The sequence below is a fragment of the Stenella coeruleoalba genome, assembly GCF_951394435.1.
Source record: "Stenella coeruleoalba genome assembly, chromosome: 1".
Taxonomy (NCBI): Eukaryota; Metazoa; Chordata; class Mammalia; order Artiodactyla; family Delphinidae; genus Stenella; species Stenella coeruleoalba.
This window is the reverse complement of record NC_137169.1, coordinates 38,407,638-38,479,726: the sequence shown is the minus strand read 5'-3', so window position 1 is coordinate 38,479,726 and position 72,089 is coordinate 38,407,638. Positions and strand designations below refer to the sequence as shown.

At 40.1% G+C, this 72,089-nt stretch overlaps 1 protein-coding gene and 1 pseudogene across 2 annotated transcripts; both read left to right on the top strand.

Moving 5' to 3' along the window:
* Nucleotides 1–41,040: 41,040 nt before the first annotated feature.
* On the top strand, nt 41,041–51,325 carry LOC307197784 (dnaJ homolog subfamily C member 14-like; annotated as a pseudogene). Its single transcript has 2 exons — nt 41,041–41,061; nt 49,696–51,325. The product of its transcript is annotated as a dnaJ homolog subfamily C member 14-like (transcript).
* A 17,360-nt stretch (nt 51,326–68,685) lies between these two features.
* On the top strand, nt 68,686–71,255 carry LOC307197597 (large ribosomal subunit protein uL15m-like). Its single transcript, XM_079943666.1, has one exon. It carries the CDS (start codon nt 69,882–69,884, stop codon nt 71,010–71,012), a length of 1,131 nt encoding a protein of 376 aa, XP_079799792.1. The 5' UTR covers nt 68,686–69,881; the 3' UTR covers nt 71,013–71,255.
* Nucleotides 71,256–72,089: the final 834 nt, after the last annotated feature.

Sequence of the window (72,089 nt, the reverse complement as noted above, 5' to 3'; positions counted from 1 at the left end):
CGAATAAAATAAGGATAGAAATTTGGGCACATAAACATTAAAAGTAAAAATTATGCTACCAAAAATAGGAGGAGTAGGGAGGGAGAAATGGGAAAGTAGATTAAAATCACTAATAACTGTGTAGGTAATAAATGAAAATCAGTGGATATAATTAAAAACTGACAAACTATCAAGTAATCAGTCACAAAAGGACAAATACTGTATGGTTCCACATATATAAGGTACTAGGAGTATCTAGTCAAACTCATACAGAAAGGAAGTAGAAAGGTAGTGGCCAAGGGCTGAGGAGAGAGTGGAATGAGGAGTTATTGTTTAATGGGTACAAAGTTTCAGTGTTGCAAGATAAAAAGAGTTCTGGAGATGGATGCTGGTGATGGTTGCACAACAATGTGAATGTACTTGATAGCACTGAACTACACAGTTAAAAAAGGTTAAGATAGTAAATGTTATGCCATGTGTATTTTACTACAGTAAAAAATACTGACAAATCAGATAGCAAAAGTTTAAATAAGGAAAAGGGGGATTAAGGATCTATGAAAGGACTAAATACTACTGTAGCCATAGAACAAAAATATAAACTTCTTATATTTATTTATTTAAAAAATAAATTTAATTAATTTATTTATTTATTTTTGGCTGTGTTGGGTCTTCATTGCTGTGCAGGTGCTTTCCCTGTTTGTGGCGAGCGTGGGCTACTCTTCATTGTGGTGCATGGGCTTCTCACTGCAGTGGCTTCTCTTGTTGTAAAGCATGGCCTCTAGGCATGTGAGCTTCAGTAGTTGTGGCACGTGGGCTCGGTAGCTGTGGCTCATGGGCTCTAGAGCACAAGCTCAGTAGTTGTGGCCCAGGGGCTTAGTTGCTCTGCAGCATGTGGGATCCTCCTGGACCAGGGATCGAACCCACGTCCCCTGCATTGGCAGGCAGATTCTTAACCACTGCACCACCAGGGAAGTCCCTAAACTTCTTAAATATCAAAAGATCTTGTATTAAAAGAAAGACAAATACGATATGATATCACTTATATGTGGAATCTAAAATATGACACAAATGAACTTATTTACAAAACAGAAACAGACTCACAAACATAGAAAACAAACTTATGGTTACCAAAGGAGAAAGGGTTTGGGAGAGGGATAAATTAGGAGTTTAGAATTAGCACATAAAAGGAAAAAATATTATATTTTAATAAAGCAAAGAAGACATACCACATAGACAAAGAAACAGTGTATGCTGGGTTGAATAATGTTCTCCTCAAATTCATGTCCACCCAGAACTGGTGAAAGTAGCCTTATTTGGAAATAGGGTCTTAACAGATGTGCTCACCTGCTAGGCCACAAAGCAAGTTTCCATAGATCTAAGAAGACTGAAATCATATCAAGCATGTTTTCTGACCACAGCAAACTATAAATCAACTACAAGACGAAAACTGGAAAAAAAAATAAACACATGGAGACTAAACAACATACTACTAACCAATCAATGGATCAATGAAGAAATCAAAGAGGAAATAAAAAAATTACTGAGACAAATGAAAATGGAAACATAACTTTCCAGAATCTATGGGACACAGCAAAAGCAGTTCTAAGAGGGAAATTCAAAGTGATACAGGCCTATCTCAAGAAAAAACTCAAATAACAAACCTAAATGTACATTTAAAGAAACTGGAAAAAGAACAAGAAAAGCCCAAAATTAATAAAAGAAAGGAAATAATAAAGATCAAAGAGGAAATACATGAAATAGAGACTAAAAAAGAATACAGAAAAGATCAATGAAATTGAGAGTTTGTTCTTTGAGAAGAAAAACAAAATTGACAAACTTTTTGCCATAATCACCAAGAAAAAAAAGAGCCACTAAATAAAATCAGAAATGAAAGAGGGGAAATTATAACAAACACCACAGAAATACAGAAGATCATAAGAGAATAATATGAACAATTATATGCCAACAAAATAGACCTAGAAATATGGATAAATTCCTAGAAACATACAATCTTCCCAGACTGAATCATGAAGAAATAGAAAAATCCAAATAGTCTGATTACTAGTAACAACATTGAATCAGTAATCAAACAACTCCCACACAACAAAGTCCAGGTCCAGATACCTTCACAGGTGAATTCTACCAAACGTTTAAAGAAAAGTTAATACCTATCCTTCTCAAATTATTCCAAAAAACCACAGAGGAAGGAACACTTCCAAACTATTTTACAAAGGCAACATTATCCTGATACCAAAACCTGACAAAGACACCACAAAAAAATAAAATTACAGGCCAATATCCCTGATGAACATAGATGCAAACATGCTCAATAAAATGTTAGCAAATTGAATTCAACAATACATTGAAAGTATCATACACGGGACTTCCCTGATGGCACAGTAGTTAAGAATCTGCTTGCCAATGCAGGGGACACAGGTTCAAACCCTGGTCCAGGAAGATCCCACATGCCATGGAGCAACTAAGCCCGTGCACCACAACTACTGAGCCTGCGTGCCTAGGGACCATGACTTGCAACAAGAGAAGCCACTGCAATGAGAAGCCCGTGCACCACAACAAAGAGTTGCCCCCACTCACTGCAACTAGAGAAAGCCTGCATGCAGTAATGAAGACCCAATGCAGCCAAAAAAAAAAAAAAAAAAAAATCAATGGTTTAATACACCAATTAAAAGACAAAGACTGTCAGAATGGACTGAATAAACAAGACCCAACTGTATGTTGTGTACAAGAAACCCACTTTAATTCATTTATGTATTTTTATATGTATATTTTTAACATTTATTTATTTGGCTGCATTGGGTCTTCATTGCTGTGCTTGGGCTTTTCTCTACTTGTGGTGAACGGGGGCTACTCTCCATTGTGGTGTGTGGGCTTCTCATTGTGGTGGCTTCTCTTGTTGCAGAGCATGGGCTCTAGGCATGCGGGCTTCAGTAGTTGCAGCATGCGGGCTCAGGAGTTGCAGCATGCGGGCCCTGGAGCACGCAGACTTCAGTAGTTGTGGTGCGTGAGCTCAGTAGTTGTGGCACATGGGCTTAGTTGCTCCATGGCATGTGGGCTCTTGCTGGACCAGGGATCAAATCTATGTCCCCTGCATTGGCAGGCAGATTCTTCACCACTGCATCACCAGGGAAGTCCCAGAAACCCACTTTAAATACACAAAGATACACATAGATTAAAAGTAAAGGGATAGAGAAAGATATACCATGCTAACTAACCAAAAGAAAGCTGGAGAATCTATATTAGTTTCAGACAGAAGAGATTTCAGAGAAAAGAAAATTATTAGGGATAAAGAAAATTATTTAGGCATTACATAATGATAAAGGGGTCAATTATCCAAGAAGACAAAGATCTTTAATGTGCATGTGCCTAACAACAGAGTCTCAAAATATGTGAGGCAAAAACTAATAGGACTACAGGAAGAAATAGATAAATCTACTATAATAGTTGGAGACGTCAATACCTCTCTATCAGTAATAGACAGATCCAGCAGGCAGAAAACCAGCAAGGACATAGTTGAACTGAACAATATCATCAATCAACTGGATCTATTTGACATCTATAGAATTACCCATCCAACAATAGCAGAATACACCTCCTTTTCAAGCTCATACAGAACACTGACCAAGATAGACAACATTCTGGGCCATAAACCACACCCTAAATTTTTTCTTTTTTTTTTTTACATCTTTATTGGAGTATAATTGCTTTACAATGGTGTGTTACTTTCTGCTTTATAACAAAGTGAATCAGTTATACATATACATATGTTCCCATATCTCTTCCCTCTTGCATCTCCCTCCCTCCCACCCTCCCTATCCCACCCCTCTAGGTGGTCACAAAGCACCGAGCTGATCTCCCTGTGCCATGTGGCTGCTTCCCACTAGCTATCTATTTTACATTTGGTAGTGTATATATGTCCATGCCTCTCTCTCATTTTGTCACAGCTTCCCCTTCCCCTTCCCCATATCCTCAAGTCCATTCTCTAGTAGGTCTGTGTCTTTATTCCTGTCTTACCCCTAGGTTCTTCATGACATTTTTTTCTTAAATTCCATATATATGTGTTACATATGGTATTTGTCTTTCTCTTTCTTTTTTTAAATTTTTTTAAATTTTTCTTTATTTTATTCTCACTCTTGAATGATATGGTAGCTGGGTATAGAATTCTAGATTGAGTATTATATCTTCATTGTAAAGAAGTCACCTCTTGGTTCATTTGTTGTGCTTTTTTAGGGGAGGTAAGTAAATTGTCTTTTCTGTTAGGCTGCTTTTTTTTTTTTAACATCTTTATTGGGGTATAATTGCTTTACAATGGTGTGTTAGTTTCTGCTTTATAACAAAGTGAATCAGTTATACATATACATATGTTCCCATATTCCCATATCTCTTCCCTCTTGCATCTCCCTCACTCCCACCCTCCCTATCCCACCCCTCCAGGCAGTCACAAAGCACCCAGCCGATATCCCTGTGCCATGTGGCTGCTTCCCACTAGCTATCTACCTTACATTTGTTAGTGTATATATGTCCATGCCTCTCTCTCGCATTGTCACAGCTTACCCTTCCCCCTCCTCACATCCTCAAGTCCGTTCTCCAGTAGGTCTGTGTCTTTATTCCTGTCTTACCACTAGGATCTTCATGACATTTTTTTTTCTTAAATTCCATATATATGTGTTAGCATATGGTATTTGTCTTATTCTTTCTGACTTACTTCACTCTGTATGACAGACTCTAGGTCTATCCACCTCATTACAAATAGCTTAATTTCGTTTCTTTTTATGGCTGAGTAATATTCCATTGTATATATGTGCCACATCTTCTTTATCCATTCATCCAATGATGGACACTTAGGTTGTTTCCATCTCTGGGCTATTGTAAATAGAGCTGCAATGAACATTTTGGTTCATGACTCTTTTTGAATTATGGTTTTCTCAGGGTATATGCCCAGTAGTGGGATTGCTGGGTCATATGGTAGTTCTATTTGTAGTTTTTTAAGGAACCTCCATACTGTTCTCCATAGTGGCTGTACCAATTCACATTCCCACCAGCAGTGCAAGAGTGTTCTCTTTTCTCCACACCCTCTCCAGCATTTATTGTTTCTAGATTTTTTGATGATGGCCATTCTGACTGGTGTGAGATGATATCTCATTGTAGTTTTGATTTGCATTTCTCTAATGATTAATGATGTTGAGCATTCTTTCATGTGTTGGTTGGCAGTCTGTATATCTTTTTTAGAGAAATGTCTATTTAGGTCTTCTGCCCATTTTTGGATTGGGTTGTTTGTTTTATTGTTATTGAGCTGCATGAGCTGCTTATAAATTTTGGAGATTAATCCCTTGTCAGTTGCTTCATTTGCAAATATTTTCTCCCATTCTGAGGGTTGTCTTTTGGTCTTGTTTATGGTTTCCTTTGCTCTGCAAAAGCTTTGAAGTTTCCTAAATTTTAAAAGAACAGAAATCATACAATGTATGCTCTCAAACCATAATGGAATAGAAATCAATAAGAGAAAGAATAATTGGAAAACTCCAAAATATTTGGAGAGTAAAGCACACACTTCTAAATAACACATGAATCATAGAAGCAGTCTCAAGAGCAATTTTAAAAATATTTTGAATTAAATGAAAATTCAAATACAGCTAATCAAAATTGTAAGATGCAGTGCTTAGAGGGAAATTTATAGTATTAAATGAATTATCAGAAAAGAAGAAAGATCTAAAACCAGTAATCTAAGCTTCTACCTTGGGAAACAGAAAAAGAAGAAAAAATTAAGTCCAAACTGAGTAGAAAAAAAGAAATAACAAAAATTTGAGCCGAAAGAAATAAGATTGAAATAGGAAATCAAGAGATAAAATCAATGAAACCAAAAGTTGGTTCTTAGAAAAGATCAATAAAGTTGATAAATCTCTAGCCAGGTTAACTAAGGAAAAAAGAGAGAAGACATGAATTGCTAATATCAGATATAAAAGGAACCATCACTTCTGATCCTATGGACATTAAAAAGATAATAAAGAAATATTATTAACGACTCTATGCTCACGAATTTGATAATCTAGTTGAAATGGGTCAATTTCTAGAAAGATGCAATCTACCAAAAGTCAAAAAAGAAATAGCAAATCTGAATAGACCTCTATCTATAACAAAGTTTAAGTCAATAATTAATAACCTTCCAAAACAGAAAGGACCAGGCCTGGATGATTTCACTGGTGAACTATAACTAACATTTAGGGAAAAAATTCTGCCAATTCTCTACAATCTCTTCCAGAAAATAGAAGCAGAGGAAGTACTTCCTGACTCATTTTATGCGACCAGCCATTATCCTCACACCAAAACCATACAAAGGCATTTCAAGAAAGGAAAACTACAAACTAATATCTCTTACGAACATAGATATGAAAACCCTCAAAAAAATGTTAGCAAATTGAATCCAACAATGCATAAAAGGAGTTATATGCCAAGACCAAGTGGGATTTAGTCCAGGTATGCAAGGCTAGTTTAATATTCAAACATTAATTAATGTAATCTATCACATCAACAAGCTAAAGAGGAAAAATAATATAACCATATCAAAAATTCAGAGAAAACATTTGACAAAATCCAACACCCATTCATGATTAAAAAAAAAAAATACCCTCAGCAACTAGAAATAGAGAAGGAACTTCCCTAACTTGACAGAGAAAATCTCCCAAAACCCTACATTTAACATTATATTTAATAGTGAGAAACTAGATGCTTTCCCACTAAGATCAGATACAAGGCAAGGATGTCCCCTCTTATCACTATGATTCAACATTGTACTGGAAATCCTAGCCAATGCAACAAGACAAGAAAAGGAAATAAAAAACATACAGATTGAGAAGGAAGAAATAAAACTGTTTTTGTTCACAGATGATATAATTGTCTATGTAGAAAATCCCAAAGAATCAACAAAAACTTCCTGGAACTAATAAGCAATTATAGCAAGGTTGCTGGATACAAAGTTAATATACAAAAGTCAACTGCTTTATTATATACTACCAATAAATAATATTGGAATTTGAAATTAAAAATATAATACCATTTATATTAGAACAAAAAATGAAGTACTTAGGAATAAATCTAACAAAATATGTACAAGACCTATATGAGGAAACCTACAAAACTCTGATGAAAGAAATAAAAGATCCAAATAACTTGAGAAATATTCTATGAACATGGATAGGAAGACTAAATATTGTGTTCTTCCTAATTTGATCTATAGATTCATCACGATCACAATAAAAACCCAACAAGTTACTTTGTGTTTATCAACAACTGATCCTAATGTTCATATGGAAAGGCAAAAGCCCCAGAATAGCCAATACAAAATTAAAGGAGATCAACAAATTTGGAAGACTGTCACTACCTGACTTCAAGATTTACTCTAAAATTACAGTCATCAAGAGAGTCTGGCATTGGTGAAGAAAGAGAAGTAGATCAATGGAATAAAATAGAAAGCCCCAAAATAGATCCACACAAATACAGCCAACTAATCTCTCACAAAGGAGCAAAGGCAATTCAGTGGAGAATGAATAGTCCTTTCAACAAATGGTGCTGGAACAACTGGATATCCACATGCCAAAAGAAAAGAAAAGAAAAGAAAAGAAAAGAAAAGAAAAAGCATCTAGACATAGATGTTACACTTTAACATCTTAAATATTAACTTAAATTGTATCATAGACCTAAATGTAAAATGTAAAACTATAAAACTCCTAGGAAACAACATGGGAGAAAATCTATATGACCTTGGGTATGGCAATGATATAACACCAGAAGCATGATTCATGAGAGAAAAAAAAAACTGATAAGTTGATTTTATTAAAATTAAAACCTTCTGGGACTTCCCTGGTGGTCCAGTGGTAAAGAATCTGTCCTGCGATGCAGGGGATGTGGATTTGATCCCTGGTCAGGGAACTAAGATCCCACATGCCGCAGGGTAACTAAGCCCACACACGCCACAACTACTGAGCCTGTGCGCCTCAACTAGAAAGCCCACGTGCTGCAAACTACAGAGATCACGTGCTCTGGAGCCTGCGTGCACCACAACCACAGAGCCCACAAGCCCTGGAGCCCATGCGCCACAACTAGAGAAAGAAAACCTGCACGCCAAAACTAGAGAAGACAAAACCTGTATGCCACAACTAGAGAGAAGCCCACCCACTGCAGCAAAAAGCCCATGTGCCACAACTAAGACCTGACGCAGCCAAAACCAAAAAACAAAACAAAACAAACGTTTTGCTTGGCAAAAGACACAGTTAAGAGACTATTAAGACAAGCCACATATTGGGAGAAAGTATTTGTAAAAGCCTCTTCTGGTAAAGGACTGTTATCCAAAATACATAAAAAACTCTTAAAACTCAACAATAGAAAAAAGTAATTTAAAAATGGGCCAAAGACCTTAACAGACACCTCACCAAAGCATATATGCAAATAGTAAACAAGCATATGAAAAGATGCTCCACATCATGTGCTATCAGAGAAATGCACGTTAAAAAATTAATAAGGGGGGAGGAGCTTCAAGATGGCGGAAGAGTAAGACATGGAGATCACCTTCCTCCCCACAAATACATCAGAAATACATCTATATCTGGAACAACTCCTACAGAACACCTACTGAACACTGGCAGAAAACCTCAGACCTCCCAAAAGGCAAGAAACTCTCCACGTACCTGGGTAGGGCAAAAGAAAAAAGAAAAAACAGACACAAAAAATAGGGCGGGGACCTGCACCTAGGGGAGGGAGCTGTGAAGGAAGAAAGCTTTCCACACACTAGGAAGCCCGTTTGCAGGCAGAGACTGAGGGTGGTGGAGGGGGGGAAGCTTCAGAACCGCAGAGGAAAGCACAGCAACAGGGGTGTGGAGGGCAAAGTGGAGAGATTCCCGCACAGAGGATCAGTACTGACCAGCATTCACCAGCCCAAGAGGCTTGTCTGCTCACCCGCCGGGACGGGTGTGGGCTGGGAGCTGAGGCTCGGACTTCGGACTTCAGAGGTCGGATTGCAGGGAGAGGACTGGGGTTGTCTGAGTGAACACAGCATGAAGGGGCTAGTGCGCCACAGCTAGCCATGAGGGAGTCCGGGAAAAAGTCTGGAGCTGCCAAAGAGGCAAGAGATTTTTCTTGCCCCTTTGTTTCCTGGTGCGTGAGGAGAGGGTATTAAGAGTGCCACTTAAAGGAGTTCCAGAGATGGGCGCGAGCCGCGGCTATCAGCGCGGACCCCAGAGACAGGCATGAGATGCTAAGGCTGCTGCTGCTGCCACCAAGAAGCCTGTGTGCAAGCACAGGGCACTATCCACACCTCCCCTCCCAGGAGCCTATGAAGACTGCCACTGCCAGGGTCCTGTGATCCAGGGACAACTTATCCAGGAGAACACACGGTGCACCTCAGGCTGGTACAACGTCACGCTGGCCTCTGCCACCCTAGCCTCACCCCGCATTCCGTACCCCTCCCTCCCCCCAGCCTGAGGGAAGCAGAGCCCCTGAATGTGCTGCTCCTTTAACCCCGTCCTGTCTAAGTGAAGAGCAGACGCCCTCAGGCGACGTACATGCAGAGGCGGGGCCAAATCCAAAGTTGAACCCCAGGAGCTGTGCAAACAAAGAAGAGAAAGGGAAATTTCTCCCAGCAGCCTCAGGAGCAGTGAATTATATCTCCACGATAAAGTTGATGTGCCCTGCATCTGTGGAATACCTGAATACACAACAAATCTTCCCAAATTGAGGGGGTGGACTTTGGGAGCAATGATATATATGTATTTTTTTCCCTTTTTCTCTTTTTGTGAATGTGTATGTGTATGCTTCTGTGTGTGATTTTGTTGTATAGTTTTGCTTTTACCATTTGTCCTAGGGTTCTGTCTGTCCGTTTTTTTGTTTTGTTTTGTTTTGTTTTGTTAGTATACTTTTTAGTGCTTGTTATCATTGGTGGATTTGTTTTTTGATTTGGTTGCTTTCTTTTTTCTTTTATTTTATTACTTTTAAAAAAATTTTAATGATTATTTTTTATTTTAATAACCTTCTTATTATATTTTATTTTATTCTTTCTTTCTTCTTTTTTTCTCCCTTTTATTCTGAGCCATGTGGATGACAGGCTTTTGGTGATCCAGCCAGGCATCAGGGTTGTGCCTCTGAGGTGGGAGAGCCACATTCAGTACATTGGTCCACAAGAGAGCTCCCAGTTCCATGTAATATCAAATGGCAAAAATCTCCCAGAGATCTCCATCTCAATGCCAAGACGCATCTCCATTCAATGACCAGCAAGCTACAGTGCTGGACACCCCATGCCAAACAACTAGCAAGACGGGAACACAACCCCACCCATTAGCAGAGAGGCTGCCTAAAATCATAATAAGGCAACAGACACCCCAAAACACACCATCAGACGTGGACCTGCCCACCAGAAAGACAAGATCCAGCCTCATGCACCAGAACACAGGCACTAGTCCCCTCTACCAGGAAGCCTACACAACCCACTGAACCAACCTTAGCCACTGGGGACAGACACCAAAATCAATGGGAACTACAAACCTGCAGCCTGTGAAAAGGAGACCCCAAACACAGTAAGTTAAGCAAAATGACAAGACAGAAAAACACATAGCAGATGAAGGAGCAAGATAAAAACCCACCAGTCCTAACAAACGAGGAGGAAATAGGCAGTCTACCTGAGAAGGAATTCAGAATAATGACAGTAAAGATGATCCAAAATCTTGGAAATAGAATGCAGAAAATACAAGAAATGTTTAACAGGGACCTAGAAGAACTAAAGAGCAAACAAATAGTGATGAACAACACAATAAATGAAATTAAAAATTCTCTAGAAGGGATCAATAGCAGAATAACTGAGGCAGAAGAACAGATAAGACCTGGAAGATAAAATAGTGGAAATAACTACTGCAGAGCAGAATAAAGAAAAAAGAATGAAAAGAATTGAGGACAGTCTCAGAGACCTCTGGGACAACATTAAATGCACCAACATTCGCATTATAGGGGTCCCAGAAAAGAAGAGATAAAGAAAGGGACTGAGAAAATATGTGAAGAGATTATAGTTGAAAACTTCCCTAATATGGGAAAGGAAATAGTTAGTAAGTCCAGGAAGCATAGAGAGTCCTATACAGGATAATTCCAAGGAGAAACACGCCAAGACACATATTAAGCAAACTATCAAAAATTAAATACAAAGAGAAAATAATAAAAGCAGCAAGGGAAAAACTACAAATAACATACAAGGGAATCCCCATAACGGTAACAGCTGATCTTTCAGCAGAAACTCTGCAAGCCAGAAGGGAGTGGAAAGACATATGAAAAGTGATGAAGGGGAAAAACCTACAACCGAGATTACTCTACCCAGCAAGGATCTCATTCAGATTCGACGGAGAAATTAAAACCTTTACAGACAAGCAAAAGCTAAGAGAATTCAGTACCACCAAACCACATTTACAACAAATGCTAAAGGAACTTCTCTAGGTGGGAAACACAAGAGAAGGAAAAGACCTACAATAACAAACCAAAAGCAATTAAGAAAATGGTAATAGGAACATGCATATCAATAATTACCTTAAATGTAAATGGATTAAATGCTCCAAACAAAAGACATAGACTGTCTGAATGGATACAAAAACAAGACCCGTATATATGCTGTGTACAAGAGACTCACTTCAGACCTAGGGACACATACAGACTGAAAGTGAGGGGATGGAAAAAGATATTCCATGCAAATGGAAATCAAAAGAAAGCTGGAGTAGCAATTCCCATATCAGACAAAATACACTTTAAAATAAAGACTATTACAAGAGACAAAGAAGGACACTACATAATGATCAAGGGATCAATCCAAGAAGGAGATATAACAATTGTAAATATTTATAGGACATTCCATCCAAAACAACAGAATACACTTTCTTCTCAAGTGGTCATGGAACATTCTCCAGGAACAGATCATACCTTGAGTAACAAATCAACCCTTGGTAAATTTAAGAAAATTGAAATCGTATCAAGTATCTTTTCCAACCACAACGTTATGAGACTATATATCAATTACAGGAAAAAATCTGTAAAAAAATACAACACATGGAGGTTAAACAATACACTACTTAATAACCAAGAGATCACTGAAGAAATCAAAAAGGAAATTAAAAAAATACCTAGAAACAAATGACAATGAAAACACAACGACTCAAAACCTATGGGATGCAGCAAAAGCATTTCTAAGAGGTAAGTTTATAGCAACACAATCCTACCTTAAGAAACAAGAAACATCTCAAATAAACAACCTAAGCTTACACCTAAAGCATTAGAGAAGAAGAACAAAGAAACCCCAAAATTAGCAGAAGGAAAGAAATCATAAAGATCAGATCACAAATGAATAAAAAAGAAATGAAGGAAAGGATAGCAAAGATCAATAAAACTAAAAGCTGGTTCTTTGTGAAGATAAACAAAATTGATAAACCATTAGCCAAACTCATCAAGAAAAAAGAGAGAAGACTCAAACCAATAGAATTAGAAATGAAAAAGGAGAAGTAACAACTGACACTGTAGAAATACAAAGGATCGTGAGAGATTACTACAAGCAACTATATGCCAATAAAATGCACAATATGGAAGAAATAGACAAATTCTTAGAAATGCACAACCTTCCGAGACTGAATCAGGAAGAGATAGAAAATATGAACAGACCAATCACAAGCACTGAAATTGAAACTGCAATTAAAAATCTTCCAACAGGGCTTCCCTGGTGGCGCATTGGTTGAGAGTCCGCCTGCCAATGCAGGGGACACGGGTTTGTGCCTCAGTCTGGGAAGATCCCACATGCCGCGGAGCAGCTAGGCCCAGGAGCCATGGCCACTGAGCCTGTGTTTCCGGAGCCTGTGCTCCACAAAGGGAGAGGCCACAACAGTGAGAGGCCCGCATACTGCAAAAACAAAACAAAACAAAAAATCTTCTGACAAATAAAAGCCCAGGGCTTCCCTGGTGGCGCAGTGGTTGGGAGTCTGCCTGCCGATGCAGGGGACGCGGGTTTGCGCCCTGGTCCGGGGGGATCCCACATGCTGCGGAGCGGCTGGGCCCGTGGGCCATGGCCGCTGGGCCTGAGCGTCCGGAGCCTGTGCTCCGCGACGAGAGAGGCCACAGCAGTGAGAGGCCTGAGTACCGCAAAAAAAAAAAAAAAAAAAAAAAAAAAAAAAAAAAAAGCCCAGGACCAGATGGCTTCACAGGTGAATTCTATCAAACATTTAGAGAAGAACAAACACCTATCCTTCTCAAGCTCTTCCAAAATATAGCAGAGGGAGGAACACTCCCAAACTCATTCTACAAGGCCAACATCACCCTGATACCAAAACCAGACAAGGATGTCACAAAGAAAGAAAACTACAGGCCAATATCACTGGTGAACATAGATGCAAAAATCCTCAACAAAATACTTGCAAACAGAATCCAACAGCACATTAAAAGGATCATACACCATGATCAAGTGGGGTTTATCCCAGGAATGCAAGGATTCTTCAATATATACAAATCAATCAATGTGATATACCATATTAACAAATTGAAGGAGAAAAACCATATGATCATCTCAATAGATGCAGAGAAAGCTTGTAACAAAATTCAACACCCATTTATGATAAAAACCCTCCAGAAAGTAGGCATAGAGGGAAATACCTCAACATAATAAAGGCCGTATATGACAAATCCACAGCCAACATCGTCCTCAATGAAAAACTGAAACCATTTCCACTAAGATCAGGAACAAGACAAGGTTGCCCACTCTCACTACTATTATTCAACATAGTTTTGGAAGTTTTAGCCACAGCAATCAGAAAAGAAAAAGAAATAAAAGGAATCCAAATCGGAAAAGAAGAAGTAAAGCTGTCACTGTTTGCAGATGACATGATACTATACATAGAGAATCCTAACAATGCTACCAGAAAACTACTAGAGCTAATCAATGAATTTGGTAAATTAGCAGGATACAAAATTGATGCACAGAAATCTCTTGCATTCCTATACACTAATGATGAAAATTCGGAAAGTGAAATTAAGAAAACACTCCCATTTACCACTGCAACAAAAAGAATAAAACATCTAGGAATAAACCTACCAAAGGAAACAAAAGACCTGTATGCAGAAAATTATAAGACACTGATGAAAGAAATTAAAGATGATACAAATAGATGGAGAGATATACCATGTTCTTGGATTGGAAGAATCAACATTGTGAAAATGAGTCTACTACCCAAAGCAATCTACAGATTCAATGCAATCCCTATCAAACTACCACTGGCATTTTTCACAGAACTAGAACAAAAAATTGCACAGTTTGTATGGAAACACAAGAGACCCCGAATAGCCAAAGCAATCTTGAGAAAGAAAAATGGAGCTGGAGGAATCAGGCTCCCTGACTTCAGACTATACTACAAAGCTACAGTAATCAAGACAGTATGGTACTGGCACAAAAACAGAAATATAGATTAATGGAACAGGATAGAAAGCCCAGAGATAAACCCATGCATGTATGGTCACCTTATCTTTGATAAAGGAGGAAAGAATATACAGTGGAGAAAAGACAGCCTGCTCAGTAAATGGTGATGGGAAAACTGGACAGCTACATGTACAAGAATGAAATTAGAACTCTCCCTAATACCATACACAAAAATAAACTCAAAATGGATTAAAGACCTAAATGTAAGGCCAGACACTATCAAACTCTTAGAGGAAAACATAAGCAGAACCCTCTATGACATAAATCACAGCAAGATCCTTTTTGACCCACCTCCTAGAGAAATGGAAATAAAAACAAAAATAAACAAATGGGACCTGATGAAACTTACAGGGTTTTGCACAGCAAAGGAAACCATAAACAAGACCAAAAGACAACCCTCAGAATGGGAGAAAATATTTGCAAATGAAGCAACTGACAAAGGATTAATCTCCAAAATTTACAAGCAGCTCATGCAGCTCAATATCAAAAAAACAAACCACCCAATCTAAAAATGGGCAGAAGACTTAAATAGACATTTCTCCAAAGAAGATATACAGTTTGCCAACAAACACATGAAAGAATGCTCAACATCATTAATCATTAGAAAAATGCAAATCAAAACTACAATGCAATATCATCTCACACCAGTCAGAATGGCCATCATCAAAAAAATCTACAAACAGTAAATGCTGAAGAGGGTGTGGAGAAAAGGGAACCCTCTTTCACTGTTGGTGGGAATGTCAATTGATACAGCCACTATGGAGAACAGTATGGAGGTTCCTTAAAAAACTAAAAATAGAACTACCATACGACCCAGCAATCCCCCTACTGGGCATATACCTTGAGAAAACCGTTATTCAAAAAGAGTCATGTACCACAATGTTCACTGCAACTCTATTTACAATAGCCAGGACATGGAAGCAACCTAAGTGTCCATCAACAGATGAATGGATAAAGAAGATGTGGCACATATATACAATCGAATATTACTCAGCCATAAGCAGAAACGACATTGAGTTATTTGTAGTGAAGTGGATGGACCTAGAGTCTGTCATACAGAGTGAAGTAAGTCAGAAAGAGAAAAACAAATACCGTAAGCTAACACATATATATGGAATCTAAAAAAAGAAAATAAAGATCATGAACCTAGGGGCAAGACGGGAATGAAGACACAGACCTACTAGAGAATGGACTTGAGGATATGGGGAGGGGGAAAGGTAAGCTGGGACAAAGAGAGAGAGTGGTATGGACGTATATACACTACCAAATGTAAAATAGGTAGCTAGCGGGAAGCAGCCTCATAGCACAGGGAGATCAGCTCGGTGCTTTGTGACCACCTGGAGGGGTGGGATAGAGAGGGTGGGAGGGAGGGAGACGCAAGAGGGAAGACATATGGGGGTATATGTATATGTATAACTGATTCACTTTGTTATAAAGCAGAAACTAACACACCATTGTAAAGCAATTATACTCCAATAAAGATGTTAAATAAAAAAATAAATAAAAATAATAAGGTACCACTACACATCTACTAGAATGGTCAAAATCCAGAAGAGTGACAACACCGAATGTTGGCAAGGATGTGGAGCAACAGAAACTCTCATTCATTGCTGGTGTTAATGAAAAATGGTACAGCCATTTTGGAGGATAATTTGGTGGATTCTTACAAGAGTAAACTTATTCTTACCATACAATCTCTAATCATCCTCCTTGGTATTTATCCAAAGGAGCTGAAAACCAAGTTCACACAAAAACCTGCACACAAATGTTTATAGCAGCTTTATTCAAAATTGCCAAAACTTTGTTTTTTGAAAGCAACTAAGACGGCCTTCAATAGTTGAATGGGTAACAAACTGTGCTACACCCATACAATAAATATAATTTAGCAATAAAAATAAATGAGCTATGAAGCCATGAAAAAACATGGAGGAAGTTTAAATGCATATTGCTAAGTGAGAGAAACCAATCTAAAAAGGCCACATATAGTATGATTCCAACTAATGACATGGAAGAAGCAAAACTATAGAGACAGTAAAAAAAATTAGTGGTTGCCAGGGGTTCAGGGCAAAGAAAGGAGGGATAAGTGGCTGGAGCACAGGGGAGTTTTTAGGGCAGTGAAACTATGCTGTGTGATACTGTAATGGTGGAAGCATATCATTATATATTTGTCAAAACCCATGGAGTGTACAACATAGAGAGTGAACCCTAAATTATGGACTTTGGTTAATAATAATGGCTCACCAATTACAAGAAATGTACCATACTAATGCAAGATGTTAATAATAGGGTAAACTGTGTATACGGGGGGGTGAGGAAGTATCAATATATGGGAACTCTGTGCTTTCTGCTCAATTTTTCTGTAAACCTAAAACCCTCTGAAAAATACCTTAGTAATTAAAAAAGCATACTACAAAGTCTCTTTAAGTGAGTCAGTGTGATTCTAGCTCAGCAATAGAGAGATGAATGGAATAGAAAAGAAAGTCAAGAAATAGGTCCAAGTACATATGCCAATTTAGAATATGATAAAAGTGGTTATCATCTCAAATCACTGGAAAAGATGGAACTTTTTAATAAATGGTGATGGGACAACTGGATAACCATTCAGAAATATTAGAACAACTCCTCATATCGTACATAAGAATAAACTTTAAATGGATCAGAGATCTAAATCCAAGAAGAACAAAACCATGCAAGCACTAGAAGAAAATATGAATGAATGTCTTTACAATTTGGTTACAGGGCAGCGGTTCTCAACCAGGGACAATTTTGACCCCAGGGGACATTCAGCAATGTCTGAAGATATTTTAGTTGCCGCAACTGTCAGAGTCCTACTATCATCAAGTGGGTAGATGTTAGGGATGCAGCTAAACATCCTACAGTGCACAGGACAGCTCCTCACTGCCTGGAAAACAAAGACTTATCCAGCCCAAAATGTCATTAATGCTGCAGCTGAGACATTCTGGAATAGGGAAAGGTTTCTGACTAACACTCAAAATCTAGATGCAGTAAAAATATTGACAAATTTGACTAATAAAAATTTTTGAATTTGAAAAGTTTTTATTTTTAACAAATTTAACATTTAATTTCCCCCTAATATTCTGCATTTTGTTTTTTCATCATAATTATGTAATAGAAAGAAAATGTGAAGAATTTTTTTCACTAAGTTCTGTGTAGATGCCCCCAAATCCACTCTTGTTTCCTCCAATGAGCCATAGAAATATTAATATTTTCTGTGTGGGCCATGATGAGAACAAGTTTGAGAACTACTGCTATACATAACGTCCATTTGTGTCTTAAATAATTTCTAATCTGCTTATCTGAGTGTCCTCCTTATAATATCTATGTTTGTGTGTGTCTATATGTATGCATGTGTAGGTGTGTCTTGCCAGTTTCCTGGGGCAAATATATTTTATATTTAACATTTATTCAGTTCCAGGCACTGTCCTAAGTGCTTTACATATATTAACATATTTAATCATCACCACAAACCTATGAGATAGGTTCTTTTTTATCTCCATTTTACAGATGACACTGAGACAAAGCAGTCACTTGCCCAAAGTCATACTGCTACTTAGTGGTGGAGCTGAGGAAGGATTCATTAACTGCTTGATAAATATTCTCTATTATGGTGCTCATGAAAAGTGATGTTGAACTGCTTAAAAAGCTTAATTGATTCCACATATATGTGTTAGCATACGGTATTTCTTTTTCTCTTTCTGACTTACTTCACTCTGAAGAACCTAGGGGCAGGACAGGAATAAAGATGCAGAGGTAGAGAATAGATTTGAGGATACAGGGAGGAGGAAGAGTAAGCTGGGATGAAGTGAGAGAGTGGCATGGACATATATACACTACCAAATGTAAAATAGATAGCTAGTGGGAAGCAGCCGCATAGCACAGGGAGATCAGCTTGGTGCTTTGTGACCACCTAGAGGGGTGGGATAGGGAGGGTGGGAGGGAGACGCAAGAGGGAGGGGATATGGGGATATATGTATAGGTATAGTTGATTCACTTTGTTATAAAGCAGAAACTAACACACCATTGTAAAGCAATTATACTCCAATAAGGATGTTTAAAAATAAAATAAAATAAAAATTTAAAAAGCTTAATTGATTTCAACTTTTATGTTTTGTTAAAACGATTTATTTTTGGACCAAGCTTCTTTTATTTTTTTAAATTGTGGTAAGAATACTTAACTTGAAATCTACCCACTTCAATTTTTAAGGGCACAATACATTATTGTTGGTACTTCCCTGGTGGTCCAGTGGTAAAGAATCCACCTTGCAATGCAAGGGACGCGGGTTCCATCCCTGGTCGGGGAGCAAAGATCCCAAATGCCACGGGGCAACTAAGCCTGCAAACCATAACTACTGAGCTCGCACGCCTCAACCAGAGAGAGAGAAAAATTTTTGAGTTTTCTTGGCATGCTGTACTATAGAAAGGGGACTTCAAGAGAGAGTGGGTCAGTCACCCCCTTCATTTGCACATACATACCAAGGCATGGAACCATGAACTCATACAGGAACTTGGACTTGGGATCTGTAGAGTCAAGCAGAGGAAATGAAAGACAACATTAGAGGAAAATTACCAGAGTTGGTGAAGGTTCTCTTCATTTGCCTGCACTAACCATAAATAGTGAGCAAAAGGGAGCCCAGGGCTCATTCCTTACAGCCTTGGCCGCCTGGGGAAACATACAAATCTTGGTTCACAAAGCTGACAAGAGCAGCCCCAGGAGGCAGGCAGGTACACAAACCCAGACTCTTTCCTTGTTTCCACTTCTCCCAACAGAAACAGAGATTGCAAAGTGTCCAGAACAGGAGTCGGGACAATATATCACATCCTTTTTGGAAAGCAAATTAACTGTTAGAGCAGGGACCAGCAGACCCCAGAGAGTGAGAACCCTCTCAGGGTTCTCGTGATCTCTAACATGAGGATGTTTTACAGCTTGTGTCCTTTACAAGGTGAACATGAGATGAATCAGAGCTGGGGGGCTGGGAGACATGGAGGCTTTCAAGGGAAGGCTGCTTTCTTTTATCAGGTTTTACTAAGTGTCACGGAGGTAATAGCACAAAGAAGAAAGGTGAGCATATCAGATCTTAGTTTTACAAAGTTGAGGGAGCAAAAACTGGACATTTAAATTTTGTGGTATGAGATAATCTCTACCCTGGAAGCATTGAGAAAGGAATCATGGGAAGGTTAGATGCCTCATGTCCCAAAAGGGAACACAGCTGAGAAACATGCAGAAAACAGAAACATTTTAGACCACAATCAAGAGGTTAGACTGGCAAATGGATGATCTAATTCAGGTTTACATACTGAACCAGCAGAGGCAGCACTACTTCTGAATTCTCCTTCAGGAGAATAAGGAGACTTTATGTCCAAGAAAGGGGATGGGCGTGGGGAGTATTGCTGAAGTCACAAAACCAACAGAGGCAAAGGAAGGCCCTGGAGATCTGGTGGTGCCAGATGGGCTTTAAGATACACTGACCTAAAAGGGCCCATGGGAGTCTGAACTAGACAAGGGACTGGGGGATGTGGGAATCCCCTTCAGGATTGGTGGGAAACCTCTCCACACTTCCCCCAGTGTCTCTTAAAGGTCCAGTACCAATCTTTGCTTCAGAATTCCTTCAGAATCCTGCTTGTGGCTTGTGCATATCGCTCCTAGGAAGACTGGGATCCTGAGGTTCATCCCTTTTCTTACCCATTCTGCTCAGAAATGTCTTTGCATAGTCTGCGTCATAGATATAGAAAAATGCCTGAAAGGGCCCAACCCAGTGAGGAAAGGCACAAGGGTGGTTTTCTATAATCTCCTCAAGCTTCTCCATTTTACCATTCTGAAATATCTGCAGTGAAAAAAGTGAAAGAAATTAGAGAAGCCAGCCAATCTGGACTCATCCCGTTTACAGCCGCAAGTTGAGCTCAAGGCCTGGATGAGGTCCCACAGGTAGAGGGCCTTGACCCTTTTTCTGGAAGCGAGTGAACACACATTCCTTGGGATTTCCGAGCCTGGGGTATAATTTTCTAAACAAGGTTAGTGTATTCATCTTTTCAATATAAATATATGTTGTATCCCCAGACCCCATGACTGTTGAATGACAGATACTGTGAGCTGCTTTTCCAAGTGAGAAGGTGAAGTTAGGAGAGTCACACACTCTGCCTCACCTGCCAATGTCACATAGGTTAGGAGTGGAGTCTGGAGGCTGAAAAAAATGTTTTTACGTGGGAAGGAAAAGATGTTAGTAGACTGAACATGACCCACCATCCAGCTCACCATTCCGTCTCTGTAATTACTGATGACTGATTCTTTCTCATGACTTAATAGTAAGCGCTTCTCTAAAAACCTGCCAATTCCATCTACAAAAAACCCTAATTCTTTTCCTTTATAACAGCAGAAGGCTCTTTTTCACAGGTGTGTAAAGCTGGAAGCAAACTCAAAAACCAAAACTCTGAGCTTCCAACATTTATAAATTAGCATACAAACACTGCCATCAGAGATGAACTTTCTGCCTTGATAAGCAGATTACTACGGCTAATTTAAATAGTAGATATAAGCAGATTACTGTGGCTCCTTCTGAGTAGGAGGTAGATGGGCCTCAGGCTGAGCAGTTGGAGCTTGTCTCCTGCTGACATTTCAAAGAAAAGACAGGAGGAGAGAGGAGCTGAGTTCTGCTAGAGTAAAAAAATAAGATGACCACAGTTTTTGGAATCAAGGAGACTTCCCAGGCCACACATGTGCAGAAAAGATCCTCAGGGGTCAGGGAAGGGAGGGGGCACCAACCCATAATATGTCCTGCCAACCTCCCAGAGACTCTTGCACTGGAATCCATCTTGGCTAAAAGATGTGCGTGCACATCGGGTAGGGCACTGAGTCAGACCAGATATGAGCAATGAGCAAGATGATTGGCCAGAGGAAACCTGCAAGATGATTGGCCAGTGGGAACCTGGAAAACTGCCCCCATATAAGCAATTTAAGCCACCCCCAAAGCACAGCTCTCTCTCTGAGCCCACCCATGTGTCCTTTTCACATGTACTCTGCTTCTAATAAATGCTTTACCCACTTTACTATCTTCATCTCTTTGCTGAATTCTTTCTTCAAAGAAGACAAGGACCAAGGTTCCATTTCAAGCTCGCTGGCCCTCGTGGTCTACTGGTTAAGGATTCGGTGCTCTAACCAACGTGGCCTGGGTTCGATCCCTGGTTGGGGAACTAAGATCCCGCTTCAAGCTGACGCACATCCCCCGCCCCACACCAGATCACTTCTAAATCACTGACAGTAGGATCCATTTACATCTACTTGTTGTATAAAGTGGGAGGGTGGAGGGGCATCTGTGTGTGTGTGTCTGGTTGTTCCTAGCTATGCATTTGAGCACAGTTGTGGGGGGTCTGACTTGCAAAGAAATCTTAAAGCTGGCAAGTTCTTCCTTGTGTGACCCATCACAGAATTTGCCATGTGACTGTTCTTTCCTCAGAAAAGGTGGAAAACTTCAGTTCCTAATTTCCTCTTTTACCAGCTAGCAGCTCTAACCCATGAAGTGTTCCCTGGATAGTTTAGGGCCCTAAAACATTGAGACTCTTGAAATCTAGTTCCTGAAATACTGCACACTCTGTTTTGCTAACATTCCCACAATCAAGCCAGTGACAAGGGCCCACCAACAGTGCAAACAGTGTTTTCCAACAACGTAAATATTTATTCATTTGCAAACAATAAACAGATGAGTATTTATTAAGTGCCTATTATATGTGCCAGGAGAATAGAGATGCAGAGAAATATAAGACAGGCGAGGTCTTTGCCCTCATGGAAAGTGTAACTTAACATGAGGATTATTTCTTTAGGTTTGAAATTGTCATAGATGCCCTCAGCCATAAGCATTTGGTTATACTTTTAGTAACTCTTGCCTGGACAAAAAGGACAGAAAGCTATCGTGAATCTTGTAATAGATGAATTTATATTTCTTCATCCACAAATATAAATACATTTGAAAATAAATATCACATAACATATTTAGGAAACACCGTCCAGAAACATTCGAAAAATGCTTAGCCCCTGAAGAATAGTAATAGCTAACATTTACCAAGCACTCCGATGAGCTAGGTGCTGCCGTTGACGGAAAAGAACGCACAACCTAAAAGTTGAGAATTATGTTTTAGTTGGCAGACAAAACTGAGGGCTTAAGCCCAGAACTCAGCCTCTCAGATAGCTCTGAGAAACTGCTCCCAAGAGGTAAGGGAGGAGCCAGGATATACAGGAGTTTTTGTAATGAAGACCAGGTAGTTGAAACTTCAAAAGACTACTATTAATTAAAGAAAACCAGATCTCAAGTTAAGGAATTTGGCACTTTTCTATGTATCAGAAGATGCAAGAGTCTGGGTTCATTGAGATCATTCATTTGGTATGCACCTCAGCTATCTGGGAACGGTATCCTGATCTTCTCCTGAATCCCCTCAGGGTGCACCACTGGGGGTGGTTGCAGCAGCAGAGGACTCGGCAGCTGGCAGCCCGTCTGTCTCCATCCTGCGTTCCTTCAGGGCTCACCTTCGGGGGTGGCTGTAGTGGCTTGATGGCTCTAACACCCTTTGTTTGCTGACATGGTGGGCCACATTTTTTTACTCACACTGCCAAGTGCTTTCCATGCTTTATATTCTTTTTTTTTTTTTTAAATAGGATTTACTCTTTTCTTTCTTTCTTAATTTATTTATTTATTTAGGGCTGTGTTGGGTCTTCGTTTCTGTGCGAGGGCTTTCTCTAGTTGTGTCAAGCGGGGGCCACTCTTCATCACGGTGTGTGGGCCTCTCACTATCGCGGCCTCTCTTGTTGCGGAGCACAGGCTCCAGACGCGTAGTCTCAGTAGTTGTGACTCACGGGCCTAGTTGCTCCGCAGCATGTGGGATCTTCCCAGACCAGGGCTTGAACCCATGTCCCCTGCATTAGCAGGCAGATTCTCAACCACTGCGCCACCAGGGAAGCCCCCATGCTTTATATTCTTAATCTTTACATCAGGAACCCTATGAAGCAGATATGATTGCAATCTCCATTTTACAGATGAGGAAATTGAACTTAGAGAGGTTAAGTAATCTCTCCCAGATTATGTAGCCAGCAACTAGTAGTAAGGATTCAAACCTGGGTTGAACTATGGAGCCCAAGTGCTACTTATCTACACAGACTTTCCCTGAATTACATACAAGGATACACACACACACACACACACACACACACACACACATACCCTGCATAAACACACACTAGGTCCCCTACACTGGCTGGGATACACTGGCGACTGAATAAATGTCAGTCTACCTGGTCTATTCTTTGTAGTCAGTAAATCTTTGAATGAATGAATTTATTTAGCATCTAATATATGTGAGCATTCAACAAAGTAGTCTTTTTATTGAAGTATATAGTTGATTGACAATGCTGTGTTAATTTCTGCTGTACAGCAAAGTGATTCAGTTATACATATATACTTTCTTTTTTATATTCTTTTCCATTATGATTTCTTAGAATATTGAAATAGTTCCCTGTGCTATAGAGTAGGACCTTGTTTATCCATTCTACATGTAGTAGTTTGCATCTGCTAACCCGAAACTCCCAGTCCATCCCTCCCCCACCCCCACTCCCCCTTGGCAACCACAAGTTTGTTCTCTATGTCTGTGAGTCTGTTTCTGGTTTGTAGATAGGTCCATTTGTGTCATATTTTAGATTCCACATATAAGTGATACCATATGGTATTTGTCTTTCTCTTTCTGACTTACTTCACTTTGTATGATAATCTCTAGTTGTATCCATGTTGCTGCAAAGGCATTATTTCATTCTTTTTTATGGCTGAGTACTATTCCATTGTATATAGGTATCACATCATCTTTATCCATTCATCTGTCAATGGACATTTAGGTTGTTTCTTGGCTATTGTGAATAGTGCTCCTATGAACATAGGCATGCATTATTTTTTTGGATTATAGTTTTGTCTGGATATATGCCCAGGAGTGGGATTCCTGGATCATTCTATTTTTAGTTTTTTGAGGAACCCCTATACTTTTTTCCACAGTGGCTGCACCAACTTACATTCCCACCCACCGTGTGGGAGGGTTCCCCTTTTTGCACATCCTCTCCAGCAACAAAGTAGTTACTGAACACCTACTATGACGCAAGCACTGGGTTTATAGTGGTGAACAAAGACTCTCCTCTCACAGATCCTATATTCTAGTGGGGAGAAGGGGAGTGTGGATGAAAAATGTTGCCTGCCATATCAGCAAACAAAGGATGTTGAAGCCATCAAGCCATCAGCCACTACCACTGCCCCCCAACAGTGAGCCTGAGGGTACGCAGAATGGGAAAGAACAGGATGCTGCCCCTAGATAGCTAAAGTGCATATCAAAGGAGTGATTTCAATGAGCCCAGACTCTTGCATCTTCCCATACATAGAAAAGTGCTAAACTCCTTAAGTTGAGATATCATTTTACTATTATTAATATTATTTTTGGTCACACTGTGCGGCTTCTGGGATCTTAGTTCCCTGACCAGGGATCGAACCCGTGCCCCCTGCCGTGGAAGCTCGGCGTCCTAACCACTGGACAGCCAGGGAATGCCCCCGGTTTTCTTTAATTAACAGTAATCTTTTGAAGTTCCAACTACTTGATCTTTGTTGCAAAACTCCTACGTATCTTGGCCCCTCCCTTACCTCTTTGGAGCAGTCCCTCAGAGCTAGCGGAGAGGCTACCTCCCAGGCTTGAAGTCCTCAGAAAGTCCACCGAATAAAATATAATTCTCAACTTTTAGGTTGTGCATTTTTTTTTCAGTCAACAGGAGTGTATAGTAACAGAGTATATAATATGATGTCAGAGAGTGACAAGTGCTAAGATAAAAAAAACAAAGTTAGGGATAGAGAGTATTGGAGGCTCTATTTTAGTTTGAGTGACATTTGTTCAAAGGCCTGAAACTAGTGCATGGAGAGCATTCCAACCAGAGAAGAGCATATCCAAAGCCCTGAGGGAGCCCTGAGCGAATTTGCTTGCCATGTTTGAGGAATAGTGGGAAGACCAGTATGACTGGAACAGAGCAAGGAATGAAATTTCTGGTCTTGTAGGAAATTTTCACTACACACACATTTCCCTTCTGGAACCTTATGACTATATCTAAAATGTTACTGTCTATGTGAAGTAGTTTCATCCTTTCCTTACGACTAAGTGATGAATCATCAAAAGGAACATAAAAAGTTAAAAAAAAAAAGGTAGATAGGCAGGGATGGGGATATTAGCCAGCTTGACATATCAGCCGCTTCTAATCTTCAAAACTCTGATAGAGGCACCTCTAAAATATTCAAAAAATAATCTAGTGACAGTCAAGAGGGATATGGACTTCAAAACACTATGAATACAATTAAAAATCTGAAAATAAAACCATTCCGTTTACAGCAGTATCAAAAAGAATAAAACATTCAGAAATAAATTTAACAGAAGAAATGTAAAACTCATACAGCAAAAGCTACAAACCATTGCTGGAAGAAATTTCTAAAAACTTAAATAAAATGAAGGACAGCCATGTTCATGGATCAGAAGACTCAGTATTAAGATGGCAATACTTCCCAAATTGATCTGCAGATTCAATACAGTTCCTATCAGAATCACAGCTGGATTCTTTGCAGAAATTGACAAGATGATCCTAAAATTTGTATGGAAACCAGAGGGATCCAGAACAGTCTTATTCTTGAAAAAGAACAAAGTAGGAGGACTCACACTTCCTGATTTCAAAACTTACTATAAAGCAACAGAAATTAAGACAGTGGTATTGGCATAAAGATAGACATATAGCTCAATGGAATAGAATTGAGAATCCAGAAATAAAACTTCACATGTACAGTCAACTGATTTTTGACAAAAGTGCTGTGAGATAATACAAAAATAATTGTACATATTATTATAATTATATATATATATCTGCTCCTGGTTCCTGGCACAGAGCTCCTAAAACCCTTGTAATTCTTAAGTGATAAGAGCACTGGGAACATCTTTTGTTGCAATATTTGATTTTCTTTTTTTTTTTTTTTTTTTTTTGCGGTACACGGGCCTCTCACTGTTGTGGCCTCTCCCGTTGCGGAGCACAGGCTCCAGACGCACAGGCCCAGCGGCCATGGCTCACGGGCCCAGCCGCTCCGCGGCATGTGGGATCTTCCCGGACCGGGGCGCGAACCCGTGTCCCCTGCATCGGCAGGCGGACTCTCAACCACTGCGCCACCAGGGAAGCCCCCAATATTTGATCTTTGACCCCAGTTCCTGACAGAGTTCTTAAATTCCTTAGAATTTCCTGGGTGATACCAGTGTCTTTTGTTCTAATGAGATGACTCTTGGCGGGCTCCTGGATGGGGGATGGTCACCAGAAAGACCAAACCACGATTAGAAACTTGGAATTTTCAGCCCCCTCCTCCCATTATCCAGAGATGGGAGAAGGGCTAGAAATGGAATTAGTGATCATTCACGCCTATATGATGAAGCCTTCATAAGAATCCCCAAAGTACAGGGTCAAAAGACCTTCTGGGTTGGTGAACAGGTGGTGGTGCTGGGACAGTGACACACCTGGAGAGGGCATGGAAACTCTGTGATCCTTCCCACACACCTTGCCTATGCATCTCTTCCATCTGGATGTTCATGTGTATCCTTTATCATATCCTTTTACAATAAACCAGTAAACAGTAAGTAAACTGTTTTTCCTGAGTTCTGTGAGCTGTTCTAGCAAATTAATCAAAACTAGGAGATGGTCATGGGAACCTCAGGTTTGCAGCTGATTGGTCAAAAGCATAGGTAACAACCTGGACTTGCAATTGGCATCTGAAGTGGGGTGGAGGTAGTCTTATGGGACTGAATGTTATCTTAAACTGTGGGATCTGATGCTATCTCCAGGTAGATAATGTTAACTGAGTACAGTTGAGGTAAATTGTAGGACACGCAGTTAGTGTCACTGAATTGCTTGATGTGGGGAAAACCCCCACACATCTGGCATCAGAAGTGCTGTGAGTGTGGTAGTGATGTGAGAGTAAAGGAGAAACACAGGAGGAAGACTGGAATCTTCCTACTCAGGTACCACAACAATTCAACTGAGAGAAATAATAGTCTTCTCAACAAATGGTGCTGGGATAACTGGACATCCACATGCAAAAGAATGAACTTGGACCCCTACTTCACACAATACACAAAAATTAACTCAAAATGGATCAAAGTTCTAAATAAAAGAGCTAAAAACATAAAACTCTTAGAAGAAAACATGAAGACTTAGTCTCGGATTTGGCAGTTGTTTCTTAGCTATGACACCAAAAGCACAAGCAATAAAAGAAAAAAACAGATAAATTAGATTTCTTTAAAACTAAAAACTTTTGTGCTTTAAAAGACACTACAGAATGGGAGAAAATATTTGCAAGTCGTATATATAATAAGAAACTTGTAGCTAATATATATCGTTAAAAACTCTCTTACAACTCAATAATAAAGACACATAACCCAATTAAAAATTGGCAAATAATCTGAACAGACATTTCTCCAAAGAAAATATACAAATGGCCAATGAAGAACATGAGAAGGTGTTCAGTATCATTAGTCATCAGGGAAATGCAAATCAAAACCTTGAGAGACCACTTCATACCTACTAGAATGGCTATAATAAAAAAGACAGATAATAACAAGTGTTGGTGAGGATGTGAAAAAATTGGAACTTTCATACACTGCTGATGGAAATGCAAAATGGTGTAGTCACTTTGGAAAAAAACTCTGGTATCTCCTCAAAAAGTTAAACAGAGTTACCATTTAACCCAGAAATTCCAATCCTCGGTATACATACCCAAGAGAAATGAAAACATACACCCACACAAAAATATGTTAAAAAATGTTCAAATAATAGCCCCAAATTGGAAACAACTCAAATGCCCATCAACTGGCAAATGGATAAACAAAATGTAGTACATACATACAATGGAATATTATTCAGCCACAAAAAAGAATGAAGCATAGATATATGCTACAACATGGATGAATCTTAAAAACATTACACTGAATGGAAGAAGCAAGTTGCAAAAGACCATGTTATTTAATTTCATTTATATGAAATATTCTTAAGAGGCAAGTATACAAAGACAGAAAGTAGATTAATGATTGCCCAGGGATGAGTGATGGGGTGCTTTGGGACTGAGAGCTAAAGGGTATAGGTTTTGTGGGGTCTTTTTAGATGATAAAAATATTCTAAAATTGATTGTGGTTATGATTACACAACTCTGTGACTATACTAAAAACTGTCTAATTATACACTTTAAGTGGGTAAAAGTTTGTGGTATGTGAGTTATATCTCAATAAAGCTTTACAAAAAATTACAATGAAGCAATTCATCTATCAGCTGATAGAATATAGTAATGGTGTCAGTGAAGAGTGGGATTTGATTTAACAATGGACTAGTGAGTATGTAATAGACAAGCCAAACCAAATAGCACAGAGGGAACAAGAACAAGGAATATACAAAGTACCAGGTGCTGAAGACATGGAATTAAGACAGGTTAGTGCCTTACCCTATAGTGGTCACAGTCTGGTGGTGGAACTTATGTTTCATTTAACAAACACTTACATAGCACTTACAAAGTGCCAGACATCATCTCAGTTCTTTTCAAATATCAAATAAATTTATCCTCTGAAAAAGTCAATAACATATCAGTAATTATATTACATGTAAATAGCCTAATTATTTCAAGTAAAATTCAAAACGTGTCAGATTATATATTTTTAAAAGCCTACCTATATACTGCTTACAAAAGACACAAGACAAAAAGTCCAAAAGGTTAAAAATAAAGGATTAAAAATATCATTTAAACACTAACAAAAAGTTTGTGTAGTTATACTAATATCAGATAAAGTAGAATTTAAGGCAAGAAGTCTTACTAGATATAAAAAGGAATGGTTCATATATAAAAAGGATTAGTCTACCAGGAAGATATAATAATTCAAAATCTGTATGCACACTATACTATATCTTGAAAATTGATAAAACAAAAATGGACATCAGAACTAAAAAAAGAAATAAAGAAATTCACAGTAAGAGTGGAAGACTTTAACACAATGTTACTCAAAGCATGGTGCATAAACCAGTCCATGATGAGATAATTATAGAAACTGAGCATAGCATTTAGAAATTTTTATAGTAACTTGACATTGTTACAATTTCTGTTTTTTTTTTTTTAATGAAAGTAAACATCTACAAGAGATTGGAAAAAAACTGGTTCTTCACTACAAATACTTGGAGAAGCACTACGTTAATACATCATTCTCAATAGCTGGTAGAACAGATCTCTTGGTCCATTTTCAGTATTCCCAACTTCTGATTGATAGCTCCTTCTCAACTCCAGTTTCTGGAAGGTAAAAATCAAACTCTACTGAGAAACAGAGTAAATGGAAGTTGAGGAATGAGAAGTTTAGAAAAAGTTAATCAGGTTAAATTAAAAAAAAAAGTTACATAGAGAGCAGTAACTTAAAGGAGATATAGATTAAAGGAAGGGCTGGTTCAACCCCAGGTCTCCACCCTCTCCCCATGCAACACCCCCTTTAAGTCCCACAACAGATCAGAGGTTTTATTTTCTAGAAAAACTAAACCAGAGAGTCTCTAAGACTGGAAGAAATCAGGCATTGTGGAGGGCAGGGATGAATCATTGGACTAAAAATAGAGGAGTTAAATGAAAGACTGCATAACAAATGATTAGATCCCTAACTCCCTTTTTCTGCTCCCAGAATGCCAGAAGTCATCTGCAATCTCCTAAATAAAAGGCAGAGTCATCTCTAAGAAACTGGAAAAAATAAAATAAAAACAAAACCACAGATACTGGCAGTTTGGGTCCTCCAACAGGTTTGCTCTCAGGGAAAGTTCTCGCTCTGTACACAAGACTTCAAACATCTTTAGTGCCTCACTCTAGAAAATGAAATGACAGCCAAAGAGCATCTGACATTTGAGGATAGCCTCCAAGAAGAAAGGCATAAAGCAAAAGAAACTGCAGTAGCCAGCCTCCAAAATGGCCTCCAATCATCTACCATCTTTTTATATTGTCCCCTCCCACACTGTACACGGATTTGTCAGTGTGACTGATTGCATACAGTACAAGTGATGGTATAAACATTCCAAGATGAGGTTATAAATGAGTGCGATTTCCATCTTAGATTCTCTCTCTCTCACATCTTACTCTGAGGGAAACAAGCTACCTTGTTGAGAGTAGGGTGACTAACCCTTCCACCTTGCCTGACTGAAGGGGTTCCCGGGAGATAAAACCTTCAGAACTAAAATCAGGAGACAACCAGGTAACCTGGGACGAGTGGGTCACCCTAGTTGTGAGCAGCCCTATGGAAAGGTCCATGTGGGAAGAACTGAAGCGTCCTGGCCAATAGCCTGTTAACAGCAATGTAAGTGAGCTTGAAAGTGGATTCTCCAGCTCCAGTGGAGCCCTGCAATGACTGCAGCCCCAGCCAACCCCATGCAACCTTAGGAGAGACCCTGAGTCTCTCACAGAGACTCACCCACCTAATCAATGCCACTCCCAAATTCTTGACCTTCACAAACTGTGTGAGATAATCACCATGGGTTAAGTTGCTAAGCTTGGGGGTAATTTGCTAAGCTGCAATAGATAACTAATACACAAACAGAAAAAACACTGAAAAAAGTTACTAATACTTCAAAAAAGACATGATATAGCATTTCACGAAACAAGATCAGGATTCTATATGAAAGAGGAATGTGTTGAATTGACTGTAGTAATGGCCTCAATTTGTTAATGCCTCCCTGTATTCATACACTTTGATAGTGTTCTCCCACACTGACTCGGCCATGTGTCTTCCTTTGGGAGAGTAGCAAACACGACTCAGAGACTTAGAAAACACTTGCACATTGAAGCCTGGTCTCTTGCTATTCTTGAGACCCCGATACCATATGAGCAAGGCTGGGCTAACTAGCTGAAGGATAATAAACTAGATGGAAGAGAACGAAGGCACCCAAGGTGACAGCCAGCCTTTACCTGCCCCAGCAGCTGACTGCAGATGCATCAGTGAGCCAAACTGAGGTCAACTGAGCCTGGATCATAACAGCAGAACCTCATAGCCTAGTCCAGCTCAAATTTCTGACCCACAGAATCATAAGCTAAATAGCTGGCTGTGTCTTAAGCCACTAAGTTTTAGGGTGATTTTTAATGCATCATAAGGAAGCTGATGCAAGAATAGATGAAGAATAGGACAGAGCTCTTGGAAATGAAAATTATGACAGTCAAAATTTTTCAATGTTTTAGTAGAAATTCTAGGAATATAAAATCAAGAAGAAAAGATTAAAAAATGGATCTACAAGGTTTATCTCCAACCAATAGGAGTTCCAGAAAGAGAGAAAAGAGAAATTGAGAGAGGTAGAGGATGTATCAAAGAAATTGTAGTATTCACTGTTAATGTCCTGTCCCTAACTCTTCAACCTTACCACCTTAATATATACCATAATCAGCATCTGCATTTATTAACCTAGGGTTATTTCGTGGACATTGGAGCCTGCTTTGCTGCCTGCATATCAAAAAGAATAAATAAAATAGTTAGGAAGTGAAACTTCCTCTTTCCAAGTATTGGAAAACTATGTATTTCCAAACAACAAAGTGAAAGACTTATTCATCGAAAATTATAAAACACTGCTGAAAGAAATTTAAAAAGGCATAAATAGGTGGAAACACATCCCATGTTCATGGATTGGAAGATTTAATATTAAGATGTGAATTCTACCCAAAGCAATCTACAGATTCAATGCAATCCCTATCAAAATCCCAATTATGCTTTTGCAGAAATAGAAAAATCCATTCTAAAACTCATGTGGCATAGCAAAAGACCTTGAATAGCCCAAACAATCTTCAATAAGAACAAAGCTGGATGACTCACTTTTCCTGATTTCAAAACTTACTACAAAAGTACAGTAATCAAAATAGTATGGTTCTGGCTTAAAAATAGACAAATGGAATAGGATGGAAAGCTCAGAAATAAACCCTTTAATATATGGTTAAATGATTTATGACAAAGGTGCCAGGACCATTAAATGGGGAAAGGGCAGACTTTCAACAAATGTGCTGGGAAAATTGGATGTTCACATGCAACAGAATGAAGTTGTACCCTTACCAAAAATACAAAATATAACCCAAAATAGATCAAAGACCTAAAACTTTAAAACTCTTGAAAGAAAATATAGGACAAAAGCTTCACAACACTGGATTTGGCAATGATTTCTTGGGTACTTTACCAAAGGCACAAGCAACAAAAGAAAAAATAGACAAATTCATGAAATTAAAAAATTTTGTACATGAAAAGACAGTATCAACAGAGTAAAAAGACAATCCACAGATTGAGAGGAGATATTAGCAAATCATACATCTGAGATCAATATCCAGAATATATAGAGAACTCTTAAAACTCAACAACAAAAAACCACCTGATTCAATGAACCAAGGACTGAATAGACATTTTTCCAAAAAGGAAATGCAGATGCCGACAGGCACTTTAAAGGATGCTCAACATCACTAATCATTAGGGAAATGCAAATCAAAACCACAATGAGATATCACCACATACCTGTCAGAATGGCTATCAACAAAAAGACAACAAATAACAAACGTTAGCGAGGATATGGAGAAAAGGGAGTCCTCGTACACTGTTGGTGAGAACTGTAAATTGGTACAGCCACTGTGGAAAGTATGAAGGTTTCTCAAAAAACTAAAAATAGAACTATCATATGCCTCAGCAATTCCACTCCTGAGTATATATCCTAAAAAACCCCAAAACACTAATTCGAAAAGATACATGCACTCCAATGTTCACAGCAGCATTGTTCGCAATAGCCAAGGTATGGAAGCAACCTAAGTGTCCATCAACAGCTGAATGGATAAAGAAATTGTGGTATATATATACACACAGTGGAATACTTCTCAGCCATAAAAGATGAAATTTTGCCATTTGCAACGATACGGATGGACTTGGAGGGCATTATGCTAAGTGAAATAAGCCAAACAGAGAAAAACTACTGTATGATATTACTTTTATGTGGAATATAAAAAATACAACAAATTGGTGAATAAAACAAAAAAGAAGCAGACACAGATATAGAGAAGAAATTAGTGCTTACCAGTGGGGAGGGGGGTGGGCAATGTAGGGGTGGGGGAAAAAGGGTTATTAGGGGATCATATGAAATCGTGTGTGAAACTTTTGAAAATTGTAAAGCACTAAAGAATTTAAAGAATTTTCATTCAGGGACTTCACTGGTGGCACAGTGGTTAAGAATCCGCCTGCCAATGCAGGGGACATGGGTTCGATCGCTGGTCCAGGAAGATTCCACATGCCGCAAAGCAACTAAGCCTGTGCACCACAACTACTGAGCCTGCGCTCTAGAGCCCGCGAGCCACAACTACTGAGCCGACGTGCCACAGCTACTGAAGCCTGTGTGCCTAGAGCCCGTGGTCGGCAACAAGATAAGCTACTGCAATGAGAAGCCCACACACAGCAATGAAGAGTAGCTCCTGTTCACCACAACTAGAGAAAGCCCACGAGCAGCAACAAGGACCCAACGCAGCCAAAAATAAATAAATAAAATAAATAAATTTATTAAAAAATAATGAATTTTCATTCAATAAAAAAATTTTAATTAAAATTTTTTTAATTTCAAAAAAATGAACAAAAGAGTTAAATAGACATTTCTCCAAGTAAGATATACAAATGGCAATAAGCTCATGAAAAGATGCTCAGTATCACAGATCACTAGGGAAATGCACATCAAACTATGAGATACTACCTCACACCCATTAGGATGGCCGCTATTAAAAAAAAAAAAAGCACAGAAAATAACAAGTTTTAGCAAGAATGTTGAGAAACTGGAACCCCTGTGCACTTCTGGTGAAAATGTAAAATGGTATAGCCACTGTGGAAAACAGTACAGTGGTTCCTCAAAAAATTAAAAATAGAATTACCATATGATCCAGCAATTCCATTTCTGGATATTTACCCAAAAGAATTGAAAGCAAGGTCTCAAAGAGGTATTTGTACACCCATGTTCACAACAGCTAAAATGTAGAAACAACCCAAGAGTCCACCAACTCCATTAAGTGAATGGATAAGCAAAATGTGGTCTATACATACAATGGAATATTATTCAGCCTTAAAAAAGCAGGAAATTCTGACATATGCTACGATATGGATTAACTTTGAGGATATTATGCTAAGTGTAATAAGCTAATCACAGAAAGGTAAATACTACACGACGTATGAGATACTTAAGAGTAGTCAAAATCATAGAGACAGAACATAGAATGGTGGTTGCCAGGAGCTGGGGAAAGGCAGAAGTGGGGAGTTACTGCTTAATGGGTAAAGAGTTTCAGTTTTACAAGATAAAAGAGTTACAGAGACGGATGAGTTGATAGTTTCACAACATTATGAATGTATTTAACATCACTGAACTGTACACTTTAAAAATGGTTAAGATGTAAGTTTTATTTCAGGTGTATTTGACCACAATAAAAAAAGTTGGAAAAAAATAGGAAATTTTCAAGTCATCCTGAAAGCTAGAAGACAATGGAACATGTTTTCAAAATTATGACAGAAATTTATTTCCAAAGTATAATTCTGTATCCAACCAAGTTATCACTCAAGTTCAAAATTATAATAAAGACATTTACAATGATTCAGGAGCTCAAAAAATTCACCTGGCATTCCTTCACTCATTCTCAAGAAGTCACCCATAAAAATGATTAAATAAATTACGAAGAAAAAAGGCATAATGTCCAGGAGACAGGAGATATGACACAGGACAGCACAACATCTGTGTACCAGGTCTAGAGAGCAACCAGTCCAGATTGGAACAGGAGGAGAGGTCTGTGGGAGAAACGCCTCCAGAAAAACATATGGGCTGATAGATTGTTTGATATGTTCCAATATTTGGAAATATTATTGCGATGTGTTTGACAGGCCTATTAAAGCATTTGGGGAAAAAATAGTGATAGATATTGAAAAACTAAGCAAATGAGAAAAGGAAGAAGTTAACAACACCATGAGGGAAAAAAAAGCTCTATGAGAAAAGGACCAAAATCAACCATTAGGTCAGTGATAAATAACATTTACATAATCAAAAGAATATAAATAATAATTTTTCTATTTAATAAAAAATACAATATCACTATATTGGGACAGTAAAAGATGGGTGTAAGTGATTACTCATCATAAGGTAGTTAATAGATGGATAACTAAAATTATTAAATTAAGAAATGCAATGTAGTAATATTGGGTTGGCCAAAAAGTTCATTCAGGTTTTTCTGTAAGAGCGTATATAAAAACCCAAACAAACATTTTGGCCAACCCAGTATTATCTTACAGGTAAGGATTTAAATAAACAGATAAAAGAAGGGAAAGTGGTTGCTTTAGGGAAGAGGGACTAGGAGTGGGGGAGCCAAAAGATCACACAATAGGTCTGCTGGGAACACCCTCTCCACCCACCCATCCTTTAAGATTCTGCTCAGCCTTTCATAGAACTTCTTCTCCTCTAGGTAGAGATATATACTTCCCTCCAAGATTGCCTTGTCCCTAGGCCTCTGCCAATGCACTCATTACCCTGTATTTTCATTTTCCCTTTGTGGTCTAAGTATACATCTGACTTGGGCCCCTTGAGGGCAGGCATCTGTCTTCTCTTTGTAATCTTAGCACCTATCACACAACTGCCACTCAAAGTTGGTTGAATGAATAAAACAAGGAATGGGTGGGGAGTGGATTTAGAGAACAGGAGAGAAGAAAAGGTAAGGAGTCTCTCTCTACTTTACAAATTCCAATTAGTCAATATTTTTTGTGTGATTGGCTGGGGCTGCTCCCTACTTCACAAGAATCTCTGGTTGGAAAGGACTAAGGGTGGCAACTACTGTGTCCAATTTTGTGTATCTTCTGCACTTAACAAGTATTATTTAGTATAACCGACTATTTTTAGCAGTATATGCGGAAGGCTTTTTAAAACACAGTACATAAATGCAAGAGACGGGTGAAGCAATTAGACCTGAATTACACCAGAGCCTTCTTTTTTCGTATTGTGTCTTTAAATAACCCCCTCCCAGCCCCCCAAACTTCCTTTCTAGTGGCTCTAGGGTGTTTCCATTTCCCTGGAGGGCTGTGAGAAAACAAGTCTGGAGTAATGAAAATGCCGAGAGCCACAGGTGGGGCAGGAGAGGTCTGTGCAGGACGGAGGGATGGGAGGGATGGGAGTAAGGGAAGGAAACAACCACTTCTCTGTCCGCCCAGTTTCCAGCGTCCTCCTTCACCCCTCCCTTCCCTCTATCTACCTTGTGATGCCCGTAGAACCAGTGGGTGGGGGGCCAGGGGAAGGGGCACAGGTCTCGAAGCAGCCGATGCCTCTGCAGGTAGAGCTTGACGACCTGCAGCAGCCTCGGGGCCAAGCAGAACACCAATGCCAGGTCAAAGGGCCTTGCCCAGTGCGCCTCGCGCCAGGAGGATTCCATCGCTCTGCGCTGCGCGGATTGCGGGGGGAGCTTTCTGTAGCCTGGCTCTTGGGGGAGGATCCATCCACTCACTCCAGGACAAAGCCAGCGCACCGCATCTCTGAGCCCTCGGGCAAGATCCCCGCTTCCCCCGGAGAAAGCAGGAGCGGTGGGAAGGGCAGCTCTGGCTTGGCCGGAGAGGCAGGCGTGAGTTCCTGGATTTCTAGCCCTTTTATCAATTGGTGCCGACTTTCGTTCAGGACACTTTCTTCTCATGGAGTGTCATAATTCAACTGTGACAGTTTTCAATCACGGAAGGTCTGCATTTAAGTTTTGAAATAATGCCAAAGCTGAGGTCGTTGTTTTTCTTCTTTGCCACAAAGGACTAGTAAACTGCTCTGAAAAAGAGAACTTCTTTCCCACTGAAATGCTATCAAACCCCACAGGTGTCTGGGGGCTGGTAGTGGGTGTGTATGATCACTAGGCCTGAAGAGCGTGGCCTGTGCAGTGGTGCGCTGGTAAATGTTTTACAACTGGTTCTCACTCTGATTTCTGGTGCTTGCCAATGTCTACCATGTCCTATTTCAAGCCTGCCAGCAGAGGACCCAGAACACTCAGCTGGGAAGAGATGCAAAGTAGCTACCATCATACAGTATTTCCCCCACACGGACACAAGAAGGACCCGCTGCAAGATTTGTGGGTCCCACAGTACAAAATGAAAACGTGGGGCCCCTTGTTAAAAATGCATTAACAATTTCAAGTTGATGACAGCAGAGCATTAAACCAAGCACCCTTTTGAGTGCAGAGCCCCGTGTGACGCCCATGAAGCCAGCCCTGGATACAAGAGACGTAATTAATCTCAAGCTTATCTATTATTATAGATAATGGTAAAATATAGTAAAATAATTAGAAAGTGATGAGTTTTTAGTACTTATTACCTATCAGATGGTAAACTAGGACCCAAAGGACCTAACTTCCCAAGCTGCTGTCCCCCACTCCCAGCCTGCTTTTTACACATTGCCCAGAATTCTTTTATTCATTCATTGATTTATGCTAAAACAGGCACATGTAAGGTGTTGGATTTATAGCCCAGAACAATAAACCCAGTCTCTGCTACAACTCTCTGCTCTCCTCTCCTCACTGCCTTGCACTCCTCAGGTTGGGAACCCCAGTCTCTGGAGCCAGATTTTACTTGGCAGGGTAATAGTTAAGACACACTCCAGTGAGGATGACTTCATCTGGACCGAGTGCTGGCCCTTTGAATCCATCGTGCAGCACCCATGAAGTGTTTCAGCTCCCTCTTCTCCAGATCTTCCCACCTCCTGCCTACCTCCATCCCTCAGCTAGAAGTTGCTATTTGACAGTGTCTCAGCATCTTCTGGTTTATACAGTCTCTCCTGGGAGACTCATGGCATTTTCGTTTTTCAGATTCTTTTTCTGTGTCCTGCTCTTTCCCCAAATCATGATGAGGGTATGGTGGGCTTCATAAGCCTGCATCATGGTGGCCGGGCTGAAGACCTCAGATCCATGCCTAGGGTCCTGGCTAGTCTAAGCTTTGTGAGATCTAGTCTTGTCTGGTCCCTGGGTTGGTGAACTTCTAGTTAGTTCTCTCGGCAAGGTCAGGGCCTGAGGACACCTTAGCTGACCCAGTCATACCCAGGCTCTTGCTGGAGGTGTTATCCCTCTGAGACCTGGCCAGTCCATCAGCTGCATTTCATGTCCTTCCTTGGAAAACAAAGGAACTTTGGGGCTTTTTACAATATACCCTGGAACCGAAAAGAGGCTTGAGGGTGCTAGCTCAGGGCTTCTTTCTGCTTCACTGCCACTTTCACTCTGGTTCCTCCCAAAAAGGAACTCTGTGCTCTCAACTTTTCCCTCATCTATCCAAAACTCCCCCTCCCCGGATCTGCACCTCGGTGGGAGAAATCAGTTACTCTCCTGAACACTGGCTTCCTGGCCTCTGCCCATTCTTGCCTCAGCCCACCAGCCTGGAAGAGGTGGATTTTCCACAACCTCCATTTCATGTAGTAGAAACTTTCCTCATGATATTACCTGTGTTCTTTCTACCTCTAATTGAGAGCAAAGATCTACAACCCACTCCAGCAGTGGGAGATACAGGAATTTAGAAAATTATTTATTCTGGCCAAAGAAAGGCTTACCATACTTACTGCGACTCAAAAATCCCATTTTAGGGAAGCGATCCCTTCCTTCTCTTGGCATTCATATGCAAATGTCCACCGAATTAAATTTCCTCAGCTGCAATACAGGGGACAGGGGACATTGAAAAAGCCCCCAGCAACACAGATAATGATGCTTGGCAGGTCCAGGTAAGGATTTCAGACTTTACTAAGGCCACTGAAGGGATTTAAGATGGAAAATTACATGTTTAGATAGTAGAGCACCCTGATGACTATTTGGTTAATAATAGCAGGTAAATATTCATTGTGTGCCGACTAAGTGCCAAGTACTGTTCTAAAGTGATTTATATGTAGTAGCTCATTTAATTCTCATATTAAAAATTTGAGGTTGGTATTAGCATTTTACTTATCCTCATTTTACATATATGGAAACCGGGACACAGAGAGATTATGCAATTTGCTCAAGGACATCAGAGGGTAAGGAGGCAGTTTCAGGAATCCACGTCCCAGGATCTTAACACTTATGGAAGCAAATTATGTGTGTGTATAGGGGGTATAAGACCTGAACTAAGAGACCAGTTCAAATGCTATTGTAGTATTCAGATAAGATGTGATGATGGCCTGGACTGGGAATTTCATGGGACAGAGAGGCAGAATGAGTGGGAGAAATATTGGAGTGTATTTTTGATGGGAATTGGTAACTGGCTGGATGTGGGCACAGTAGGGAAGAAATCTAGGACGATCCCTATGTTTCTATTCATTGAGATAGACAAAGGAAGAAGAATCAATATTCCTAACACCACCCTCCCCAACACCCCCCAACTCCTGTCCTGTGTGTCTCGTGCTCTTCTTAAAACCATGTTCATGACTCACCTCCTCTATAAACGCTTCTCTAACCACCACCCGCCCATGGGAATCTATCCTGTGAACAGTTAAAGCATTCATTTTTATAGCTTTCATTTGACACTTTGTTCATGGTTTCATTTACTATTCATTCCACAATCAGCAATCCTACGCAGCCTCTTTATGTATCTCTTTGTATATACAACTTGTCTTCCTAATTAGGTTTTGAAACTCTATGGTGATTCAAACATTGTTTTTTTCATCTCTTGGATTCCCTTGGAGCTCAGATTTGGGCTTGGCACACAGTAGATGTTTTACAGTTATTTAATTTACTTGAACTAAGAAGACGTATGGGAGAAGGGGGAGACTTAGGAAAGAGCAGAATGAGGAATATAGAAATGATCTCCAAAGCAAGGGGGCAACAAAGAAATGGAGACATTGCAGGTCAAGGAGTTTGTATACTAAGAGAATAAACATAGGGCAGGGAGTGGGGAAAGGAGCTGAGAAGAGGAAGACTAAATTAAAATGACGGCTGTTTTCATGACAGGGAGCCTGGTGTTTGTTCATAAGGGAGATGGTGCTGAAAAGTACGGAGAGAGGGGCAGTAAGAGAGAAAAAATGGGGTCAGGGGGTGAATGGGCACTGAATAGAATGGATGAGCTGGATGGGATGGGGCTCAGAAACTTCATAGATGGACATTTTTATGAACGTATTGAGGCTAGGTAGAAATCACTTTGTTCTGCTCTTAATTTAAAACAGTAGTTGTAGTTTGTGAAGGGGTCCAACTGGGAAGACCAACACGTTAGAAGTATAAGAGACAAGAAAGGGGAAGGGAGTGGACAGATTCGATTTCTGATGCCAAATAACCTCAATTTTCTTAGAGGATTCGGAGGCATCATCTGCCCTGGCAGGGGCAGGGAGGATTGAGTGCCTGAGCAGAGTGGCGATCTGGAACAGCTGCTATTGTTAATGTTGAGGGCATGGGCAAGCAAGTTGTTAAAAGACAGGAACCAATAGAATTTACATAGCAGATTCCATACAGAGGGCCAAGGACTCATATTTCCATTATTTTCTCCCGCAAGAGCCTGGAGGTAAGAGAATGGAAATGTTCCGGAAGGAGGTATAGACTCAGTCCCCACACTCACTGCTGCCTCCTGTATACCAGCTAGTCCTGAGCAATGCCAGGATACAAAGGTGAATAAAGGGGTGGCCTTTCCCTGGGACAGCTCACAATCTGGTGGAGGGGACAGATTGATAAGCAAAGAGATACAGTATAATGGATAAATGCTACAACTGGAAGGACGTACATGGATTATCTAGACCTTGTCCTGTCTTCCAAATAAGGAAATTAAATCCGAAAAAGGGAAAGGGGCTTGCCCTAAGCCCCTTATCACCAGACTGAGAATTTCAAGGTCCTTTCTCCTTTCCTCATCACCTGTATGACACAGCAGTTGCACTATTCTCCCCAGTCCCTTTGAATGACACAACCAGTGAATCGGGGAGACTTTTGAATGAATGTGTCTAATCGTGTTGCTCTGTTACCTTGAGTAATTCCAATATTTTAAAAACTGGGTAGAGAAGTGTGAGGCTCCAGAGGAGGAAAAGGAGTCAGCAGAGAGGTATGAGGGAAACCAGGAGCACCAAGGGTTATGGCCTACAAGGAGTGTTGAAACACGTGAAAAGAAAGATGGATGTCAAGCGCTCCTGAGACAACAAGGACCAAGTATAAAATGTGTTTCTTGGAATTAGTGTCATGGAAGTCAGTGGTAACTGTTAGAAAAGTTGTTGAAATGATAGATATAAAAGCCAGAATAAAGTGGGTTGAGCAGTGAACATGATGGCAACTTGTCGAGACTGTGGAGAAAGTACTAACCACCCTGAAAAGTTTGGCTCTGAGAAAGAGAAAATCAGGATGTTACCTAGTTAGGGACTTGAGAGTGGAAGTTAAGGTCTCCCTGCTACCCTGGTTCTTAGGAGAGGGGTTGGGATCCTTGGTGCAGTCACTAGTCTTGAGCTAGAAGGAAGAAGGAAAGGTTAGGGGTAGATGCAAAGTTTCACATTTTGTGGTATTTCAAACCACAACAGAGAAGAGCACAAAATGTAAGTCTCCTAAAATCCCATAAAAAAGTCTCCAGATCATAGTTTTGAATTATATGCATATCACTCAATTTTACAATTTCAAGAGCTAGTCTCTTATCTTCTATTTTAAAAATAGTTTCAAAACTATTTTAAATTCAAAATACTTGAATTTAAGAGGACATTGAAGTCATCTGATCAAAAGTATACTTGCGTGATATCGAGTTAAATAAATTGCTATTCTCAACAGTAAGTTAAACAAATGCCTTCAGCAATCCTTCACATTTGTTTGAATTGGGTGCAATTCAAAAAATAATAATTTTATTTGAGCTATCACATAAGTAACGTAACTATAGGGCATAACAGCCTATGCTAAGATAGACTCTCATCCGGAATAATAATAAAATCAAAATAATATTGAACCCATACTACATGCCAGGCACTTTGCATGCACTGTCTCCATTCTTCTAGGTAGGCCTTACTTACCATCCCCACTTTACAGATGAGCACATTGAAGGCTAGAGAAGCTAAGTCACATGACCTTGATCTGTCCTCTGTATCACATGGTGCCTCCAAGGTATCATAAGACCCCTCCCCTGCCAGTTCTTCTCATTACACAGACACATACAGTGAGCCATAAATGGGCCAATATTTTCGAATATCAACCTGTGTTCATTATTGACTAAATAACAATATTTTACCCTGGTAAGAAACAAAAAGGAAAATCAGCCTGAATTATACATCTTGAAGTATTCAATATTACCAAATTCAAATCATCTAAGTATTTTTCCACATGACCACTATTCACATTTCCTTAAATTACTTAAATTCCTGAAACTTAGAGCACAGTTACCTACTCCAATTACAATGAACTCTGAGCCTTATTCAGAATTAGAAAAATATATCCAGGTTCCTATATTCTTGTAGAACAGGATCCAAACTTTCCTATGGACAACAGAGAGCTTATTTTTGTATAAGTAAATACTACATAACTTTATTCATAAAATGGCACTCATTTTGATAAACAAAAACTATATATACAAATATGAAATCTTAAACTTTAAGGAAAAACTTGACAAAGACTAAAGACGTTGCCTTTACAAGCAAATTTTAACATTTTTAAAATATTTTAAACTTAAAATATTCTTCTTTGTACTGTGACATTAGCAAAATTATAAATGTGTTACTACTTCCATTTTTTTCAATTGCTTTAGCTTCCATGGTCAACAGCACTAGCTCTATTAATCATGGCTATCCCATTGTGTTACTTAAATGGCTTTTAATTTTTAATATGCAGAAAGACATTCTACCATAGAGACAAAGATGGGAATTGTCAAAATAAAATTAATGAAGAACCTATTTTGCAAAACTTGCATGTATATTGTATTTATGATAATGATCTCAGCAGATCTGCAGAAGTATTTTTTCAATTTCATTTTTAATGATTTTATTCAAGGCCTTCATTGTATTGGTAATAGCTCTGATGGGTCACTTCATTTTTTGTTTTTTTGCAACCTTCATATTTTTTACAGTAGATTTTCCTCCACTTGAAATAATTGGGTTGGAGGGGAAAAAATGCAAGTATGTCAGCATCAGTAGGTCATTTCTTGAAATATTAAAATTGCTAAAGTAATCACTCTATCAAGGGCAGAACGAAAATGATACTTTATAGCCCTTTTGCCTGAAACTCTGCTCAGAGTTGGGAGCACACCATCTGGATTTCAGCCAGTAGAAAACAAAGCAAGAGAAGAAACCAGTCTTTCTGCACTGCCTGCTCTATGTTAAACTTTCCCCAGGACAAGAAATAACCAAGCCAGTAAATGGGAGCAGGAGAGAGGGAAATGAGGATTAATGTCTCCAAAAATTATCCTGCTTTGTGTCAGATCTACTTACAGATTAAACCGCTCACCAGCTTCCTGCAATGTGCCGTTCTGTGGATGGAACATAACTCCTGGACTCACGTGGTACTTAAGCCAGTGGCAACCTAAGCCTCAGTTTCCCCAACTGTAAAACATGGCAATGACAATAGCACCCACCACAGTCAGTTACTGTGAGAATTAAATGCACAGCACTGAGCACTGTGCGGGAGCAGTGAGTGCACACGTGCTTTTATATACTGTGATTATCAGAGAAACCAGGGCTTCCAGCCAGGGAAACCTAAGGAAGTGAAGGAAGGGGTTTGTCATTCAGCCATTAAACAAACATAAATTAAACAAAAAATGTGTATACTAAACAAACATATCCCATCAATAAACAAACATGCAAAGACACTGTCATGCAGTTTACCATCTACCACATATTTCCCACCAAGTGAATGTTTATTAAGTGAATGAATGAACCATGGTTCGAACCTCTTTTTCAATGCTTTCATCCCTACATTTTCAAAACTTCTGAGTGAACCAGCTACAACAGCTATTGAGGAAATGGTGGGGTGGCTTTGCCCCTAGAATGAAGCTGAAAGCTGGAAATTACCTTATGTGCTGCGAAGGAACTGAAAAGCACAGCCAAAACCTTTTAAACAGAAAGATGCTCAAATGGGCAGAAATGAGTTAAGTAATAAGGTTAGGTAAAGGACTTTAATTAGTTTTTGTTACAGAAAAGGACTTACTTTAGAGACAAATAGACTTTTAGACTCTTGTAATTTAAAAGAATCCATACCTGGAAGTGGAAATAACAAGAGCTTACAGAAGTATGTCACTTTCAGAAATATTCCCTTGCTTGATTCTCCCGACTGCTCTGTGAAAGGTAGGGCAACATAAGGTTCATTTCACAGATAAGGATGCGGAAACACAGAGAGCTCCCAGGGTGAGCGGGATGTACAAGTGAGACTAAATCTGGGTCGCTGGTCCCAGCTCGGGCTCTCAGCAGTCGTTGCAAAAGGGACTGGCACGTGTATTGTTTCACATCTGTGTCATCTCTTTCTGGCCAGGATTTTCCAGAACTGGTAGGAGGGCATGCATGTGTTGCCAAGGAAGGAGGATGTAGGAAAGGAGAGTGGAGGTCAGACGATCAGTCAGTCTTGAAGAAGCTGAGCTGAGGAGGTAGAAAAAATGCAATGCCTGGGGTAGGGGCTAACTTATATAAGTCAGAGAGACCCACCTGATGATCTACAAGGGATACTAATGTCTGGGCCCAGATGAGGAAGTCGTGGTCAGGGTGTGGATCAAGACCCAGTGCAGAAAGTAGGGGTGTAGTGATGAGGATAGATTCAGATCCCCCAGATTCCAGGGTAGAACAGATGCCTTACCCCCCATTCCAAAGACCCTTCCGTAGCCCGTATTTTGAGAGTCAGGGTAGAAGCCCTAAGTCAGTCCTTATTCTGGGAGCTCAGGAAGCCTTTGTCCTCCCCCTACCCCACCTCAGAATGGATGCTTCCTATCTGTGCTTGGTATTTTTAGAAGTCCAATGCGCTATCCATTGCGCCACTGAGCCCGACTGTGCTTGGTATTTTTAAAGAAACGTAGGCTCTGCACGGGGTCCCACTCAGACTTCTTTTTTTTTTTTTGCGGTACGCGGGCCTCTCACTGTTGTGGCCTCTCCCGTTGCAGAGCACAGGCTCCGGACGCGCAGGCTCAGCGGCCATGGCTCATGGGCCCAGCCGCTCCGCGGCATGTGGGATCTTCCCGGACCGGGGCACGAACCCGTGTCCCCTGCATCGGGGCAGGCGGACTCTCAACCACTGCGCCACCAGGGAAGCCCTAAATTTTTTTTTTTCAGACTTCTTAATGAGCCTAGTGGGGGACCCCGGGGGTAAACTGACACTTTGTTCCCTGAGGGGGTGAATGGAGACCTCTCTGAAGTCTGACAGATACTTTCTCTTCCTGTTCTGCCTCACAAACTGCTGACTCTACCTTACAAACAAATTTCAAATCTGATCTGTGCAGTCTGGCTGCTGCCATGGTTGTAGGTCAGACCTAGACCAAGTCCATGTCTTGCTTCAAAACCATCATGGGTTTTGGAAAAGGTCTTCTTTCTTGTGATGGCATGCAAGGTATACCCCTACTCTTACTTCCATCTCCATCTTCCACGGCCCTTTTTCCCCCTCAGCCAACTCACCTCATCATTCCCTAAAAGCACCATGCCTCCAGACCTTTGCCTTTGCTGTTCCTTCCTTCTGATTCCTTCGCAATTCACCTCCTCCCCAATTGGATGGGCTCTGAAGGTTCCAGCAAAAAATTCACAGCCAGTAGAAGATTAGAGAGGATAAAGCAAGGGATTCATTTCATATCAGGAATGCCAACAGGCACAGAGTTTCAGCCAGCTTCCTCTTGAGGCCTTTCTTTCCACACATCTCCCCGCCCCCAGGGACTTACTTGAGGTCCCAAAGTAGGTAGTCAAGTCCAGACCAAGAGTGGAGTCTACTAGCCCGGCCACCGTCATTGTTCTTACTGCCATGAGGTGGCACTGTTGGAAACTGGTTTTGCTCTGTAAAGCCACCTGGGAGTGATGCAGAGGTACCACTGATGTTGCCCAAGCTTCAGTCAGGGCTACCCACCTAGGAGATTGCTAATGTCACAATTCTTTTTAGTTGACACCCTCTACCATTTCAGCCACTGTGCCTCAAAGCACTGCACCAGAAAAAGCTACTAGAACGAGCCACAAACCAAGGCAAAAATCATTCCTTCCCCTAAAAACTCCTAGGGGCTTACGTTGAATGTGGTGCCCAGTCTAGAATATCCCTTTGCATAAGGTAATTTTATTTAAATGGAATCACTGCCCTTCCCTGCCACTGAGATTATCAGGACCACGTTGTTGGTCCTCCCAAATCTCCCTCACTTCCAATTATGCAGCTGAGGAAGGAGTGTGTGTCCCTCTGTACCTGTCTGTGTAGAGAACTTTGACTCAGAGACACAGTTTTTGCCAAATCCCACAAACAGAAGGTCCTATTACACCCTGAGTTGTCCCAGAAAATGGATGTCTATTCTCCCTACAACTCAAGGGACTCTCATAGGACAAACAGAGTCAGCTTCAAGGTGTACATCTGATTCTACTTCTAGGTTAATATCCAAAATATATAAACAGCTCATACAACTCAATATCAAAAAAACAACCTGATTAAAAAATGGGCAGAAGACCTGAATAGACATTTTTCCAAGGAAGACATATAGATGGCCAACAGGCACATGAAAAAATGCTCAACATCACTAATCATCAGAGGAATGAAATCAAAACCACAATGAGATATTACCTCACACTTGTCAGGATGACTATCATCAAATAGAACACAAATAATAAATATCAGTGAGGGTGCGGAGAAAAGGGAACCCTCACACACTGTTGGTGGGAATGTAACTCGATGCAGCCACTGTGGAAAATAGTATGGAAGTTCCTCAAAAAAATAAAAATAGAACTACTATATGATCCAGCAATTCTAATCCTGGGTATATATCTGAAGAAAATGAAAACACTAATTTGAAAAGATACATGCACCTCAATGTTCATAGCAGCATTACTTACAATTGCCAAGATATGGAAGCAACCTAAGTGTCCATCAACAGAGGAATGGATAAAGAAGATGCGGTATGTATCTACACAATGGAATACTAATCAACCATTTTAAAAAATGAAATTTTGCCATTTGCAACAACGTGGTTGGACCTGGAGGGTATTATGCTTCGTGAAATAAGTCAGATAGATGAAGACAAATACTGTATGTTATCACTTATACAAGGAATCTAAAAAATAACACAACTAGCAAATATAACAAAAAGAAACAGACTCACATATATAGAGAAGAAGCTAGTGGTTATCACGAGGAGAGGGAAGTGGGGAGGGACGAGATTGGGGCAGGAGATTAAGAGGAACAAACTACTATGTATCAAATAAATAAGCTGCAAGGATGTATTGTACAGCACAGGGAATATAGCCAATATTTTATAATAACTATAAATGGAGTACAGTCTAAAAATTGTGAATCACTATGCTGTACATCTGAAACATATAATATTGTAGATCAACTATACCTCAATAAAATTGATTAATTAGTTAATTAAATTAAAAAAGAAGAAAAGCCAAGATGAGAAGTGGAGAGAACGTGGCCCCCTTGGAATCTCTAGTTCCAGGCCTATGGCATCCTGTGATTTAGTTATGTGAATCAGTAAAGTCTCAGGTTAGGTTTCTGTTACTTTCCACTAAAACATAAACAAACAAACAACAACAACAATGAAACTCCCAACTAATATATCTGATCCTCACTAAAAATGGTACGTTGTAGTTTTATAAAGGTTTTGTGTACCCTTTCTCTCTGTCTCCTAATGATAACCCTGTTAAGAAGCACTTGTATTTTCTTTAAAAAATGAGACATAATTCACAAACTACAACATACACTATTTTAAGGTGCACAGGTCAGTGGTTTTTAGTATACTCCCAAGGTGTCCAACCATCACCCCCGTAAAAAAATTTTTTTTCAGTTGACACTGTGCAACTCTTATAGCTACACAAATGGAGGGAAGCAGGAATAATTTCAAAGGACGGTGTATTCATTTTCTACTGCTGCCACAAAGTGCCACAAATTTAGTAGCTTAAAATAACACTAATTTATTATCTTACAGTTCTGTAAGCCAGAAGTCTGACATGGGTCTCACTGAGCTAAAATCAAGGTGTCAGCAAGGCTGCATTTCTTTCTGGAGGCTCGAGGGGAGAATCCATTTCATTGTTTTTTCCAGCTTCTAGAGACCATCCACATTCCTTGGTTCATAGACTCCTTCCCCCATCTCCAAAGTCAGCAACACTGGATCTCTGACCCTTCTGTAGTCACATCTCCCTCTGACCACAGCCTGGAAAGGTTCTCTGCTTTAAGGACCCATGTGATTCAGTTTGGACCCATCCAAATAATACAGGAAAATCTCCCCCATCTCAAAGTCTTTAACTTAATCACATCTGCAAAGTCCCTTCTGTCATGTAAGTGACATATACACAGGTTCTAAGGATAAGAACATGGGCATATTTGGAAGGGCTGTTATTCTGCCTATCACAGAAAGTAATCCAAAAGTTAACTGAGGGTTGTCCAAGTAACTAAGCAGGTTTTTGAAGGTGAGATATTTGGCAAACACACTCATGAAATATAACATGTTGGTTAAGATTCTTGGCTCAATATTCAGAACAAACCAGTTTCAAATAATGGGGCACTATTTACTATTTGTGTAGCCTTGAGCAAGTTACTTTGTGGCTTCGGAGACTCAGTTTCCTCTGCTGTAAAATGGGCATTTTTTTCAGTACTTATTCATAGGGCTTGCAGCGGAAGTCCTTGTTCACCTTCAAGATCCCCCTGGGGAACAAGGCATTCATTCCTCTAGTTCCCTGGTGTGTTGGCTACTAACGGCTCAAAGATGCATCCTTCTCCGGGGATTGCCCTGCTGCAGCCAAAGGGCAGAAAGGACTGAAGATCAGCTCCAGAACTTAATTCCAAGAAGAACAAAGCTCCAGAGGAGATTAAACTTTCAACCTCAGCAGGATTGCCACAACAAAGTCAGGGTACCAGTTGGGAAGAATGGGACCCTAATACATGAGATAGGACATCTGAGTCAATGCACTTAAAAATCTTGGGTCCTGAGCAGAGAGTGAACAGGAGGCGGAGCCGGGGGAGCTGCTCTCGTAGCTCCTCCTGGCCCTCTGCTGGGGAGGAGTTTGTCCTCTGCCGGGGAGGAGTTTGCCTTCTGCCGGGAAGGAGTGACCACAGCTCTTCGCTTTGGGGGAAGATGAAGAGTTGGAAGAGGAATATGATAAGGAGGAACCTCTTAAGTTTCCCAGTGATTTTCCACGTGTGCCCAGTGGAAAGAAACCTGCACCCCGGAGACAACGGCACCACTTTCCAGCCAAGGAGGATACTTGGGAGGGTGGACGCAGCGATCTCAGATCCCCTGGTCTACATCGGCTGGGTCGGAAATGGAGTCAGGCAGATTAGCACAGAGGACTGGGATTGTGGGGGGCAGAGGAACTGTGTCAGCTTGGACAGGCAGGTTTCTAGAGGCTGATCGAACTGCTGGTATTAGTGGGGGAGTACATGGAAACTTATGGCCATCTCATCCATGCACACAGGCAGCTGAAAGGCAGTGATCCAGACCATTTTTGTGTCTGGGTGGGAGTCTGGGCAGGGCGGCTGGGGGCTGGGACCAGGTAATGTTCCAATTTCTGAGCCAAGGGTTTTGCTATGGGGTAGTGCTGTTCACCCGTTTTCTTAGGCTACTGGGGGCTTTGCTGCTCCCAGCTGTGGCCCTTTTGTTGGGCTGCCTACAGTTGGGCTGGAGGTTTCTGGTAGCACTGAGTGACTGGTTAGGCCGGACGGGTAAAGCCACCTGGCTCTTCTCTTGGCTGGCTTCTCCCACCTGGCAGCAGTGCCTGATTCTGCCAAGAGATAGCAGGCCGTGGCAGCAGCTGGCAAGAATAGTTCAGTGGGGTTGGCTGGAGTTGGCCTTGGGTCAAGAGAGGAATAAGCAGGGGAATGCACCTGTAGCTAGTGGTCGCTACTGCCAGCCTGAAGAGGAAGTGGCTCGACTGTGGACCATGGCTGGGGTTCCTGAGGATGAGCTAAACCCTTTTCATGTGTTAGGGGTTGAAGCCACAGCCTCGGATGTTGAACTGCAGAAGGCCTATAGGCAGCTGGCAGTGATGGTTCATCCTGACAAAAAATAATCATCCCCGGGCTGAGGAGGCCGTCAAGGTTTTGCAGGCAGCTTGGGACATTGTCAGCAACCCTGAAAGACGGAAGGAATATGAGATGAATCGAATGGCAGAGAATGAGCTGAGCCGGTCAGTGAATGAGTTTCTGTCCAAGCTGCAGGATGACCTCAAAGCAGCAATGAATACTATGATGTGCAGCCGATGCCAGGGAAAGACATGGGAGGTTTGAAATGGAACAGGAACCTGAGAGTGCCAGACACTGTGCTGAGTGTAATAGGCTGCATCCTGCCGAGGAAGGAGAATTTGGGGCTGAGTCAAGCAGGTTGGGCCTCAAGATTACCTACTTTGCGCTGATGGATGGAAAGGTGTATGACATCACAGAGTGGGCTGGATGCCAGCATGTGGGAATCTCCCCAGATACCCCCAGAGTCCCCTATCACATCTCATTTGGTTCACGGATGCCAGGCACCAGTGAGCAGCAGAGAGCTACCCCAGATGCCCCTCCTGCTGACCTTCGGGATTTCTTGAGCCAGATCTTTCAAGTACCCCCAGGCTAAGTGTCCAACGGGAACTTCTTTGCAGCTCCTCAGCAGGGCCCTGGGGCCACTGCAGCCTCCAAGCCCAACAGCACAGTAGGAGGAGCCAAACCAAAGTGGGGAAAGAAAGTGAGGAGGCCCTTCCAACGTTGACACCCCCTCTCTTTCCACAAATCAATGTCAGGGAGTCAAAAGGGCTGTGTACAGTGCAGGATGGAGTTTGATTTGTTTATTTTTAAATATTTAAAAAAGGGAAAATTTTAAGCTCAAATTGTTTACTCAATAGTTATAGGAAGCCCTGGAACTACTCTCCCTCCTCCACCAGCACCCAGGAACTGAGTCTTGTCTCCTGACAATACCAAAGAAATAGGGGGTGGCTAGAACAAAGAACCTAGGGCCTGGACCTGGGCTGGACAATATCTCCCATAGTAGTGTGGGAACTGGGTATTTCCCTGGGGTCTGTATGCCTTTGTCTTGTCTTTTGCTTCTACAGCTGATGACACTTTCCCCCCTTTTAAAAAAAAATCTTGGGTCCCCAATCCCCCTTGAACGATTCCAGCCATTTGAAAATCAACTCTTGTCATGCTCCTGGGCCCCAGTAGAGATAAGGTACCTAACCATGGAGCACGAATGACCATGTAGTCACAAACATTTGTTTCAGCTGGGTCTGTCAGACCTACTAAGTCATAAGTTTGGGCAGGCCCAGCAGCAATAGATCATAAGATAGAAGTGGTGCACCCGGGATCCGGTGCAACTAGGACCAGAGAGCACAGAGAAGCTGCATGAGTTCTATGTTATGCACGAGCTAAGTGGCTCAGACTTTCATGTTGTCCACCACTGTTGCTTGGGACACTTTCCCTCAGTTCATACCAATAGCAGCAGGTGTGGTCCTTTATGACTCACTTACGGAAGAGGGAAAAGGCTGAGCACGGTGCTCACGTGGGTTGGTGCCGTCTGTGAGTGCAAGTTGTTAATGGACTGCTACTGCTCTACAGCCCCATTCAGGGGCGGTTCTGAAGGGCAGCAGCGAGAGGAAATCTTCCCAACGCACAGAGCTTTAGGAAGTGCATCTGATCATACTTTCAATGGGAAATAGAATAAGAATATGTACAGACTCATGAGCAGTGGTGAGTGGCTTGGCTGGTTTGACTGGGACCTAGAGGGAGAAAGATTAGAAAATAGGGGAGAAGAAGGTCTGGGAAACAGTTGTGTGGATGGAAAAATGGCAATGGGCACGAAGTGTGAAGATCTTTGTATTGTATCCTAATACCCACCCAAGAGTTTCTATCACAAAAGAGGCATAAAAATCCTGGTAGACAAAGTGACTCAATCAGTTAACATCAGCCTCTGTCATCATGTGTTCCAGTACTGGCACAAAGGGTACATGAGCAGGGTAGCCATAGTGGCAGGGAAGCAGGCTATGAATGGGTCCAGTAACATGGACTCCCTCTTACTCATGAAGTTTTTCCCTAGTGACTGCCACTGTGAAACATTCAACCTACCAACAAAAGAGACCAATGCTAAACCCCTGAAACAGGACATCCCCTGAGAAGATAAACACACTGGATATCTTGCATCCTGAAAGAGAGAGAATTAATCTTAACTGGATTTGGCCAAGTTCCAGTTATTGGTTTACCATTCTTGCCTGCAGGGCTTCAGCTAACACCATTGTTCAAGGGCTTACACAGGGTTTGGCTTTAACACAAGATCTCACACATCATCTTCGACTATGAGAGCTGCTTTACAGGAAAGGAGGTATGGTGGTGAACATAGAACCATGGGACCCATCATATACTGCCCACCAAAAAGTTTGTCCTGAAAAGGTGATGAAATGGCCTTTTGAAAGCACAGCTGAGGCTCCAACTTGGAGATAATACCTTGTGAGGATGGGGCCCCATGGATGTAATATACAACCTACTCATCGACCTAATGGTTCTGTATTTTCAATGCATAGATTACATCGGTCTAGAAACCAAACAGTGGAAGAAAAATTGACTCTGCTCACCATCACTCTCAGTGATTCACTTTGGGGAATTAATGCTCCCTTTATGCACAAAAATAGGCTCTGTGGATCTAAAGACTTTTTTCCCAAGCGGGAGATATTTCTACCAGGGGCACAGCAAAAATCCCATTAAACATTAATCTATGCTTCCACCCAGTTACTTCAGGTTCTTTTTACCAAGAGACAAGAAGGCAAGACAAGGAGTCCCATCCTGTAAAGGGTAATTGACCCTGATCATTAGGAGGAGGTATGGCTACTATTCACGATGGGAGCAGGGTAAATTACTTTGACATCCAAATGACCAATTAGGAAATCTTCTGGTATTTACCTACCCAATTATGACAGTAGACAGACAAGTGCATCCTGAGATGATCATGTGTGATCAAGGGCTCAGTCCCTAAGGGATAAGGAGCTGAGTCACCCCATCTAGACCAGCAGAGATGCTAGCTGAAGATGAGGAAAATTTAGAAGGAGTAGAGGAGGGAGATGATGAGTATCATTTGTGACCTTGAGAGCACAAATGGTCATCTCATTTGCCTTCTAAATTTCCCAAGGAATTTACTACATGAAGCAAGTGGATCCAAGCAGTGAACAGTGTGGATTATAAAGGAGAGTATGGTACACCACTAAGTTCCCCCTTTAGGAATGAGGTACATATTCCCCCAACTGCTAGGAGTATTAGCTGCTGATGGCTCACATCTATGTTCCTCTCTGGGAAATTCCCTAGGCCACATGAGCCTGCCTTGCCCAAGGTCACATTCCTCCTTTAGGGGCAGCCTGCAATCAATGACTGGTCAGTGTAGAGGTACAATAGTTATTCCCCTACCCCTTTTCAGAACAACTCTAAAGGACACCCCAGATTCAGTGCTTACCATGAGATTGCCTGAGCCAACTATTTCAAGTGTATCACAGTTCATATTCTCCCCCTGCCTAATCCCTGCCGTCCTTGCTTCCTCACAGGTGTTGTTCCATAGAGCATTTCCTAAAAACTACCTTACAGGGTAGTATAAGTATTAAGGAAGCTAATTTAGTACAATGCTGAGAATATAGTATTGTGCCAAATAAATGATAGGCCAGTAGTAGCAAAACTGGAGTTAGAAATCTGAGGTGTGGGTCCTGACTCCAACACGTACTTGCTTTGTAACCTTGAGAAAGTCAATTGATACCTCTGGGCCTCAGTTTTCTTATCTGTAAAATAAGGTTAATAACACCTGATAAATTGAGGAGTAGATATGAATGTGCTTTGGAAAGGTTAAGCACTAGACAAAGGTAGAGCAGAATTTTTTTTTTTTTTTTTTTTTTTTTGCTGCTCTACTGCTACCAGCACTGTGTTAGGTGCTAAGGAAAGAAAATCTCACTTTCTTAGAACTTGCCTCTGACTCTCATTCCAGATATGAAGTGGTGATACACAATGTTCCCAGCTGAAGAGAAACTTGACAGTTCTGTGCTTTGCCTTGGATGGGAAAAGTAGGCAAATATTTAAATATTTGAGTATTAGAAGGCCCTCTGCCACAGTGACATTAGGAAGGATGGCAAAGTCAGAAGCCCCAGGAATCCATATCTCCATTGAAACACTTGAGCTAGCAGGAGCTGTCTTAAGCAACTATTTTGGAACTCTGAGTCTAGTAGAACACTCATAACATCTAAGGAAAAGCTTGATGAAGGGACAGGTAAATTTCAGTCAGTTTCAGCTTTGTTGCATTAGTGGCTACTATCTCCAGGGCAGGCAGCTGTGGGGACAGTGGCATGTGTTTCCAGTGCAACTTGCTGGAGCCAGGGTTGGCAATAAGGCTCTGTCCTCCCAAGGCTGGAGTTGAGTGTTTCAGTTGCTGATTTGCTGCTTTTCATCACTAAGGGACCAGCACAATATGTTTTGGCCCCCACAGGCTGAAATGGCTTCCCAACTAAGAGGGAATTTTAAGTGACAGGATCTCCTCACCCCATCCTGTGAGCCAGATATTTAAAGAAATATTTTCCAGGTCACTGGCTGACAACAGAGACAATGGAAAACAACTGGCTGGCCACACACAACAAGGAATACACACTTTGCAAAAATAGTTTGGAAGAGTCACAAGGGATGGCTCCCAGCTTCAACAAGTAAAATACAAGTAATGACTGAAGAGTGACAGAATTAGACTTCCAAATTACTACAACATAAGAGTCAGAATGTCCAATAATCAACAAAAATTACAAAACGTGCAAAAAAACAAAAAATATGACTCACTCAAAGGAAATAAAGAATATGACATAAACTATTCCTGAGGGAGCCTAGACATTGGAATTGTTTGTCAAAGATGTTAACCAACAGTCTTAAATATGTTCAATGAGTTAAAAGAAACCATGGACAAAGAACTAAAGGAAATTAGGAAAATCGTGTTTGAACAAAATGAGATTATCAATAAAAAGATAGAAATTATAAAAATAAACAAAACAGAAAAGTACAATAACTGGCTCTGAAAAGTATAATAACTGAAAAGAAAAACTCACTAAAGAGATCTGACAGCAGATTTAAGCAAGCAGAAGAAATGATCAGTCAAGTTGAAGATAAGACATTTGAAATTAACCAGTTGGAGGAACAGAAGAAAAAGGAATGAAGGAAAACAAACAGAGCCTGAGACCTGTGCGACCCATGAAGCATACCAATACGTGCATTTTATGAATCTCACAAGAAGAGAGAGAAAGAGGAAGAAAAAATATTTGAAGAAATAATGGTCTAAAACTTCCTAAATCTGATGAAAGATTTGAATACACACATCTAAGAATCTCAATGAACTCCAAGCAGTATAAACTTGAAGAGATCCACACTGAGACACATTATAGTCAAATTATAAAAACCTAGAGGCAGAAAGAGAATTCTGAAAGCAGCAGGAGATAAGTGACTCATCACATACAAGGGATCCTTGATAAGATTAACAGCTGATTTCTCACCAGAAATCATGAGGGCCAGAAGACAGTGGAATGATATATGTGAAGTTCTGAAAGAAAATGTCAATTAAGAATTTGATATCTGGCAAAATTATCTTTAAGAATGAAGGAGAAATTAAGACATTCCAAGATAAACAGAAGCTGAGGGAATTTAATACCAGTACACCTGCCCCACAAAAAGTGCTAAAGAGGGACTTCCCTGGTGGCACAGTGGTTAAGAATCTGCCTGCCAATGCAGGGGACACCAGTTTGAGCTCTGACCTGGGAAGATTCCACATGTCGTGGAGCAACTAAGCCTGTGCACCACAACTACTGAAGCCCATGCACCCTAGAGTCCATACTCTGCAACAAGAGAAGTCACCACAATGAGAAGCCTGCGCACCACAACAAAGAGTAGCCCCCGCTTGCTGCAGCTAGAGAAAAGCCTGTGTGCAGCAACAAAGACCCAATGAGCCAAATAAATAAATAAAAATATAAATAAAAATGCTAAAGAAATTTCTTCAGCCTCAAATAAAGGACACTAAACAGTAACTTGAAGATATAAAATATATGTTAAAAAAAAACTAGTAAAGGTAACTTCATAGGTAAATATAGAAGCCAGTATTATTGTAGTTTTCTTTTGGTTTGTAGTTTCCTTTTTCTACATAAATGAAAAGGAAAATTCATTAAAATTATATAGCTATGTTAATAAGCATACAATATATAAAGACATAATCTTTGACAATAATAATATAAAGAGGTTGGGACAGAGATGTATAGGAACACATGTTTATATACTACTAAGTATTAGTAGTATAATACTCTAATTATATAAGTATAATTAGTAGTATTATAGTATAATTAGTAGTAATTATCTAAGTATAATTAGTAGTATTATAGTAAGTATAATACTTATAATTCAATAAGATTAGTATAAATTTAAGGTGGTAATTGTAAGCTCCAAGATGACCACTAAGAAAATAAATTTAAAATATACATAAAAGGCAAGATGAAGGGAATCCAAAAGGTGTACTACAAAACATGAACAAAATGCAAAACAAAAAAGGCATTAATGGAGGAAATGAACACAAAACATATAAGACACACAGAAAACAAATAGCTGAATGGCAGAAGTAAATCCTTCTTTATGAGTAATCACATTAAATATAAATGCATTAGACTCTTCTATTGAAAGACAGAAGTTGGCAAATTAGATTAAAAGAAAAAAAACAGGATCCATCTATATGCTTCTAGAAGAGACACACTCTAGATACAAGGACACAAATGGTTGAAAGTAAAAGGATAAGAAGTAAAGTAAAAGGATAAAAAATATATCCCATGCAAACAGTACCCATAAGAGAGCTTTGGTGGCTATATTACTATCAGAAAAATGGATTTTGAACTCAAAAATTTATAAGAGATAATAAAGGACATGATATATTGATAAAAGGTTCAATACAGCAAGAAGATACAATTTTAAATATATACACACCCAACAAAGGGGCCCCAGAATATATGAATCAAAAGTTGACAGAATTGAAGGGAGAGATAGATATTTCCATGATAAGTTGACGACTTCAATACCCCACCCAATAATATATTCTTTTCAAGTGCACATGGAACATTCTTTGGGATAGACCATATGTTAGGCCACAAAAAAGTTTGAATAATTTGAAAAGATTGAAATAATACAGGGACTTCTCTGGTGGTCCACTGGTTAAGAATCTGCCTTCCAATGCAGTGGATGTGGGTTCAATCCCTTGTTGGAGAACTAAGATCCCACATGCCATGTGGCCCATACGCCACAACTACTGAGCCAGCATGCCACAACTAGGGAGAAGCCTGCGCACCATGATGAAACATCCTGTGTGCCACAACTAAGGCCCAATGCAGTCAAAAATAAATACATACATACATACATACATATTTTTAAAAAAGAAATAATGCAAAGTACATTTTCTGATTACATGGAATGAAACTAGAAATCAATAACAAAAGAAAACTGAAAAATTCACAAATTTGTGGTAATTAAACAGAACACTTAAACAATCAATAGGTCAAAACCACAGGAGAATTAGAAAATACCGTAAGACAAATGAAAACAAAAGCATAATATGTCAAAATTTATGAGATACAGTGTAAGCAATGTTAGGAGGGAAACTTACAGCTGCAATCACATATATTGAAAAAAAAGAAAGGTCTCAAATGATAACTTAACTGCATACCTTAAGGACTTAGAAAAAGAAAAGCATACTAAACCCAAAGCTGACAGAAAGAAAGAAATAATAAAGGTTAGAATGGAGATAAATAAAATAGAGAATAAAAAAAGCAATAGATAAAATCAACAAAACCAAAAGATGGCTCTTTGAAAAGATCAATAAGATGACAAACCTTTAGCTAGATTGACTAAAGAAAAAAAGAGATGACTCAAGTTAAAAAATCAGAAATGAAAGTGGGGATATTACTACTGATTTTACAGAAATAAAAAGGATTATAAAAGAATACTTTGAACAGTTGTATACTAACAAATTAGGTAACTTAGATGAAATTGACAAGTTCCTAGAAACACATAATCTACCAAACTGACTTAAGAAGAAATAGAAGATCCAAATAGAAGTGTAACTAGTAAGGAGATCAAATAAGTAATCAAAAACCTCCCAAATAAGAAAAGCCCAGATCAGATGGCTTCACTGGTGAATTGTATCAAATGTTTAAAGAAGAAATAACACCAATTCTTCTCAAACTCTTCCAGAAAGTTGAAGAGGAGGAAACACTTCTTTTCTCATTCTATAAGGTCAAAATTACCTTGATACAAAACCCAAAGACACCACAAGAAAAGAAAGCTGCAGGTCAATATTTCTTATGATTATAGAAGCAAAAATCCTTAACAAAATACTAGCAAATTCAATAGTATATGAAAAGGATTATACATCTTGACCCAATGACATGTATTCCAGGAATTACAAGGGTGATTCAACATACAAAAATCAATAAATATAATACACCACGTTAATAGAATGAAGGGGGAAAAAACTGACATGATCATCTCAGTTGATGCAGAAAAAGTATTTGACAATATTTGTCAAGAAGTATTTGACAATTTTATGATAAAAACACTTAATAAATTAGAAACAGAAGGAAACTTCCTCAAAACAATAAAGGTTATATATGAAAACCCCACAGGTAACAACATACTCAACAGTGAAAGACTGAAAGATTTTCTGCTGATATCAGGAAAAATAAGGATGCCCAGATGCCCACTTTCATCACTTCTATTCAACACAGTACTTGAAGTTTCAGCTGGGGCAATTAGGCAAGAAAAAGAAATAAAAAGCATTCAAATTGGAAAGAAAGTAGTAAAATTATCTCTTTGCATATGATAAGATTTTATATGTAAAAAACCCTGAAAAATCAACAAAAAAAATTGTTAGAGCTAATGAACTAATTCATCAAAGTTGCAGGATATAAAATCAACACATAAAATCAGTTGTATCTCTATATACTTGCAATGAACAGCTGAAAAAGAAACTTTTAAAATCCATTTACAAAAGCATCAAAAAGGATAAAATAATTAGGAATAAATTTAAGCAAAAAGGTGAAAGACTTGTACACTGAAAACTATAAAACATTACTGAAAGAAATTAAAGAAGACACAAATAAATGGAAAGATGTCCAATGTTAATGGATTGAAACACTTAGTGTTGTCAAGGTGAAAATACTACCAAAAGCAATGAATAGATTCAATACAATCCCTATCAAAACTCCAATGATTTTTTTTTTACAGAAATAGAAAAACTCATCCTAAAATTTATATAGAATCTCAAGGGACACCAAACAGCCAAAACTAACTACAAAAAAAGAACAAAGTTGGAGGCCTTATACTTCCTGATTTCAAAACTTACTACAAAGCTACAATAATCAAACCATTGTGGTACTGGCATAAGGATAAATGTATAGACAAAAGGGAAAAATAGAGTACTCAGAAGTAAACCCTACCATATATGGCTTATTGACATTCAACAAGGGTGTCAAGACAATTCAATGGGGGAAAAGACAGTCTTTTCAGCAAGTGATGCTGGGAAAACTGGATATCCACATGCAGAAGAACGAAGGTGAACTCTTACCTTACACCATATACAAAAAAATAACACAAAATGGATCAAAGAGTTAAAAGATAGCTTGCACAATGGCAGAAAATATTCATATATATCAGAATGAAAAAAAAACTCCTACAACTCAACAACAAAAAAACAGCAATTCATTCAAAAATAGGCAAGGGACTTCAACAGACACATCACCAAAGAAGATATGCAAGTGACCAAAAAGCACATGAAAAGATGCTCAACATCATTAGTCATTACAGAAATGTAAATCAAAACCAATGAGATACTATCTCACACCCTTGAGGATGGCTATAATTATTTTTTTAAAAAAGCAAATAAAAAATAACAAATGGACAGGATGTGGGAAAATTGGGACTTTTGTGCATCACTGGTAAATGTGAAAGGGTGCAGCCACCACCAAAAACAGCTTGACAATTTCTCAAAAAGCTTAAAATAGAATTCTACTCCTAGGTATATACCCAAAGGGATCGAAAGCAAGGACTCAAACAGATACTGGTAAGGCAATGTTCGTTGCAACAAACTAACAACTGACAAAAGGTAGAAAGAACATAAATGTCCATCGATAGATGAATGGATACACAAAATGTGGTATATACATACAAAGAAATATTATTCAGTCATGGAAAGGAATGGTGTTCTGATATACGCTACTACATGGATGAAGCTTGACAACATTATGCTAAGTAACAGAAGCCAGACACAAAAAGAAAAATATTGTATGATTCCACTTATATGTAGAATTTAGTATAGTCGAATTCATAGAGACAGAAAGTGGATTGAGATTACCAGGGCATGTGGGAAGGCAGAATGGGAAGTTAATCCTTAATGGCTACAGAGTTTCTTTGGCGTGATGCAAAAATTTTGGAAATATGTAGTTGCAATGGCTACACAAAAGTGAATGTAATTAATGCCATTGAATTTTATACTTTAAAATGGTTAAAGTGGCAAACTTCATATTATATATATTACTAATTAAAAAAATAAGAATGTAATATTCCAAAAATCTTTGTTGGTAAATGGATGAATTGTATAGTATGTAAATTATATATCAATAAGGCTGGGGTTTTTTTTTGTTTTTTTTAACTTTTTTTTTTAACATCTTTATTGGAGTATAACTGCTTTACAATGGTGTGTTACTTTCTGCGTTATAACAAAGTGAATCAGTTATACATATACATATGTCCCCATATCTCTCCCCCCTTTGTCTCCCTCCCTCCCATCCTCCCTATCCCACCCCCCTAGGTGGTCACAAAGCACCAAGCTGATCTCCCTGTGCTATGCAGCTGCTTCCCACTAGCTGTCTATTTTACGTTTGGTAGTGTATATATGTACACGCCACCCTCTCACTTTGTCCCAGCTTACCCTTCCCCCTCCCCATATCCTCAGGTCCATTCTCTAGTAGGTCTGCATCTTTATTCCTGTCTTGCCCCTAGGTTCTTCATGACCTTTTTTTTTTTCTTTTTTTTTTAGATTCCATATATATGCGTTAGCATACGGTATTTGTTTTTCTCTTTCTGACTTCATTCTGTATGACAGACTCTAGGTCCATCCATCTCACTATAAATAACTCAGTTTCGTTTCTTTTTATGGCTGAGTAATATTCCATTGTATATATGTGCCACATCTTCTTTATCCATTCACCTGTCGATGGACACTTAGGTTGTTTCCATCTCCGGGCTATTGTAAACAGAGCTGCAATGAACATTTTGGTACATGACTCTTTTTGAATTATGGTTTTCTCAGGGTATATGCCCAGTAGTGGGATTGCTGGGTCGTATGGTCATTCTATTTGTAATTTATTAAGGAACCTCCATAGTGGCTGTATCAATTTACATTCCTACCAACAGCGCAAGAGGGTTCCCTTTGCTCCAGACCCTCTCCAACATTTATTGTTTCTAGATTTTTTGATGATGGCCATTCTGACTTGTTTGAGGTAATACCTCATTGTAATTTTGATTTGCATTCCTCTAATGATTAGTGATGTTGAGCATCCTTTCATGTGTTTGTTAGCAATCTGTATATCTTCTTTAGAGAAATGTCTACTTAGGTCTTTTGCCCTTTTTTAAACTCAATTGTTTGTTTTTTTGATATTGAGCTGCATGAACTGCTTGTACACTTTGGAGATTAATCTTTTGTCAGTTGCTTCGTTTGCAAATATTTTCTCCCATTCTGAGGGTTTTCTTTTCGTCTTGTTTATGGTTTCCTTTGCTATACAAAAGCTTGTAAGTTTCAACAGGTCCCATTTGTTTATTTTTGTTTTTATTTCCATTTCTCTAGGAGGTAGGTCAAAAAAGATCTTGCTGTGATTTATGTCATAGAGTGTTCTACCTGTTCTGCCCTAAGAGTTTGATAGTGTCTGGCCTTACATTTAGGTCTTTAATCCATTTTGAGTTTATTTTTGTGTATGGTGTTAGGGAGTGTTCTAATTTTTCTTTTACTTGTAGCTGTCCAGTTTTCCCAACACCACTTATTGAAGAGGCTGTCTTTTCTCCACTGTATATTTTTTCCTCCTTTATCAAAGATAAGGTGACCATACGTGTGTAGGTTTATCTCTGGGCTTCCTATCCTGTTCCATTGACCTATATTTCTGTTTTTGTGCCAGTACCATACTGTCTTGATTACTGTAGCTTTATAGTATAGTCTGAAGTCAGGGAGCCTGATTCCTCCAGCTCCGTTTTTCTTTCTCAAGATTGCTTTGGCTATTTGGGGTCTTTTGTGTTTCCATACAAATTGTAAAATTTTTTTGTTCTAATTCTGTGAAAACTGCCACTGGTACTTTGATAGGGATTGCATTGAAACTGCAGATTGCTTTGGGTAGTATAGTCATTTTCACAATGTTGATTCTTCCAATCCAAGAACATGGTATATCTCTCCATCTGTTTGTGTCATCTTTGATTTCTTTCATCAGTGTTTTATTGTTTTCTGAGTACTGGTCTTTCCTCCTTAGGTAGGTTTATTCCTAGATATTTTATTCTTTTTGTTGCAATGGTAAATGGGATTGTTTCCTTAATTTCTCTTTCTGATCTTTCATAGTTAGAGTATAGGAATGCAAGAGACTTCTGTGCATTACTTTTGTATCCTGCAACTTTACCAAATTCATTGATGAGTTCTAGGAGTTTGTGAGCATTGTGAGCCCACATATATAGAAGAAGCTGAGGACTGAGGGAGGGAAAGAAAGAGGTACAACCAGAATTCAAACCCAGGCTCTCCCACTTCAAAGGTCTTTCCCTTACTGCCCCTATGCTGTGGGCGAAAACCTGGTGCTGAGCCAAGTAAGGGAAAGATTTGGAGTCCAAGAGTCCCTGGGGGGGGGGGTGTGGGGGTGAGGGGGGCCCAGAGGGGGATGGAGAGCAACCACAGAACTGGGGGAAAGTGGAGAGGAATGAATGTAAGTGGTTACATGCCCTGGAGTTTGGACCGAGCCCAGGATTTAGGGGAGAAAGGAAAGAACTCTGGCCTCATGGGTTGTGTAATGCATTAGCTGTCACGAGGACGGGCAAAGGAGGAGGGTGTTGGGAGTAAGAGGTAAATAGGTGGAAGAGCATGTCTGTAGGAAATGGGGCCCCTTGGAGGATGCCTTCCAAGGAATTCTTCCTGAAATGCATATTTTTTTTACTTTCTGCGTTTTGGGTCTTGGATATGACCTTGAAGGAGATAATCATGAGAAAAGTGAGAGAAGTGTTGGGTTGAAGATGGTGTCCTCATCCCTGGCTTTTTTTCTGTATGATATCCATGGATTTGCTAATACTTTAAAATCTTTTCTAGCGTTTGCCAACTGGTATTCTATCCATCCTCCAAGATATCTTTATTTTTTAATTTTCTCTTTCTCTAGGTGGTCTATGCCTACTATTCATTCCTTCAGGACATCCTTTATCATAATTTATTGTACTAATTTTTTTTTCTGCCTTTAGGCACTAAACTGTGAACTCAAAAGATAGTAATTTTTGAGTGAATGAATGACTGAATGAATGAATAATTCTATGAGGTATTCAGAGAAAGGATTACTATCCTACCTATCTTAGTCTCCTGGGACAACTGTAGCAATGTACCAGAACCTTCGTGGCTTAAAACAATAGAAATTTAATGTGTCATCATTCTTGGGGCCATAGTGTGAAATCAGTATCCCTGGGCCAAAATCAAGATATTGGCAGAGCCACACTCTCTCTGGAATCTCTAGGGTGAATTCATTCCCTTTCTTTTCCAGCTTCTGGTGACTGCTGGAATTCCTTGGCTTATGGCCACATATCTCCATTCTTCAAAATCAGCATCTTCAAATCTCTTTTCACTCTGTCTTCACATGATCACCTCCCATGTGTGTTACATCTACCTCTGCCTCCCTCTTATCAGGATACAAATGATTTAATCTGGGAGCCACCTTGATAATCCAGGATAGTCTCCCAGTCTCAAAATTCTGAATGTAATCACATCTTCCCAGACCATTTTTTCTAGTAAGGTAATATTTACATGGTCCTAGAATTATCAATAGAATCTGATATATTTGGGAGTCATTATTCAGCCTACGAATGTCTGCCCTCTGTCTCCCAAAGATTCATGTCCATTCCACTTGCAAAATACATTCACTCCATCCTATAATCCCCCAAACCTCAGTCCTTTATAGTATCAACTCAAGTCCAAAGTCTCATGGAAATATCATCGGCTCAGAAGTCTCAATCTTATTACCTAAATCATCTCACTTTGGTATGGGTGTGAGCCTGGGTATCAGCCATCCTGGAACAAAATTCCCCTAAATATTTGGCCCTGTGAAAGTAAAAAACAATTTATCTGTTCTCAAAGTAAATTGGTGACAAAGCCTAGTATAAGAGTTATAGACATTCCTATTCCAAAAGGAAGACAAGAGAAGAAAGGAGTCTGGTTTGTTGCAATTTCAAAATTCAGCAGGGCAAATGTCGTTGTATTTCAGGCCCGGGAATAATCCTTTGTGGCTTGAGGTTCCATCCTCTGGGCTCATGACTGTACCCTCTGACACTAAGGTTTTGTCTTGGAGTCATTCTCCCTTTCTCTTGAAGGACAGCACATACCTGCAGCTGAGTAGTTTTGTTAGCTTGTTTCTTTCCTGTAGAATTTGGAGTCCAGCAGCCTTCCTTCATTTTGTCCTCTCTTGATCCCTTTCAGTACAAGCTAGCTCAGCTAACAGAACATTCTCATAAATCCTGTGGATCTCCCCTGTATGTCACAGGGCTTCACACCATTAGACAGGGAGATCCTCCAGAGGCTTTTCCTGAATAATCCCACCTCTATTCCTGCCTTCTGAGTTTCTTGAGAGAATCTATGTGTCACACATTTGACCTCTTCAGAACCGACAAAGGACACCCTTGGACTTCTCTGCACGGCATGATTTCCTAAGAGAGATTCTCTTCATTTTAGCCTAATTTTTGCAGTCTGGATAGGCTGGCAATTTCCCAAATCATAAAGAACTAGTTTCTTTTTGTTTAACAGCTCTTCCCTCAATGTATTTCTTTATTCTCACTTCTTATTATAAGCAGCAAGAAGAAACCAGGCTATATTTTCAATATTTTGCTTGGAAATCTTGTCAGCTAAATATCCAAGGTCATTTCTTAGAGGCCCTGCTTTCCACACAACGGTAGCATATAATTCGGCTAAATTTCCTGCCACTGTATAACAAGATTTGCTTTTCTCTAGTTTCCAATAACATGTTCCTCATTTCTTTCTGAGCCATCATCAGAAGCGCCTTTAATGTTTATATTTCGCCCAACATTCTGTTTTGATGAAATGTATATTCTGTAAGACTATAAGCATTTCCTTCCATGCTTCCACTTCATTCTGAGTTTGTCCATATGCCTACTAATCATCTGTTTAAGGCAGTCTAGGTTTTTTCTATCATGCACTTCAAAATTCTTCCAGCCTCTACCTAGTACTCAATTCCAAAGCCACTTACAGTTTTAGGTATTTGTTACAATGCCCCCTCCTCTGGTACAAAACCCCTAGGGCTGCTGTAACAAATTACCACAACCATGGTCGCTGAAAACAACAGAAATTTAATCTCTCACAGTTCTGGAGGCCTGAAGTCCAAACCCAGCATCCTGGCCCAAAGCCAAAGTGTCAGCAGGGCTGTGCTTCCTCTGAAGGCTCTAGTGGAGAATCCGTTCCCTGATGCTGCCAGCATTCCTTGGCTGTGGCTGCATCACTCTAATCTTCAAGGTCAACATCTTCCAGTCTTTCTCTTCTGCATCTTGGCATGCATGATCTTCTCCTCTGTGTGTGCCAAATCTCTCCCTGCATTTAGGGCCCACCTTGATAACCCATGAAAATTTCCCCAGCTTGAGATTCTTAAGTTATCTCATCTACAAAGACTCTTCCCAAATCATATAACATCCACAGGTTCTCAGGATGAGAACCTGATATCTTTGGGGGTCATTTTTCAGCCTACTGAAGTCTGCCCTCTGGCTCTCAAACATTCTTGTTCATCCCCTTTGCAAAACACATTCATCCCATCCTAACATTCCAAAATCCTCAACCCATTACAACATTAACTCCAGTCCAAAATCTCCTCAAATATCATTGGCTTAAAACTACAGTATCTTTCTTTCTTCTATTTTTTTTTATGTTTGTGGTGGAATAGTGATAACGTAATGGAGATTGAAACACGTCACATGAATAGGGCTCAGGTTAGTGGCAGGAAATTCTTTCATAGGAAATGAATGAGTTGGCCATAACAAAATAATGGGTAAGATGCTTGCACTCATAGAAATAAAATTGTTAAAGTCTTAAAACTAAAATCAAATGTGTAGATTTCTGGAATACAGAGGTTATGAAATGCTTCTAAAAATTGAATTTTGAGGGTGAGGGATAAATTAGGAGTTTGGGTTTAACAGACACACACGACTATATAGAAAATAGATAAACAACAAGATCCTACTGTATAGCACAGGGACCTATATTCAATATCTTTAAATAACCTATAATGGAAAAGAATCTAAAAAATAATATATATACATGTATATATATATATATATATATATATATGTATAACTAAATCATGTTGCTGTACACCTGAAACTAACACAACATAGTAAATCAACTATACTTCAACTTTAAAAACTGAATTTTTTTTTTTTTTTTTGGCGGTACGTGGGCCTCTCACTGTTGTGGCCTCTCCCGTTGCGGAGCACAGGCTCCGGACACGCAGGCTCAGCAGCCATGGCTCACGGGACCAGCCACTCCGCGGCATGTGGGATCCTCCCGGACCGGGGCATGAACCCGTGTCCCCTGCATCGGCAGGCAGACTCTCAACCACTGCGCCACCAGGGAAGCCCAAAACTGAATTTTTATAGGAGTATTGATCATGATGATATTAGCATACTCAGCTAATACTCAGCTAAGAAGAATAGGGACATGGTCCAACTGCATATTTAACATGAAAGCCAGGTACAGGTTCTGATTCTCCCTCAGTTGAGTCAAATGGAGCTCAAGTCATTTCTTTTAAAGTTGAAATAAATCCTATTATGGTAAGTGGCCATGAGGGGAAATTTAATCATAAATATTCTTGAGTAATCATAAGAGTACGTAGTATACATGACCCACTTATTAATATAACTGATAATAAAATGATTGCTGAAATTACTTCATATGAAATTGTGCAACTGCTCCTATGTACCAATTTTAGGCATATTTTGAATTTGAAGCCTATCCTGATCTTAGGATGGAGTACGCAGCTAACTTGCTATTGGTATAATAAATCATATCCCTAATTTCATATTAATTAATGGATATGGTATGGGTAAGGGCATTCAATTTGTTAACATTAAGGCAAGCAACAGAAGTGATATAATGATAAATATTAACATAGAGGAAGTTCATGGTTATAGTGATTCTTTAATAATTTTACAGCTTTGGTGATTATAGTAGTCCATAGAAGACAATAATACTAGGTCCTTTTTGAAGTTGTGTATACCCTAAAACTTTTTGTACAATTAACATTAGGAATGCTATGGCTAATTAAATAGGAATAGCTTGTAACAAGTGATTAATAATGAACGTATTGTTAAGAAGAAGTGTTGCAGGACTTCCCTGGTGGTACAGTGGTTAAGAATCCGCCTGCTGGGCGGAGTCAAAATGGCGGACTAGGAGGACGTGGAATTCGTGTCTCTGTACAACTAGGACACCTACCAGGCACCGGTAGGGGACCACGGACACCTAAGGGGACCATGGACACCCAAGGGGATGGAAGGAACCCCAGCGACCGGGTAGGACATGAGGTTTTGGGGGTAGTGAGGGGGGAGGAGAAGTGGAGGTAGGACGGGACCCATGCCTCTTAGGGGTGGGTGGGGGAGGGGAAGGGATCCCACGCCTGGAGGGGGAAAGCGGCGCACCATTGGGAGGGCACAGGATAAAAAGGGAGTGTGGCCAGGGTTTCCCCTGCCCACTTGGCCCCTGGGAGTCTGCTGAGATGCCGGGCCTGATCCTCTGCCCACAGAGGCCCCCTCCAGATGCGTGGGTCCTGAGGGAGTGGGAGGGAGGGCAGGGGGAGGCCAGACCTATGGGACCGGCACCCCTGAGGGGCGGCTGAGGGAAAGGAGGAGTTCCTACACCCAGCAGGACCCTCCCATGGTTAGGGGTCCAGCAGCAATGGGGAAGACCCTCAGGGGAGGCAGAGGAATGGAAGGGAATGTGGCCAGTGCTTTCCCTGCCCACGTGGGCACTGGGGAGCCTGTTGGGCTCCCAGGCATAATCCTCTGCCCTCAGAACACCCTCTTGCCACAAAGAGCCCAAGGTCCGCACCTACACCCCCACCCAGGGCCCTACCTCTACACTCGGAGACCCGTCTCTGAGACCCCCTCCAACTGCACTGGGCCTAAACCTCACACACATACCCTCACTGAGGGCCTTACCTCCGAACTCCAGAACTCCACATTCCGGAGGCCACCCTGAGAACTTGCTGCCCTTCCCCTTCCGCAAAGGCCCTAAGACTAGGCCCCGCCCCATGCTTAAAAGTAACCACCCTCACCATGCCTAGGCCCTGCCTTACCCTAAACCCCACCCCTGCCTAAGTCCCACCCCTGCAGAAGCTCTACCCCTGATAGCCAGGGCCTTTTTTTTTCTTCTTCTTTCTTTTTTTTCTTCTTTTAGGTTGGGGTTCTGTCTTACCTTGTTGTTGATTCATTTATATTTTTATTTTTCTAATAAATCTTTTATTTTTCTAATTTTATTCTTTGTTTATTTTCTGCTCCTTTTGGCTTGCCCCCCACAACCCACTTTTTTTTTCTTTATTCTGTTGTGGTTTTGTTTTACCTTGTTGCAGTTCTTTCAATATTTTTATTTTTCTTAATGTATTTTTTATCTTTCTAATTTTATTTTATTTTTTATTCTTTGTTATTGTACAGCTCCTTTTGTTTCTTTTTTTGTTTTTTGCTGTACTGCATGCCTTGTGGGATCTTAGTTCCCAGGCCAGAGGTCAGGCCTGAGCTCCTGTGGTGGGAGCACTGAGTCCAAACCACTGGACTAACAGAGAACCTCAGACCTCAGGGAATATTAATCAGAGTGAGGCCTCCTGGAGGTCCTCATCTCGGCACCAAGACCTGGCTCTAGCCAACCACCTACAAACTGCAGTGCTAGACACCTCAAGCCAAACAACCAGTAAGACAGGAATACAACCCCACCCATCAAAAAAAAAAAAACCCCAATGAAATGACAAAAAATTATGTTACAGACGAAGGAGCAAGGTAAAAACCTACAAGGCCAAATAAATGAAGATGAAATAGGCAACCTACCTGAAAAAGAGTTCAGAGTAATGATACTAGAGATGATCCAAAATTTCAGAAACAGAATGGAGAAAATACAAGAAATGCTTAACAAGGACCTAGAAGAACTGAAGAGCAAACAAACAGTGATGAACAGCACAATAAGTGAAATTAAAAATACTCTAGGCGGGTGCGCCGTTATGGCAGGCCCGGTGCGGGGCGGAGGGCCCCAGGCCTTGGACCTGCTGCGGGCCCTTCCTCGTGTGAGCCTGGCTAACCTGAGGCCGAACCCGGGCTCCAGGAAACCGGGAAGACGACCAAGAGGTCAGAGAAGAGGTAGGAAATGTGGCAGAGGCCACAAGGGAGAACGACAGAGAGGAACCCGGCCCCGGCTGGGCTTTGAGGGAGGCCAGACTCCATTTTACCTTCGAATCCCAAAATACGGGTTTAATGAAGGACATAGCTTCAGACGCCAGTATCAGCCTTTGAGTCTCAACAGGCTGCAGTATCTTATCGATTTGGGTCGAGTTGATCCTACACAACCTATTGATTTAACCCAACTTGTCAATGGGAGAGGCGTGACCATCCAGCCATCTAAAAGGGATTATGGTGTCCAGCTGGTAGAGGATGGTGCTGACACCTTTAAGGCAAAAGTTAATATTGAAGTACAGCTGGCTTCAGAGCTGGCCATCGCTGTGATCGAGAAGAACGGGGGTGTCGTCACGACGGCCTTCTACGACCCTCGAAGCCTGGAAATACTGTGCAAACCTATTCCATTCTTTCTCCGTGGACAACCCATTCCCAAGCGAATGCTCCCCCCTGAGGCACTGGTAACCTATTACACTGATGCAAGGAATCGTGGTTACTTGGCGGATCCTGCTGAATTTCCTGAAGCGAGACTGGAGCTCGCCAAGAAGTATGGTTATATCTTACCTGATATCACGAAAGACAAACTCTTCCAAATGCTCAGCACTCGAAAAGATCCAAGGCAGATTTTCTTTGGTCTTGCTCCTGGGTGGGTAGTGAATATGGCAGATGAGAAAATCCTCAAACCTACGGATGAGAATCTCCTCAAGTACTACAGCTCCTGAGTTCCTTCCAAGAGAGCAGATGGTAAAAGAGCACCAGAAAGGGACCGAAACACGTGTGTTTCCCGTTGCATTTGCTTAATTTGTAATTCTGCAGATGTTGGTGTTTTCTGTGTAATCATCTCTCTCTTATCTAAATTAAAATAAAAATACAGTAAGCAAGGACTGCATAGAGGATCTGGTGGATCTGTGTGCTTCTGTCTCCGTTCCGAGCTCCCTGGTTCTCTGCCCAAGGAAGAGTGTAACTCTTAGTCAATTTCCAGTTGAGTCTTCCATCATCTTTCCATCCAGGTCTTGTCTTACTGTTGCAAATCAGAGTGAACGTGCAAGTGGGATGGGATTGCTTTGTTGGCTGCTTGGTCAAGGTCAGAGGGCTGCTAATGAACTGGTGAGCCTCTTACTTGGTAGCCGCGAGGAAGCGCTGCTGCCCAGTGTCAAGACAGCAAGCCTTCAGCTTGGGATGATTAAGATGTGGGGTGTGAGTTGAAGGTTTAAGACTGGTGAGTAGCTTCGAAGCAGTTCAATATTTGCTAGCAAAATTGAGACCAGAACTCCAAGGGAATTCATTTTCTCAACTCAGAGTAGACAGAAATGATCAAGCCAGTATCATTTTTTTCCTTGAAGAAGGTAAATGTTCTAATTCTAATTGATATGATTTTACTTATAGACTTTGGAAACCTTTGTTTTTCAGTCATTTTAAATGCTTTTGAAAAAATGGTCAATGATTTTATAAGCCATAAAAACAACTGGTCATGTGAAAGTTAAACTCAGTTAATTTAAAAGGTTCAGCAGTCAGTAAGTCTGTTGTATCCAAGCATGTGAAAGCTTAATTTATCCTGATGCAATTAAATCTTGAATAATTCATGATAATTCTTCAACAGTAGAAATAAAATGATTCCTGCTTGTTTCTTTTATGAAAATAAAAAAATTTAAAAACCTAAAAAAAAAAATACTCTAGAAGGAATCAATAGCAGAGTAACTGAGGCAGAAGAATGGATAAGTGAGCTGGAAGATAAAATGGTGGAAATAACTGCTGCGGAGCAAAATAAAGAAAAAAGAATGAAAAGAATTGAGGACAGT

Coding starts and splice junctions, on each gene's coding strand:
- LOC307197597 (XM_079943666.1), top strand. CDS start 69,882: ATGTTACAGACGAAGGAGCAAGGTAAAAACCTACAAGGCCAAATAAAT.